Source organism: Neovison vison, chromosome 8, assembly GCF_020171115.1.
Source record: "Neovison vison isolate M4711 chromosome 8, ASM_NN_V1, whole genome shotgun sequence".
NCBI classification, from domain to species: domain Eukaryota; kingdom Metazoa; phylum Chordata; class Mammalia; order Carnivora; family Mustelidae; genus Neogale; species Neogale vison.
Window position 1 is genome coordinate 120,338,739 of NC_058098.1, and position 72,089 is coordinate 120,410,827.

At 45.4% G+C, this 72,089-nt stretch overlaps 1 pseudogene; it reads left to right on the top strand.

Moving 5' to 3' along the window:
- The first annotated feature begins 37,644 nt into the window (after positions 1-37,644).
- Positions 37,645-57,927, top strand: LOC122915479 (annotated as a pseudogene).
- Positions 57,928-72,089: the final 14,162 nt, after the last annotated feature.

Here is a 72,089-nt window from a genome sequence, read left to right on the forward strand (position 1 = left end):
CGCCTCTTTCAAAGGTCTCCTAAGTCTTCTTTTCCGTGTGCAACAGGTAACACCCAGACACACAGTACAATGATAAGGGGGTAGAGGAGGCGTTCTCATAGTCTCCTGGGAGGAGATGTGACAGCATAATTACCTTTGAAGGGGTGCACGGTAATCTTTTCTGAGCTTCAGGAGGTAGCATGGGTAGTCGTTAAGAGGCCAGACTGCTAAGTTTGAATCCTAGCTCTATCATTTACTGACTCTGATCTTGGGCAAATTACTTAGTATCTCTGTGCCTCAGTTGTCCCTTCTGTCATGTAGGAGTAAAAGTATTAATTATGTCATAATATCATTATGGGAAATAAATAAGTTAATGTATTTAAAGAACTTGGGACAATACTTGTATACTGTGTGTCATCTATTACTGTCATTACTAAGATAGGATTTCCCAAACACACTGGAAAAATATGACTAGATGGAATGTTCAAACTAGATGATGTAGTAATTCATTAATCTTAACACGGAAGGAAGAAGTTGCTGGTTAGCATTGTATCTTCTCAGTAAGCTGAGAAACCTTAACTGAAGGTTTAATCATTAGTGATCCTCAGTAGTGCTAGTTCAGTGTTAACTACGTTATAAATTTCATGGAATAAATGAGTTGAGGGTTGGCTGGTATCCAAGATAATCCAATCCAATTTCCCACCTCATACCTGAAGCTGCTTCAAATAAAGCTATACAAAAGGAAGACTTTTATGAAAGATCAGAAAAGCGGGAATATTGAAAGGACATCAAACCTACTTAAAAAGTAAAAAAGAGGAGATGGCAGAAAATCTCATGAATCGATAGAGGTCCAAAGGTTGATCAGAGTGGCCATTAAGAGAAGCCAAAAGTGAAATGGTGTTGTCTAAGAGCTGATAGCCTAGGTAGAGGAGAGCCAATCTTATCCAGAAAAATGTCTGTGCCTTGGAAACCAAGGGGGCCTTTTTCTATATTACTGCCTATGTGGGCTATTTGAGGAGTTTGGAAGATGTCCTTCCCCTGCCCTGACACCAGGCTCCAGGGGACCTGACATTTCCCACCACTGGTACACATTTTGGGTTAAGACTTTGGGTACTCTATTGAAAGTATATATTTCTCCTAATGTGTATATAGAGAGAGCACTCATGAGAAGTAAACTCTTATCAGCTAGGAGACCCTTAGACTGAATTCCTTAGCATAGGTCTAGCTGAGAACAGGGTCATAAGGTTCAAATGCAGTGAAGGAAGTTCTGCTGGGCAGAGAGGAAGGGAAAAGCTCAGAGTGTGGGGCCCTCTTACAAGCAGGGGAGACCAGAATGGGAACTCAATGAAACCAAAGAAGGGGAGGGTGAAGGGGGAGGAGTGGGGAAATACAGTACAAAGTTGTGGTTGAGCATGTGGGAGGGGAGAGCAAAGAGTGGGCGGAATCACCAGCCTAGAGCTGCTGCTCCATCTGGATGGAAGCTGGCTCTGGCTCCTGGAAGTCTCTTCCCAATGATCTGGAGAGACACAGACCTGTGGGGAGTCATGGCCATCTCTAAGGAATCAGGATTTAAATTTAGGACTCCACATTACCATGGGGTAATCTCCCTTCAGAACTCAGACCCAAGTGCTAGAGGTTCTTAGGTACACTGTGATGTGTCCCTGATGAGAGTGGCACCCTGTTACACTTGACCCTTCACATGTACAAAGTACTTGAACATCTTTTTTGCTGCTCTATACACCCTTACAAGCTGGACAAGGCAATGTCATATCCCCACGTTATAAAAGAGAAAACCGAGGGTCAAAGAGCAGAACAACTTGCCATATGTCTCATAGCTGGACAGGAAAATGTCAGGCCAGCTTCACCTTGGGATCCCCACCACTGCCAGAACAGAGCTTGAGGCCAGAACCGGTTGTGGATACGGCAGTCACTATCTCAGAGCATGGCTGGGCCAGGCTGGCTGTCCCAGGTGCTTATTCCCACAGGGTTGGATCTGCTAAAGGGGTTGCCCCCGCCCCCATAGAGGTCATGAATCTTGGTGTGGGCACACAGTATTGTCATGAAGCTTGGTTGCTGCCCTGACCCGATAGCACATCATGCTCTGAATGTATGATCTCTCCACTCCTCCATTCTCTTCATTCATTCATTCATTCATTTGCCACACAGTGGGCACTGATGCACTAGGAATACAAAAATCAGACTCTGTCATTGCCTTTCACAGTATGGGGGAGGGAGGCAGAACCTGAATAGACAAGGGCAACAGAATGTTGACTCTTTTCAGAGAGGGAGAGTACTGTAGTGATTAGGATCACAGACTTTGGAGCCAGAATGGGAAAATAAATTATGGAGAGTGGATATACTTGAAGACATAATGACAGAGACTTTCTTAGAAATAAAAAAAATATAAAACTTCAGACTGAAATGATATAGTGTTAAACAAGATAAATGAAAAACAAGCTCATGCCTGGATATGTTGTAGTGAAATTTAAGAACATTAATGACAGAGAGAAAATTCTCAAAACATCTATAAAGAAAAAAAGTAGATCAGCTAAAAAGGAAAAGGAATTGGATTACCTGGATGATTCAGGTGGTTGAGCATCTGACTCTTGACTATGGCTCAGGTTACAATCTCACGGTGGTGGGATCGAGCCCCAAGTGAGGCTCTCTGCTCAGTGCGGAGTCTGCTTGGGACTCTCTCTCCCTCTCCCTCTGCCCCCTGCCACCAAAGTGAACAAATAAATCTGTAAAATAATAATAATAATAATATTAATAATAAATAAAAAGAAAAAAGAATCAGCATGACATGAAACCCCAATAACAGAACTGGACACAAGACAATGAAGTAATATTTTAAAGTGCTGATGGAAAAAGATTTCAAATCTAGAATTTTATAACCAGCTAAAATACCACTTAAATGTAAGTAAAATAAAAATAGTATTAGTTACATAAGCCCTCGTTATTAGTTATATAAACCCCCTTTTCAAAAATTCTTGGAGCTAATTTTTTAGTGCAGGAAGGGAGCTAGAAAAAAGCTCCAGAATAAACCTGAAGAAGGAGAAGGAGAGAAGAAGGAGAGGAGGAGGAGAGAAAGAAGAACAAGAAAAAGAAGAATATGGAGGAGGAAGAGGAGAATAGGAAGGAGGAGAGAAGGAAGAAAGAGAGGGGGGAGGGAGGGCGGGAAGAAATCATATAGGTAAGGTCAAAAATCAGAGAAAAGGATTGCAGCAACAAGAAGACAATAAACCAGCTAGTGTTTTGAAAAGATTATAAAATATACAAATACATGAAAAAATTAATGAGGGAAAGAAAGAGAAAATGTAAACATGAGTGGGGCACCTGGGTGGCTCAGTGGGTTAAAGCCTCAGCCTTCAGCTCAGTTCATGATCCCAGGGTCCTGGGATCCAGCCCCACATCTGGCTCTCTGCTTCCTCCTCACTCTCTCTCTGCCTGCCTCTCTGCCAACTTGTGATCTCTGTCTGTCAAATAAATAAATAAAATCTTAAAAAAAAAAAAAGCATTGCTTTAAAAAAGAATTGCTTTAAAAAAATGTAAACACGGAATAAACACTGAAAAAACCACAAACACAACAGAAAACTTTAGACTAACAATATTACGAGAAATTGTAATTAGGAGACAATAAAATTGATGTAATTTTGGCAAAATGTGATTTCTAAAATTATAATAAGAATAAATAGCACACAGAGTTGAAAGGACTCAGTTAAGAATTACAACACAAAGACCTCCCTCTTCCTGAAAAGCCCTAGGCACAGACGGTTTTACAGAAAAGTTCCACCCACTTCTAAGGAAGAGATAATCACATGAGATATATAAATTGTTCTAGAAACTAGAAATTGGTTTCTCCTTTGTTATAGGACTGGTGTAACCTTTATTACAAAGTCAGATAAGGATTATAAAAACACGCAAAAAACTACCAGACTATTTCATACTTGAATCTAGATATGAAAACTATAAATAAAATATTATATTAGTGAACTGTATCCCACAATGTATTTAAAGAGTTATGACCAAAAAGTTTTATTCGAGAATACAGGAGACTTTAATATGAGGAAAAAAACTATTAAGGTAGTTTTTATCATTAATGAACTAAAGAAGAAAAATTTCATGCATTTTATGCATTTAAAGTATTTGATGAACACAGTTGAATTAAAAAAAAATCTCACAGAGCTAAAGTAAATGTATATTTTCTCAACTTGACGAAGGCTCCTTATTGAGTATCTATAGCAAATACGGTATACGGAGAAAGTTTAGACGCACCCCTGCCAGACCACGTGCCTTCTCTCACTGGTATGGACCACCCCGGTACTAGAGGCTTAGCCACAGCCACATAATCAGAACAAAGAAGAACCAGAGGAAGGAAAGAGAATGATGACCACACTGAAAACAGAATATAATCAACAAATTATTAGTACTAATACAAAAAGCTCAGCCTTTCGCTGAATAGTTTGGTGAATAAAGACAGTATTATAAAGATGAATATCTTCCCTCTACATCAGCAATGGAAAGTAAGTTAAAATAGAAAATATTTTTAAAGTGTACAATTTTGGGGCATGTGGATAAAGAAGATGTCACACACACACACACACACTGGAATATTACTCAGCCATGAGAAGGAAGGACATTCTGCCATTTGTGACAACATGGATGTAACTTAGGTTCATTATGCTAAGAGAAACAAGTCAGAGAGGGAAGGACAAACACTGTATGATCCCTCTTATATGCGAAATCTACCAAAGCTGACTCATGGAAATAGACTAATGGTGTTTACCAGGGGCTGGAGGGTGGGAGGAAATGGGTAAACGCTGGTCAAAGAGTATAAACTTCCAGTTACAAGATGAGTAAACCCTGGAAGATCTGCAGTGTGGTGATTAGAGTTAGTAATACTCTATCGTACATTTGAAAATTGCTGAGAGTAAAACTTAAATGTTTTCCCCACAAAAAAAAAAAGAGATGGCAATTATGCGATATGAGGGAGCTTTTAGCTAGCACTATGGTGATAATCGTTTGGCGATGTACAAGTGTATCAAATCAATATTCCTGTACCCCTTAAACTTATACAATGTTATTATCTGATTTACTCTTAGCCTTATGAGGAATTAACTTGGACTTTTAGGTGATGACTAAGGACTGATCTAAAGTGACTGATTCTGAACATCACCGTTACTGCGTTGGACGCAGGAGTCGAAAGCATATATGGGAACGCCTGGGTGGCTCAGTGGTTAAAGCCTCTGCCTTCGGCTCAGGTCACGATCCCAGGGTCCTGGGATCAAGCCCCGCATCGGGCTCTCTGCTCAGCAGGGAGCCTGCTTCCCTCTCCCTCTCTGCCTGCCTCTCTGCCTACTTGTCATATCTGTCTGTCAAATAAATAAATTACATCTTTTTTTTTTAAATGAGCCTGGAAACACCTTCAAGTTGTTTTAGAATTAAAGTCCAGAGTAATATATAACATATCAGAAGCCAATAAGAATATAAAGCAAATGAAATAGGTACAAGCCTCAAGTTATATATTTCAGGATGGCTAGAGTGGGGAATGAGGAAAGCTTATAAGTCACTAGGAGTATAGCAGAAGAAGCACCAGAGATTAGGGGTCATGAGTTGAAAACAACAATACCAAAAACTCTGCATATGACTTTGCATCTGAGGCTTTTATAGTATGACATCATAATAACACTCGTTGAACACACACACTTGTTGAAAGCATCACAAACACAGTCATGGCCAGAAACGTATCTGGCTCCAGCTTGCAAATGAATGAATGAATGAACTAATCACCTGATCAACCAACTTGGAAGGAGCACCAATTTGGGGGCTGAGAAGGAAGTGTGGAGGAGTGGGAGTACAAACTGGGGTGATGGGAAGACGGAATGGAAGAAATTGAACAGGCCAGAGAAGGTCTTCGCGTAGCTTGATAACGGTGATGCGTCATAGGTTGAGAACGAGGACCCGACGTTTCCACGCCAGAAATTTAAAAAGAGATTAAGGTCAGATGGAGAGGGATGGGAGATCTCTGTCGGTGGAAACATTAGGGCAGGGTGGTGTCTTTAGGGTCCCAAGACCAGATTCTGAGCTTGTTTTTAACCACCATCAGACTTTAAGCAAATCAGTTAAACTGGCAACATTTCTTCATCTTAGAAAATGGGGTTAAGGGCGCCTGGGTGGCTCAGTGGGTTAAGCCGCTGTCTTCGGCTCAGGTCATGATCTCAGGGTCCTGGGATCGAGTCCCGCATCGGGCTCTCTGCTCAGCGGGGAGCCTGCTTCCCTCTCTCTCTCTGCCTGCCTCTCTGTCTACTTGTGATTTCTCTCTGTCAAAATGAATAAATAAAATCTTTAAAAAATAAATAAATAAATAAATAAAAAAGAAAATGGGGTTAAAGGCAAATCTGTCCTCCCTGCCTCTCAGGGTCGTCAGCTGATGAATAAAACCATGAATGTGACCTGAAGTCATGCCCCTGGGCAGAAGCAGGAAGGACTGTTCCTGGGTTTGCAGCGACATGGCCTGGAAGGGACTCTGCCCTTGGTCCCTGGGACAGAGGGAACTGGCTCACATCGACAGCTCTCATACTTCTCAGCTGTTGCCCAGAGAGGTTGAGGGCGTTCCTCTGAGGACAAAAGACCCCAAGGGAACAGAGAGTCCGTTAGAGGCACACCACACTGGGCTGGAGAGTCCTAAGCTCAGGATGACCCCTACCAAAGACTGGGGGCAGTGGCATCCCCTTCTCCCTCTGCATATCCCCTCAAGGCCAGCTAGAGCCCCCTCCCCCAGCACAAGCGTCATAAGGTCACCTTGTCACCAGCTCACATGCTACTGGGGACGATGTCAGGGGAGTAGCCCATGAACGGACCTCCACTAACCTGTGTGCAACTTGTGAGTACACGTTACGGTTCGCAAAGTGCTTTTACCAGATAGTTCCGACAGTCCTATGACGGGGTTGTTACGATCTTTGTTTCCTCGCCGTGGGAGCCGGCAGACAGAGATGACACCGGAAAGATGACAAGGCAGACAGATGGCCCAAGTTCTAGATCATCTGTATTCAAATCCTGTGACACTAAAGGTCTTCTGGGGGCATCCTCCTACTTTCTGGGGGCAGCCACAGAGGGGAGAGTTTTTCCTTCCATGCCTCTGGCTCTGATGCACACTGCCTGAAACCGGCTTTTCTAGCAGTCTACACGGGCGTTCCTGCGTTTTCTCTGGGTTCTCTCTCTGTGAAAAGGTCTTACTCTACTTACTCCTGGAGCCAACCTGGGTTCTCAAGGATGGAAGCACCGAGAATGGCAGGCTTCTGCCGCCTCCTGGTGACCCATGAGCTTTGCCCTGGCAGCAAACCCAGTGCTGAATTCCACCAAATCCACTTCTTTGAGATCATTTTCTTTCTGGAACATAAATACTCTGGGGAGCTTTTCAGTTTTTTGCTGTGTCTGAACAGATTACAAATCATGATATCATACTATAAAGCCTCAGATGCAAAGTCAGGAAACCTGGACTCAAACCACTTGTCTTTTGTGGGATATTGGGTAAATCTTTGAGCCTCAGTTTTCCTTGTTTGTAAAGTGGGAGTGCAGTCTCCACGCTGGAGGTTGTTGTGAGGGTTGAGCCCTGGGACACATCTGAGGGTCCTAAAGTGGGGGGTTGAGGAAAGTCCCAGTCCCCCTGGCTCATTGTCATTGCTCTGTGGGACCATGGCCGCCCTCACATGCACACTGAACTCAATTCAAGTATTTCAGAGACCTATGGAATTGGAAGGCAGTGAAAGGCAGGCCACAGCATGGTTTTCAGAGGATCCTATAAGGCTAATTAGAAGTAGCCAACACCAAGCATTGCCCAAATACTCCTGTTCCAAAACCTCACCTCACATCCACTGGGAAAATGTTTCCAGTGTAAAGCTCGCCTCCCATGAAGCAGACCGTTTCCTCTCTGAGCAGCTCGGCCTGGGAGCAGGTGCGTTCTCACTGCTGGGTAAGGACCCCACTTGACCACTTGCTGAGACCCAGAAGTGAGGTCAAAGCGCAGTCTTGGGGCCTATGCTGTATTCTGCCAAAAATCCATTTGCTTTATTCTTTGGTGGCTTAAATTGGGGGCTACCTGGCTTTGCCTTTATTAAAATGACTCATTCACGAATTTCCCCACTGGGGAATGGCTTTTGGAGTAATAGACTCCTGCCTTACGAAGCCGGAGTTCTTGAATGGGTCTTTCAGTCATTCCTAGCTCAGTGTGGAGTCCAGACCTTGGGGCCCACCGCATAGGAATCAGGACCATTGCTGAGAGGTAAACTACGGACAGGCAAGCCCAGGCGTGAGGGATGGAAAGCAGTGAGGGGACCAGTTGAGGCCATCTGGGAAGCAGAGCACCCAAAGCCAGAGGTTGGAGAAGCATCCAGAAAAGAAGTAAGAGGACAGCAGAGAAGGCGGCAGCAGTTGCTTGACCATTTGGCAGAGGAGATGCTGAAAATCATCTCATACTCAGCCTTGGCCACTTACAGAAACCATAAGAAGTCACCCAGTCTGGAAAGCTATATAGTTCCTCAAGTTAATATTGAGCCTGAGTTCACACCTTCTGGGAGGAAGGGAAAGGGACAGGAATGACCATGGAGGGCCAGGTCCCCCATTCCTGCCTCTCCTTTTATTGGTGCAGCACAGCACCGTTTTCCTGTTTCACGACTTGTGGGGCGCCTGGATGAAATTAACTCTGTGTGTTTTATCTCCTCTGCTGGATAGTGACTGCCTTCAGGGTGGGACCTGGGGCTGATTTCCTCACGTCTTGGGAGCCTCACAGAGTGCTTGGCATACAGCAGGTGCACAAAAATGTCTGTTGCATTTAAATGTCCAGCAAATCGTGGGAGTCATTTAAAGTTGAAAACCCAGCATCATTCAGTCTGGTAGTCCCCCTGCCCACCTCCTCACACGTGCATTAGAATTATCTTGGGAACTTTAAAACAAAATACCATTGCCCTGGTCCCTCCTCGGAACAATTAAATCGGAATCTTGACAGCAAGATTCTCATAGTTTAAATGCCCAACAAGAGCTCATTACCTGAAGGCAGGATGCAGTGAATCCTTTTATAAAGCTGAGACTCACTTTCTAATGCATGGTAAGAATCCACTATATTATGTTTGAGTTATCTCGTAACGCATTTTCTTAAAGTTGAGCCCGTGTACACAAAATCTATAGAACTTGAAATTTTTTCAAAGGAACTAGGAAATAGAAAAGGGAGAAAGGTCATTTTCACGGGGTATTCAGGAACTTGCCCATTCATGGAATGGCAAAAGATTCAGTATAATATAATGCTTGAGCTGAATATTTTTTTAAAGGGGGACAAATAAGGCTAGGGATGGATGGAGTGAGAGAAAGAAGACCCCCACCTTCCAGTAAGAGTCTCTGTGTGACCAGTTGGGGCATATACTGGTCCGCAGACACCTTCCTTGGAAATCTGTGTGTATCTGAATGTCCTTATGTTTGCATGGGCTAGAAGTAATATAGACCTAAGTGAGGGTTTTAGTTATATTGAAGTATCTGCTAAGAGAACCTCATGAGACCCGCATCTTGTCTGCATAGACCTGGCTGCATGAAGCTGGCAGAGAGATCTGCTGATCATGGCATTTCAGGACTAGAGCAAGGAGCGACAGGAAGCCCCTTGACAACTGTTTCTCTAAGTGTGGTCCTGAACCATTAGTGTGGACCTCATCTGCTCGTCCCTAGAACTACTGATCTCAGTCTCCATCAAAACGAGATTCCTGGGTGATTCACAAACACGTGAAAGGTAGGGAAACACTGCCTTGAAGGGTGCCCCCCTCCCCATCTTCTAAAGACAGCCCGGCCTCACATGGAAAGGCTTGATCTTTTCTTACTCGTCCCAGTAGCCAGTATGTAACTCTTCCAATATTTGAACCACCTTTCTGAGCCCTCCTGGTTTTATCTGTCTGTAGGGAACAGAAAAAAGAAAGGAAATAGCTGTCATCACGGATCTGAGGCCCAGAGGGAGAGAGGAAGAGATCAAAAGTCAACATCTGTGATTCTGCAAATAGAAAACGAGATGTTTCCCAGGCAGGCCGGGAGGAGCTCTCAGGTGCACGGCTGGTCCTCTGTGGTCCCATCTGAGGTGGCTGGGCTCTACCCAGAACCTTTAGAGGGAACCCCAGGGCTGCCCGTGCTGGGGCAGTGGGAATGCTCAGCTAAGCTGCTGGGGAAGCTTGGGGCAGACTTGCCAAGGCCCGGGCCCCAGCAGGGCAGGTCCCTGGCAGCTCCCCTGCTCACTGGAGACCTTCGAGAAGGAGTAGGATGACAGAGCTCCTGGATATAGGACACTCTGTACAGGTAACAGGCTGCTTACCTCCTCCTTGCCCACAGCTCTGAGCCAGTGCCTGTCCTTCCTCTGTCTGGGGACCAGATCTATCTAGAAAGTGATGGAGAGTCCCACCCAAGCTTCTTTCTGGTGTTCTTGTCGGGCTATTTCTCTTAGAGAAAAGCCGGAGTGTCCCAGAGTAGCAGAGCAGCCGGCATGCTGAGTTGGAGTCAGACACAGGAGTTTGGAGGAGTGAGGGGATTAGCTTCTCTCCCAGAAACCCCTGAGCCATACCTGGAAAGGGTCCCCATGAGGGCTCCCCCACACTCTCCCAGTGTGCCCCCTGCTTTTCCTTTGACACTCAGGGTAATTGGTTCTATAGGACGAGATGCCCGTGAACCTCTATTCTCCTTCCCCACCATACTTGGCTCCCGGCTGTGCCTGCCCTTCCTTCCCATAGCCGGGGACCCCCCTCCAGACAGGCTCACCTGGGCACAGATGCGGTTTCCCTTTCCTTGTTCTGGATTCTGGCCAAGAGCGAGCCTCGGATGTATGGGCCTTGGGAACATCGATTCCCTCTGGAGGGCTCCTATGGGGAGGCGATTGGGGAGCCAGGGTTAGAAGAGTAGCTGTGCTCCGCCATGAGTGGTCCTCCCCCCACCCCCACCCCCAGCATCTCCCCTCCACAGAGGAAGAGGAGGCTGAGAGCAATTCAGTGCCGAGAGGCCCTGAGTGGGATGCTCATCACTGCCTGGGTTCGTGTCTTAATTACTTAAGAAGCAGAGCTGGGTATTACGGAGCAACTATGCGTTTTTGACCCAGCACCAGCCAAACCAGCAAAATTGGATGCATTCCTGGCTTGCAGGATCAGAGTGGAAAAGAAATACTCCCTTTCTCTGGATCTATTTTTTCTGATGTTCAAGTCATGATTTGTTTGGGGATAAAGCTTGACATGTCGGTGCTCTTTAACCAGGAATTCTGTCCTCCTGAGGACCTGAACACTGGGCCACACAGACGTCCCCGACATTGCCCCTTAAGATTGCGTAATTTTCAACAAAGTAGCATAAATGTTTCATGGAAGTAGCATAAATGCTCAACAGCAAGGACACGGTTAAATAAATTCTGATACAGCTTTATGGGGGATGATGACATCCAATGAAAGTAATGCTGTCCAAGAATTTTAATGACTGGGAATATACAAGAATCATGAATCCATGTATATATGGATTTGGAACCATATAAGGAATTAACCGCAACTGTGAAACTAGATATAGCGTGAATGTGTGTGTGTGTGTGTGTGTGTGTGCGCGTGTGTGTGATATATAAGGGAAAAAAGACCAAACCCTAACCATGAGTAGTACCTATCTGTGAATTAGTTCATTATGGTTTTATTTGTCTACAAATTTGTTTACAAATAGGAGCCAATGTGAGCTCCATTTTCTCTCTGAGGGTCCCCACCTGTCTTTGTGAGTCCTGGTTTGTCCTTCTCCCCCGCTCCGGGTCTATCTTCCCTCCCCACCTGCCAGCCGGAAGGACTTCAGGCCCAACACTTGATGTAGGAATAACCCCTTCTTATAGACGGTTCAACTGGCATCCACAACTGCACGGGATCTAATCCCCCCAGATACCTCTATTGGATGCCACTCATAAAGGTTTGGCCTCACTGATCAGACCCATGGCATAGAGTGAGGGGCCCAAAGACACACAGACGAATCCCAGGTCCCGGTGTTGATACCTAGACATGCTACAAAGGCCGAACTTCTTCTGTAACACATTTATATGACTATAGCAGCGTGTTCCCCCTCTTTCAGTCTCCAATACCCCGGGTAATCTGTTCTATGGGACAATCAGCCCAGCACCTGCAGCAAGTCAATAACATGGAGAAAACACAGGAGTGATGAAAAGGGGAGAGTGGATCACCAGGTTACAAGAGAATGAAGCATCAGAGTATCCCAGGCAAGGTGGGGAGACATCCTGATTAAAATAAACTGCCTTCAAAGACACACCTTTTAGCTAAATGGGGCAATCTGGTGAGACCTAGATATTAGATCATCAGGGAATCACAGCTCATTCAGGCAGATGTGACAGTGACACTGGAGTTCTCTACGAAAATTTCTCATTCTTCAGATACATTCCAAAATAACACAGTGCTGGGGATTTCTGTTAAAATATTTTAGCAAAGAGGGAAAAAAAGAGTAAAAGGGATAAATGAAGCAGGGTAGAACATTATGTTGGTGGAACATATCCATTGGGTGATGGATAATGGAGGGTTTTTTGGTTTTTGTTTAACCTTTTGCTCTCTTTTTCGGGTATGTTTAAATTAGCCCTTTCGGGCATCTGGGTGGCTCAGCCGGTTAAGCGTCTGCCTTTGGCTCAGGTCATGATCCCAGGGTCCTGGGATCCAACCCCACATCGGGCTCCCTGCTCAGCGGGGAGTCTGCTTCTCCCTCTGGCCCTCCCCCTTCTTATGCTTTCTCTCTCTCTCTCAACTAAATTAAAAAGTAGTTTTTAAAAACTATATCAGTCTTGTGTTCTCGGGCACACAGTGGGGTTTGGGCCTCCAGCCGACTTCCTGCCTGAGAACCGAGTGGAGAACCATGCTAGACTCTTGAGGCTCAGGATGGCGCTCCCCCAGTAGCACACTGCTCCATGTGTCCTTTCCCAAAGCTCCCGGGTCAGAGGAGTGCAGTTACAGTGTGTCCCTTGTCCTGCAGCCTCAATGGCTGTTGAATGTGCTGCTTCTCGCCAAGCTGGACGGGACGAGCATCCAGAACTTTTCTGTGGTTCACAGACAGCTGCTGACTCCTTTTCTCCATCTAGGCTTGACATACAAATCCGGCTTTGCTTGGGTTTATGTGCGTAAAGACCCAGGTTTGTGCAAACCAGGAGTCTACCTACGAAGTCTCTTCCTATTGAGGTAAGGGCCAGTGCAAGCAGGCGGGTGTCCTGTACCAAAATGGGGAGGGGGCTCTTGTGCCACATCTCATGGCAATAAATAAAAGGTTCCATTCCATCCCTGGCCAGCCTTCCCCAACCTCACCAACTAGCAAGCATGTACTTGGTGCAAGGGCTGGAAGTGAACTTGGGAAATGGCAACTCTCCACCTTGAAGACGTAACACACGAAGGCCCAGAGAAGTGTGCTGAGCAGCCCCAAGCCGCTGGGGTAGGAATTTGTCCTTCTGGCCAGCAGCCACCTGAACACTTTCCTCTGGGGGCATTTCCCGAGATAGCCAGGAGGCAGGGCCTCCCACCCCGCACCTTGGAGACTGGAGGCTGAGGGAGGTCAGGCTCTCCACAGTTACCACAAACACTGTGACTTTAAACAGCCTAGACTGACAATCTCACAACCCTGGAGGTCAGAAATCTGAAACAAGTCTAAGAGGGACATGCTCGGTGCTGGCTGGACCGGTTCCTTCTGGAGGCTCTGGGGAGAATCCATTTCCTGTCGTTCCCAGCAGCCGAACAGGGCCTTCTCCTGCAGTCCTTGACTCATGGCCCCTTCATCTGTCTTTAAAGCCAGCGGCAGAGTCTTCCAATCTCTTTCTGACCTCTCCTACCAAGGTCACATCTCTTCCTCTGACTCTGACCTGCTTCCCTCCTCGAAGGACCCAGAATAATCTCCCCATCACAATATCCTTGATTTAATCACATCTGCAAAGCCCATTTTTCCCTGCAAGGTGATACATTCACAGGCTGCAGGAAACAGGACCTGGCCATCTTCCAAGTACCATTATGCAGCTGACCATGACCTCCAATAAATCCTCATCCTGTTTCAGAAAACCAAGAACTGTTCCAATTACCCTTGACCCTGGAACAACATGGGTTTGGGGTGCTAACTTCCTGCGCTGCTGAAAATCCACAGAGAAATTTTGATTCCCTAAAAACTGAACTACGGAGAGCCCACTGGTGACCAGAAGCCTTACCAGGAACTGTTGATTCACACTGTTATATTACTTACTGTATGCTATATTCTTGTGTATTATATACTATATTCGTACAGTAAAGTAAGCTAGAGAAGAGAAAATGCTATTAAGAAAATCATAAGGAGGGACACCTGGGTGGCTCAGTGGGTTAAAGACTCTGCTTTCAACTCAGGTCGTGATCCCAGGGTCCTGGAAGTGTGCCCTGCATTGGGCTCTCTGCTCAAAGCGGGGCCTGCTTCTACCTCCCCCTCTGCCTGCTTCTCTGCCTACTTGTGATCGATCTCTCTCTGTGTCAAATAAATAAATAAAATCTTTTTTAAAAAAAGAAAGAAAGAAGATCATAAGGAAATGAAAATACATTTGCAGTACCATACTGTATTTACCGAAAAAATCCGCATGTCAGCAGACCTGCGCTGTTCAAGCCCACGTTGCTCTGGGGTCAGCTGTGTTAACAACTGCACGCCCAACTAGCATTGCTACAACACTTGGAATTGTTAGCGCTCCGGCTGGGCTCTGCTTTCTTCGAAGAAAACAGAGCCCCCCAGAGCTGGACCCTGAAGAGAGGCATCCCCAGTCCTCGCGCACCTGCTTGACTCCCATCCCCTGCAGTCTCGTGAGCCAGGAAGAGCCTTCCCTGGCCCGGTGCCTTGCCCCAGAGCAGGCACTTCACTGGGGTTGTGAGATAGTAGGCGGGCAACGTGCAAGAAAGCCTGGAACAAGGCCACATCCTCAGACTCAGTAATTCCCTTTCCTGAGAGCTACCTGAGGAAATGCCCACAGAGAATGCAGCGATGCAGTGGGCCCGGCTACCTGCGGAGGCACCAGGGCCCGCAGGCTGAGGAGGGCAGGTGCTCTCCAGCACCACTGCCTGCTGTTGGGGAGTGCTTGCCCTGTGTGCTTCAGGCCTCTGCTGGCAAAACAGAGTCACCCCAGGAGCAGAAGGCGCCAGAAACCCATGGAGATGTGGATGAGGCCTCTGGTCTCAGCAGGGGAAGGGAAGTGGCAGAGCCAGAGGTGGGAAGACATACACACACACTTTCTCTCTTTTTCTCTCCTTCCTTCTCCCTCCCTCTTCCTCTCCACCCTTTACCTTCTCATCCCCCTCCTTCCCCCTTCCTTCTCCCCCCCCCCTTTCCCCTTCTCCCACACTCTTTCTCAGCATGGCTGCCTCGCTTCAGCCATCCGTTCCATTCACCCCTCTATTTATCATCCTAACAGGGCCCAGCCCTGCTCCCCCAGCCCTGGAGTCCACATGACCTTCTAGCTTTGGGCCTACTCCAACTAGCAAGTTCCTTTTCTGTCTGGTATTTTGCCTCAGTGGCTTGCTCAAGCTTCCCCACTCAGGGGTCTGCGTGTGGGCGGCCCACCGGTCTGGGCAGTGCACTGCTCAGGGAGCACAGGGACTTGCTCTCCGTGGGTGGGGGAGGGAGCTGCCACAGCTGCTGGTTACAAATTCAGACTCCAGGGCCCCGTCCCCCAGCCACCAAGTTGTCCCTGCTGGAGAGTGAGGTTTGGAGAAGCAGATGACAAAGAATCTTCCTAAAAGCTTCCTCTGCACTCTAAAGTTTGAGAAACCCCCGGAGGCGAGGGGGTCTTCCTTTCCCCACGGTATGTGTTCAAACCTGGGCTGTCCCCGACATCCACACTCCTTGGAGGAGGTGTTCATCTCTTGCTGTTTTCCCAGCGTCATGGCCCCGGGCTGCTCCCCCTCGAATGGGTTGATATCTCAAGGCTGGACCTCCAAGCTGCTGCCCTCACGCTCTCAGCCCCCTCAGTGTCTAGCCAAGTGGCTGCCTGTTGGCCTCCTGGGGGCAAAGGGCATCTGAATCAGGCGGGAGAAAAAAGATCAAGTGAGAGCCCTACTCGAGTAGGAGGCTCTCAGTGCATGTGGGAGCTGTCAGGGGCCCCCATGTCAGGACAGCAGTGGCCTCCATGGGACACACAGCCAGAAGAGGTCACTTCTGGGTTGAGCCAGTGATAGCTCAAAGGGGGGCCTGCTTCTACCTCCCCCTCTGCCTGGTTCTCTGCCTACTTGTGATCGATCCACCGTGATAGCCTCAGTCCCCCGGGAACAGGAGGAAGAACTGGGAGAGGCACGATGGATGTGCCCGAAGCCCGAAGCCCGAAGCTGCACGGGGCTACACAGACGTAGCGATCCCCCGCAGGAGTGTGAACGGGCTAAGAGATCAGGTGTTTTGCAGACTCCCACACCCAATTCCATCCACGGGGATCAGATGTCGGCAACGCGCTGGGCACAGATGAGAGGGACTCCAGGCCCCATCCTCTGAGGGGTGACCCCCACATGTGCAGCCACAGACTCGCCGACTCGTTCTGCCCCCATTATACAGAGGAAACTGAGGCCCAACAGAGGAGTTGGAAGTACAAGCTCCAAAGCCAGAGGCGGTGGGCCAGGAAAGGGCCACCCGTGAGCACTAGCGTGGGCCCAGCCCAGAAGGGGCATCTAAATGGCGCTCTGAAGAGACAGGAGGTGGCAAAGGAGGACAGTGGGAGGGGCATGCAGGAGGCAGGGCAAGAATGACAGGCCACCTGGGGACCCTGGCGTTCACTGAAGGACAGTAAGAGAGAAGCCAGGGGAAGGGCCTGCTACGTCATTTGTGAGCTCCACGCCAAATAAAGTTGCAGGGCCCCTGTTGGGTCAGAGAAGTCATGCTCCCCTTCCCATGGTCTGCTGGCTCTCACCTCCTACCAGGGACCCTGTGACCCGCAGGGATTTCCGTCTGTGCACCAGAATGCACTTGTCCCTCCAACAAAAAGGAGCAGAACGTTCTGGCCAAGGTGTCAATGCCAGCCCTGAAGGGGGACAGTTACTGACCCCACCCCGAGATGTCATGAGAAGGGGTCCCCATCCTGACCCTCCCCATGCCTGTATCTAGGTTCCTGAGTCTGTTTCAAGCGACCTAGGAGCCACCCTGAGCAGAGGACAGCAGTGGCTACAGGACAGGGATGGGGAGGGCCAGGCCACCTAGGGACTAGAGCCCCTGGGCTCAGAGAAGAGAGTGAGATAAAGCTCCACTGTCCTGTCAGACCTCACTTACGAAAGACAAAACAGCTAAGAATTTCAGGCAGAAACTGCATGAGCATCCAATCTCAGAACAGGGCCCTTGGGAGCCATGGAGGCCTGTAGTGCTGGCAGGGCTCACAGGCGCACGAAGCCTGCCCTGCCCAGGGGGCCTCACCTGCAGCCCTCTCCTCCATCCTACGGACCTTCATCCCCAGCTTCTGGAAGGTACAACCGAACAGTATCAACATCCACTGGAGAGGAAACTGAAGAAATGAAACCAGACACCATTGCAGACGTGCACAGAGGAGGCAGAGTGGTGGGGGGCGGGGGGTGCGCAGGACAGAGAACACAGGTCACAGATGACCGCCGCCGGAACGAGAAAAGTGTTCTTTGTATTTTTTATTCAAAACCTTCCGTGCGGGCGAAATGATGTCCTGTTGCTCTTGTTGTTTTTCCAACAAAACTCTATTTTGATTTTCTGCAGACTGTCCTCTGACATTCAAAATGGTACCAGTCACATAAAAAACAAATTTGAGGATGCTTGTAAGTAAACAATTTTGGGGAGCTGCGCTAATATTTTTGTTGGTGATTTTTTTTTATCATCCTAGTCTAAACAAGACTACAGACGAGAATATAAAACTTGAAATGCTTTCTTTCTTCTAAACATCAACTTAAAAAATAAAGGCACTTTTTTTTTAAAGCGGCCTACATTGACAAAGTCCTATTTTCATTTTGTTGTTTAGAAAAGCCTGGTCATTGGTTCTTACAGCAGCCCTATGAGCTTTGGGGCAGGGAACCAAGGGTATGAGAGCCTGTGATACTGTGGTCATTGATCTTAAAAGTGCACCCACAGGCCTCGTTCTGGGACCTAACCTCTCTGATCCTCAGTTTCCTTGTCTGTGAAATGGGAAAACTGAGTATCTCATATGTCGTTGGGCATCTCATTCCATGAGATGATGTGAGCTCTAGTATAATGGCTGGCGCAGAGCAGACGTTCAGATAGTGGGTCTTTGTTTCTTAGTTTCAGGGGCAGAATTTAATGCTTCATCAGTCACATGTAACACCCAGTGCTCATTCCATCAGGTTCCCTCCTGAATGCCCATCCCCCAATGACTTCTTCCCCTGCCCCACCCACAACCCCTCCAGCAGACCTGTTTGTTTCCTAGAGTTGACTGTCTCTTAGGGTTTGCCTCACTCTGTTTTTATCTTATTTTTCCTTCCCTTCCCCTTCATCTGTTTTGTTTCTTAAATTCCACATATGGGTGAAATCATATGGTATTTGTCTTTTATCTGATTGACTTATTTTGCTCAGCATAATACCCCCATTCCATCCACGTCATTGTATTTTGATGGCTGAGTAATATTCCATTGTATATACTGCACCACATCTTCCTTATCCATTAGTCTGCTGATGGGCATCTGGGCTCTTTCCATAGTTTGGCCCTTGTGGACATGCTGCTCTAAACACTGGGGGGCAGGTCACCATGTTTGTATCCTTGAGAAATACCTACTAGTGCAATTGCTGGGCCATAGGGAGTGAGCTCTATTTTTTATTTTTTGAGGAACCTCCACACTGTTTTCCAGAGTGGCTGTACCAGTTCACATTCCCACCAACAGTGTTTAGAGGGTTCCCCTTTCTCCACAACCTCACCAGTATCTGTTGTTTCCTGAGTTGTTCATTTTAGCCATTCTGACTGGTGTGAGGTGGTAACTCACTGGGGCCAAGACATGAACAGATATTTCCCATAGAAGGCATCCAACTGGCCAACAGACACAGGAAAAAAAATGCTCAACATCACTCATCCCTCAGGGAAATACAAAATGGTGGGTCTTTCAGTTCTCATTAAGTTCTTTAAATTCTCCCCCAAAGGCCACACAAGTGGTACGCCCATCCCTGTGCTACCATAGGGCGACGGGAGATGGTGAGTAGACATGTCAGGAGTCCCAGAAGGCTGCCCCACGAGGAACCAGGCTGCCCGCACTTGGCTTGGCCATGCCCTCAGTCACTGGTACCACCGGCCTCAACTTGCCTATTTAGGCCACCAGCTGCCTTAAACATTCACACCACCTCTGAATACCTTAGTCCACAGTGTGGTATTTTTTTCCTGTCACCTCTTTAACACTCTGGTAATTATGTGCCAGCTTCACCTAAACTCTGCCGACTCCACAAAAAGCCCGTGCAGTCTTCTGAGATAGAAGGTGCTGTGCTGAGAAATAACGTCACTCTCACCTTAAAATCTGTGGATTTGAAGGTGTCTCCCACCTATACCCAACATGGGAATCAACCAAATACTTAAAAACTGTCACAAGACACTGAGACTCCAGGGGGGTGATCAACCAGAGGACAGGCTCACAGAGGGAACATCTGTCCCCACAGAATTACACAAAAGTAATTTTTCAGGATGAATTTCTTGATCCCCGTCCTCCTTTGGAATACGTTACTCTTCTGCTTTCTATGGAAAATAAAATTTAAATTAAATTAAATTAAAAAGGAAAGAAGGTGGTCTGGGGCAGGTGCTAATGTCCCCATTTCACACGTGGGGACAGAGAGAGGTTTAGGATCCTACAGCTCATAAGAGTGGGTTCATCTTCAGACTCTAAGTTGACGATTAAGAAACCCATGTGAAGTGTTTAGCCCAACAGCTCCATCACTGATAAGGAGGGGAAGATGGGGGGAAGAACGGGACAACTCCCTCTGGCCACAGCTGCCTCCTTCCTTCCATCTGGTTTCACCGCCTTCAAGACAGGGGCCACTGGGACATTTCCCCTTCCTCATCTCTGGGTCCCTTTTCGCCGTGCAGCCCACAGCCCTGACCCTCTTACCTCGGTAGGGTGTTCTGCCACCATCCGGGGCACTTTGATTTCAGGATGACATTGACAAACAGATCCGAGCTCCTGTTTCTGGGGAAGTATACAGTGGTTAAGTGCTCATGCTACCGAGAGCGCCTCCTGCTGACCTCTCCTCAAACAAGATTCCTGAAACGCGCCTTCCTGTTTCCAAACTAAGGAGCTCCAGATTGCACCCAGCATTTCTTCTTCCTTTGCATATGGACATCTCTTTTCCCTGCACCTGGCACTCAGGGTAATCCCACCGAATGGCCACTGTTCACAGGAGACAGTTTGGTGAAGAAAAGGGAGAGCTAAGAGAGGCATTCTTCGCTTTACCAAGAGATGACCAAGAGCATCTCTCTCTTTTATTTAAAATAGACTCTAAGCTTGCAGTTTTGACTTTGCAGCAAAACTGAGCGGAAAGTACAGAGAGTTCCTGTATATCCCTACCTGCACTCATAAATAACTTCCCCCATATTAACACGCGCTCCAGATGGGACGTTCATTAAAATTAGTGAGGCTACAGGAGACATCATAATCACGCAAGGTCCATAGTTGACTTCAGGGTTCACTCGTAGTGTTGGATATTCTGTGGGTTTGGACAAATGTGTGATTACGTATTTCCAGCCTTCTGGTATCACACAGAGTATTTCCACTACCCTAAAGATCTTCTGTGCTCTGCCTACTCAGCCTCCGCTCCCCTCCAGTCCCTGACACCACGGATCTTTTACTGTCTCTGTAGTTTTGCCTTTTCCAGAAGATCGTGCAGTCGGAGTCACACAATATACTTTTCAGATTGGCTTCTTTCACTCAGTAATATGCATTTAAATTTCCTTCATGATGTCTTTTCATGGTTTGATAGCTCATTTCTTTTTTGTTTTAAGATTTTATTTGAGAGAGAGAGAGAGTGAGCACAAGGCCGGGGGGGCGGGGGGAGGGAGAAGCAGTCTTCCCACAGAGCAGGCAGCCCCATGTGGAGCTCAGTCCCCAGACCCTGGGATCATGACCTGAGCTGAAGGCAGCCGCTCAACCGACTAGGCCACCCAAGTGCCTCCACTAGCTCATTTCTTTTTATCAGTGAAAAATATTCCATTGTCCAGATATACCACAGTTCCCTGATCCAGTCACCCACTGAAGGGCATCATTTTGGCAATTATGGACAAAGCTGCTGCACACATCCTGTAATAGGAAAAACCCAGCTTTTCTCTCATTTCCTCCCCCCCCCACACACACTGTGTCTTTATATTGTGTCTCCGTCACCTTCAAGGAGGACACTTCACTTCTGATGCTTGTCATCATGCAGAGTAGGGAAGGTTTTCCCCACATGAAGCCATCATGCACGACACCAGGCGGGTGTCCTACAATTTAACTCCTTTCTAATACTATCTACCTGGGATAGTGTCTGATCCCACAGGGCTCAGTCCCACAAGACTGTTTCCATCCCACTTTGAATACCGATTAAAAAGAGTAGGTCCCCAGTTACTCACAGCTTCTGTCCAGTTTGGCTACACAGCTGAGATTTGCATGACTCCCTCTTCAGGTCTGAGTAATTTGCTAGCGTGGCTACAGAGCCCAAGGAAACACTTGACACTGATCAGTTTCTCAGAAGATGCGTTAAAGGGTACCCATGAACAGCCAGATGAAGAGACGGGTAGGGCAAAATCTGGGAGCATCCCAAACACAGGAGCTCCTGTCCCTGTGGAGCTGGAGTGTGTTATTCCTCCAGCGGGTGTGTGTTCGTTTATCTTGAAGCTCTTCAACCCTAAAACATATTGGGATTATACGTAGGTGTGATGGATCAGTAACTCCATTCTCTGCCCTCTCCCTTCTCAAGGGCTGTGAATTCCAGGCTTCTAATCATGGCTTGTGACCCACCCTCCCCAGGAGCCATTCAGGACCCTCAAGAGAACAGAAACACTCCTATCATCCAGGGATCTATCAGGTTTTCAGAAGCCCAGTGTCAGGAACCTGGATCAAAGACCAAATGTTATATTGAACAAAAGATGTTACTCGTGCCTTATCATCCAGAGAATTTCAAGGGTTCTAGGAGTTCTAGGTCAGGAATGCAGGGGGTGGGAGGCAGAGACCAATATGCATTTCTGTGCGGGTTTTTCTGTGGCCATAAATTTTCTAGGCACCTCATTTTTAAGAAGGTATAAAACAGAGGGAGATAAAGGGTGTTTCTGATATTGTGGGTGAATTGGAGGTGATTTCATAACTTGTGATACTTCTTTTTCTTATTTTTTTTAAAGATTTTATTTGTCAGAGAGAGAGAGCACACGTAGGGGAAGTGGCAGGCAGAGAGAGAAGGCTTCCTGCTGAGCAAGGAGCCCGATGGAGGGCTCCATGCCACTGGGATCATGACACAAGCTGAAGGCAGACTTACCCGACTGAGCCATCCAGGCGTCCCTGTGATACTTGAGACCAGAATCACCTTTTACAACCAGCAACTGGGAAAGATGACATAGGATTTCCTCCTCTAAAAGGCTTTCCCTGAACTTCCCTCCTGCTACCTTCAGAAGCTCTAGAAACCTCCCGCTCTTTTTCAGCAGGATCACAGCTTCTGAAGCTCTCATGAGCTATGAACTTACAACATTCTGTCTTCCACCGGCACACGGTGAGGGCTTGGGCACAAAGGACTGTGCCTTATTCATCTTTGGGTCCTTGGATCCTAGCGATTACTCAAAAAACATTTCACAGGCGGCATACAGAAAGGAGGGAATTCTGTCTTCCTTCTCCTCTAGAAGCTGAATGAATCCAAATTTTCATCTATATGTACAGCTGAACCAGTTTGTTTTTTTAATTTTTTTTGAAAAGTTTTATTTATTTGACACAGAGAGAGAGATCACAGTAGGCACAGTAGGCAGAGAGACAGGCAGGGAGACAGGGGGAAGCAGGCTCCCTGCTGAGCAGAGAGCCTGATGCAGGGCTCCATTCCAGGACCCTGAGATCATGACCTGAGCCGCAGGCAGAGGCTTTAACCCACTGAGCCACCCAAGCGCCTATTTTTTAAATTTTTAAAAATATTTTATTTAGTTATTTGAGAGAGAGAGAGTACAAGCAGAGGGAGAGGAAGAAGCAACCTCCCCACTGAGCAGAGAGCCCCAGATGGGACTCGATCCCCAGACCCTGAGATCGCAAGTGGAGCAAAGGCAGACACTTAACCAACTGAGCCACACAGGCACCTCTGAATCAGCATGTGTTTAATTAACTCTTTTGCCCCATTATTCAAAGGGCTTGTAAAAACAAAACCAAAACAAACAAAAAAACTCACTCCTTTTTATTAATGACTTGCTTCATAGAGGGTGGTATTGTTTTTCCATTGGGATATGCAATTTCCAAAGTCACAGAGCACATCCCCAAGTCGGGAATAGAACCGGGGTTTTGTATCTCAAACCAATCTCCTCTCTCATCAGCTTGAGCCCAGTCTTTCTAGCGCGTCAGTCTTTAGGGGAAGAAGTGACGCTGTTACTAACGTCAGAGAGGGACAAACCTTAGCCAGCAGCAGCAGCATTCTCCAACAGGCCAGCCACTACTGTCAGTTCCCTGCGGCTGAAAAGATGGAGGATTGGGCAGCCTCACTGCGCATGACACTGGGAGGTGAAGAGGGGAGAGGAGCTTCAAGCCTGCTGCCCAGCCTGGTTCATTCCCTTTCTCAGAGTTCAGCCAAGGGATCAGAAAGCTGGGTGCCCTCCCTGGATTACCTGGTTTAACCCTCACAGCAGGTAAGAGGCTGCTGTTGTCCTAGTTTACAGATTAAAAAATCCAAGGATCCAGGGGCCCCAGGACGGTTCAGTGGGTTGGGCCTCTGCCTCTGGCTCAGATCACGATCCCAGGCTCCTGGGACAGAGCACCTGATCAGGCTCTCTGCTCCACAGGGGGCCTGCTTCCCCCCTCCTCCTCTGCCTTCTTCTCTGCCTACTTGTGCTCTCTCTCTGTCAAATAAATAAATAAAATCTTTAAAAAAAAAAAAACAAGGATCCAGTGTGTTGACTTGCCCAAGATCATCCAACTTGTAAGTAACAAAAAGCAGATTTTACCCCAAATGGAACAAATTCCAACCCATGTGTGTTGGGTCCCGTGCGTCTAATAACAACGTAGCACAAACGTAGAAATACATCCTTCTGCAGCTCTGGAAGGTGTAAGTCTGAAATTAAGCTGGGCCATCCCCCTCTGAGGCTCTGAGGAAGAATCCTTCCCTGCCTCTTCTAGCTTCTGGTGGTTGTCAGTAAAACTTGGTGCTCCCTGGTTTACTGATACATCGATCCAGTACCTGCCTCCGTCTTCCCTTGGCCTTCTCCCCTGTGTCTGTATCTCGGCGCCCGAATGACCCTCTTCTTACGAGGACACAAGTCACGTAGGGTTTGGAGACCACCCATCCTGTATGACCTCATCTTGACTTGGTTACATCTGCCAAGACTCTGTGGCTAAATAAGGTCACATTTGCAGGTTCCAGAGGCCGAGATTTGGAGCTATCTTTGGAGGGACACAAATCAACCCATAGTGCCACGTCTCCTGCATTATATCAACTGCCTCATATGAAAGATGACTAAAATGGCAAATGCTTCGCTTTCAGGTGTCATGTGCTCTCAGTTCTTCTTGAAGACTTCCTAGGACAGTGGAAAGATACAAACTAGTTCCTGAGCTGGGGGCTGGAGTCCCAATTCTGCCCTACCCTGGGCCTCTGCTTCTTCAGATGTAGAAAATGGAAGTTAGACTAGCTAAGGAGTAAGGTCTCATTAGAGTCTGCTGGAATGGGCTGCCAAGACAATAACGACAAAATCTTACGTAGCACCTCTTTCTGTCCCAATTATCACTGGTTTAACCCCATTCAATAAATATCTTCTTAGCATCTCTATGTACCCATCTCTAATTCTATGATATTTTCCATAATTAGAAACGTTCCTTTGAGCAGGGATTGTGCCTAGAACCTAGCACGAGCTCAGGAAATGCTTGTTAAATAAACAGTGCGACAGAATGGTAGGAAAGCAGGAGAGAGAGCATGAGAATGTTGGGTGACGTGGACAGACTCACCCAGAGTGTATAGGTTTATGCCCTGTTTCCCCGAAAGGAGATTAAGCCTCTGGTGCAGAGTCTTTGTCTGTTCTTTGTGGGGCTGGGCTCAGGGCTAGTGACTGCAGAGATGTAATACATAACTGAATTCCTGCCTCCTTATTCATTTTCACATAAACACACACACGTGATCACATCGTCCTTGTTGGCAGTTTGTTGCAATTTCCTTCCTCCTCCACCCTCTTCAGTCCCCGCTACCGCTCCAAATCCTTCCGGGGGGACGATACTAACAACCTGGTGTGTTTCTTTTCATACATGTGGACTCACATACAGGCACATGGACATAAGTACTCATGTACAGAAATGGGGAAGTTGTCTATATGATAGGATCGTATTTTAGATACTTGAAGAGCTAAAGCATCTTGCCCGTAGAAATCCGCCCAGGTGCACTGCTGTAACTCTAACTGATCCTTTTCATGGGATGCACATAGTTTCGTGGTGTAGGTGTACGACAATTTATTTAGCCCTTCCCCAGCAGATGGACAGTATTTAACTTCCTGATCCCTTGTTTTTCAGAAAGAGAGTTGCTGAGAATGCTCTGATCTTACTGCCAAATTATACTGTCCTCATTTACCACTTTCCTCCTCTCACCCCGCCAGGAGTCCACAGGAGCCGGCCGGGTACTCGGAGTTCTGCCTTCTCCCATTGAATCTGAATCCACATAGTTCTGTTTCATCTTAATGGGATCTGAGGCTTTTAAAAATGGAATCCAGACATTCTGGGCTGTTTCCAAAAGAGATGACTTTTTGCTTAATGGCATCAACCCCACTGATCCTGTCTGAAATGTAATCAACACATCAGACCAGGGAAGAAAATGCTGCTTCTTGAAGGGAAATGGAATGATCTGCGTACAATCAAACACACCTCCTGTTGGTCGAGTGCCCTGAAGTAAGGGAGGGGGGCAGCAGAACCAGACCGGGAGCTGGCCTTCTGAGCTGCAGCCACTCTGCCTGGGAGTCCTTCCCAGAACCTCCAATCTTCAGCTGCATCAAGAGAGTAACAACTGGGGCACCTGGGTGGCTCAGTGGGTTAAGCGTCTGCCTTAGGCTCAGGTCATGATCCCAGGGCCTGAGATGGAGCCCTACATCAGACTCCCTGCTGAGCTGGGGGTCTGCTTCTCCCTTTCTCCCTGCCCCTGCCCCTGCTCTTGCTCTCTCTCTTAAATAAATAAAATCTTTAAAAAAAAAAAAAAAGAGAGAGAGAATAACAACCAAGTTGCTTGATTGTTAAAAACTTTAAATTGCAAAACATAGCCATATGAATAAAAGTGTATAAAATGGGGATGCCTGAGTGGCTCAGTCAGTTAAGCCGGTGCCTTCAGCTCAGGTCATGATCCCAGGGTGCTGGGATCGAGTCCTGCATCAAGCTCTTTGCTCGGCAGGGAGCCTACTTCTCTCTCTCTGCCTCTGCCTGCTACTCTGCCTGCTTATATGCACTCTCTTTCTCTCTCTGACAAAAAAATTAATTAATTAATTTTTTTAAAAGTGTGTAAGACATAAATGTTATAATGAGCTTAATAAATTATTATGTGGTCACGTGTGTGACTACTTCCTGGTCAAGAAACAGAATATTACCTGCATTCCAGGAGCCTCCCCCTGCCCTTCCCTGATTACAACCCCTTACCACCTCCCCAGAATCACCTCCTTGCATTAAAATAATAATAACCTTTTGCTCAATAATCTTTTTTTTAAATTTGACCCTTTCTCACCAAGTTATAACATACATATAGTAAAATGCACAAATCTTGCACATGAATAAACCCGTGTAATCACTACGTAACTCAAGAGCATTTCCAGCATCCCAGCAGACTCCTTGATGCCCATTCTCAGCCAATACTCACCAAGGGCTGCCGCCATTCTAGCCTCCACCACTTCACGTAAGTTTTACCTGTTCTTTAACTTGGCATAAATGGAAGCTTGTTTTAGAGTCTGTTTTCTCTCCTACGATCAATAATACCTGAGATTTACCCATGTTGTTGCATGTAACAGTAGTTGGTTTGTCTTATTGTGATGTAATATTTCATTGTATGAGTATGTCCCCTAATATTTCTCCGTTCTACGGATAAACAGTGCGTTGTTTCCAGTTTTTACGGATAAATAAATATGAGTAAATCTTCTATGCACATTCCTTTTCCCTTCCTCCCCCTCCCCCCTCCTCTCTCTCCCTACCTCCTCCTCCTCCAGTTTAAATAACAGAATTAATATTTTCTCACAGATCTGTAGGCTGAGTGCAAGATCAAGGTGTCATCAGGATTGGTTTCTGATAAACGTTCTCTTCCTGGTTTACAGATGGCTCGTTGTCTCTTCACTAAGTCCTTACAGGGCCTTTCCTGTGTGTGTGCCGGGTCTCTGCCCCTTCTTGTAAGAACATTAGTCCTATTCAATTAGGTTCCGCCCTTAAGACTTTATGTGACCTTTATTACCCTCCACCCACTTTTTCTTTTACTTTTTTTTTTTCTCCTATGCTCATTCTTATGCATGTCTTTTTGGGACGAATGTACTTGTTTCTCTTGGGTCTGGGGTACCCAGTAATGTAACTGCTGGGGGACAGAGTCGGAATATAGCTGGCTCTTGTAGAACTTCCAGATGATGTCCAAATAGTTGTACCAACGTGTACTCCCACTGCTGATTTAGGAGAGTTCCAGTTGTTCCAATTCTTTCCAGCACTTAGTATTTTCAGTCTTGCTAAGTTTTGCCATTCTGGTGGGTATGTAGTGATACTTTGTTATAATATAAATTTGCCTTTATAATATATATATGTAATTAATATATATTAATATATGATATATCATAATATAATATGTATATTAAGCCGATGCCTTCGGCTAAGGTCATGATCCCAGGGTGCTGGAATCAAGTCCTGCATCAGGCTCCTTGCTCGGCAGGGAGCCTGCTTCTCTCTCTGCCTCTGCCTGCCACTCTGCCTGCTTATATGCACGCTCTCTCTCTGACAAACAAATAAATAAATTAATTATTTTTTAAGTATGTAAGACATAAATGCTATAATGAGCTTAATAAATTATTATGTATAAATAAATATATATTTATAATATATAATATATATGTATTTATATATTATATATACACAATATACACAATATATTGTTATAATATGTTAATATTATAATAATATACATTATATTATAATATACATATTATGTTTATATATCATATATTAATAAATGATTATGATATCCATATTATATGATTGTAATATACATATTATGTATTATATTGTATATTATATAACCCTAGAGATATTATATTACATAATATATAAATATTATATAATATATAAATATATATTATAAAGGCAAATTTATAAATTTATATAATATATTATATAAATACATATATATCATATATTATATAAATATAATATGTATATTATGATATATCATATATACATATAATATGTATATTATAATATAATGTATATTATTATAATATTAACATATTATAACAATATATTGTATAATATATAATATATAATAATATGTTATAGTAATATAATATGTAGTAATATATGTATAAATTTGCATTTTCTCTTTGTAGCATTGAATATTACCATGTATTGTTTGAAAGAACCTAAAAAACCATCTACTCCAATCCCTCCCTTTAGAAGAGAAATGAACGAAATGGACACAAAGGTGTGACTTGCCTAGTATCCCATAGTTAGTTGGCACTGGAACTCAGTCTAGAAGTTTAGAAGAGCTCATCTGGCCCAGAGACGACCTCCAGGGAGTGCTACTTTACCGCTCATTGGCCGACCCCTATCCAAGACAGCCAGCCATCTGGCTGTGTAGGGTTTTCTCTCGGCATACTGTGTACGGTTTGCTCTTCTAGCCTTTGACCCTAGAGAGATCTAGCATTGTGGCTTATCTATTTATTAGCTGTGAAATTTTGTCCAACTCACTGTAATGGTTAATTTCGTATCAACTTGGAGAGGCTAGGATGTCCAGTTGTTTGGTCAACCCCATTCTAGACGTTGTCGTGAGACGTTTTTAGATGTGATTAACATTTACAATCAGCACTTTGCATAAAGCGGATAGTACTCCATAATGTGCACAGGCATCGCCCCATCAGCTGCCGGCCTTAAGAGCCAAGACTGAGGTTTCCAGAAGAAATTCTTCTCAGTGGGACACCTGGGTGGCTCAGTGGGTTAAGTGTCTGCCTTCAGCTCAGGTCATGATCCCAGGGTCCTGGGATCGAGTTCCACATCAGGCTCCCTGCTTGGTGGGGAATCTGCTTTTCCCTCTCCCTCTGCCTGCCGCTCTGCCTACCTGTGCTCGCTCTCTCTGTCAAATAAATAAATAAAATCTTTTCAAAAAAAATTCTTCTCAGGACTGCAGCGTAGAAATCTTGACTGAGTTTCTAGCCTACTGCCATGCTGAATTAGACTGAAGACTGCAACATGAGCTCTTACCCCAATTTCCAACCTGCTGTCCTGCCATAGGGATTCAGATTTACTAGTTTCCACAATCACATAAGCCAATACCTTTTTTTTTTTTTAATATTTTATTTATTTATTTGACAGAGAGAGATCACAGGTAAGCAGAGAGGCTGGCAGAGAGAGAGAGAGAGAGAGAGAGGGAAGCAGGCTCCCTGCTGAGCAGACAGCCAGATGTGGGACTCGATCCCAGGACCCTGAGATCATGACCTGAGCCGAAGGCAGCGGCTTAACCCACTGAGCCACCCAGGCGCCCCACATAAGCCAATACCTTAAAATACCTTTTCTCTCTTAAAATCTCTCTATATAGAATTTGCTTATCTATAAAATAGGATGTAATGAAACCAATCTTGAAAAGTTGACAGAAAGATCAGATAAAATGCATCTAAAATTCCCAACACAGGCAGACCTGAGTGGTTCAGTCGGTCAAGTATCCGGTTCTTGATCTCGCTTCAAGTCTCTGTCTCACTGTTTTGAATTCAAGCCCCACTTTGGGCTCCACACTGGGCGTGGAGTCTACTTAAAAAAAAAAATTCCTAACATGGATAGTTAATGGTTATTTAATAAATGGCTATTTAAAACATAAACCACCTAATTTATGTTAAATAGGTTGAAAAAGTGGTACATACCCAGGCTGAAGAAAAATTTAGTAGAACCAAAGGAAATAAAATGAAAAATCTCTCTCTGTCTCTCTCTCTCAGCCCAGAGAAAACTACTGGCAATGGTTACTTCTATTTCTTCTAGAAATTTTCTATGCAAAAACCTGCACCAATGTAAGAATGCTATACCAACAGCCTTAGTTTTAGTTAAAAATATGTAACGTATGTAAAATATGTAACACGTATAAGACTGTCTCCAGATGGTCCAGACACTAAGCAGTGGCCTGACCAAATAAATAAATAAAAATCCCCAACTGAAAGTTAAAAATAAACTCAAGCTCATAATTGCATTGTTTAACCAGATGAAAGGTTTGTCTTAGAAAATCTTCCTTTTGGGGTGCCTGGGTGGCTCAGTGGGTTAAAGCCTCTGCCTTTGGCTCAGGTCATGGTCCCAGGGTCCTGGGATTGAGCCCCGCATCGGGCTCTCTGCTCAGCGTGAGCCTGCTTCCCCCCCTCTCTCTCTGCCTGCCTCTGACTACTTGTGATTTCTATCTGTCAAATAAATAAATAAATCTTAAAAAAAAAAAAAAAAAGAAAGAAAGAAAGAAAGAAAAAGAACATCTTCCTTTTCTCTCACCTTTACTGGGCTCTCAGACTTGAGCTATTCTGCATTTAAAAAACTCCCTCTCAGACCTGAGCTATTCTGCATTTAAAAACTCCCTCAGCGTGAGTCCTGGTCTCTTCTCTCACATGAGAAAAGCTGTATCATCTAAGTTAATTCTCATGCAAACCCTACCAGATGGGTGTCCTCATTCACATTTTATAGATGAGAAAAATAAAGCTTAAACAGGCTAAGAAGCTGTGCTGTTAAGGCACTTCCAATTTAAATAGCTAGTATATTCCAGAGGCCAGGATCAGATGCTAATAGGTTTTGTTCAGTCCCCCTTCCCCTCTGTGGACTTAAGGGACCTTCTCAAAGAAACAGCCAATGTCTAACGATGCTTCCTGTGAAGTGTCCCCATTTACAGGCTAAAACTTCCCTTCCTCACATCATGATCTTCTTAGGACCATATTCAATTTCTCTAAGGGAATTCTGTGGGTACGACAAGCTGGAGCCCAAGTGAGTCCCTCTTACCTCCTTCCCACTTACTAGTGTTGCAGGATTTCCTTCCTCCTTCAGTGCCCACAGTTCTGGATCATGCCACTTCAAAGAATGAAGAGGTAGACCAGACAAAGTGTGGTGGGCAGCAAAGCAAAGTTTACGTAGCACTAGTACAGAGCTCCCGAAGAGGAAGGGGACATTGCTGTGGGCATTTCTAAGTTTAGGGTTTTTTATGAGATTGTTGGTGGCTATTTTAATCTGATTAGCCCTCTCTGTGCCTGTCACCCAATCAGGTTTTTATTCACGTGCTCTTCTCCCTATCAGGTAGGTGCTCACATGGGAAAGGATGGAGGGCTCCTTCCAGATTGGTGTCAAATCCTTTTTGGGGTGGTTTCCTCTTAGGGTGGGAGCGCCCCTTGTCTCTGCCAGCCTGTCTCCCAACTACCCTTCATTACCAGGCTGGCACCATGAGAGCCAAACTTAATGACATTTTCAACCCCTACCCCCTGTACATGTCAACATCTTAGTTATGGTGAGGAAAAGGGAATGTGGGGAGAAACAGCTTTTAAATGTTTCTATTTGTCATCACCCATGTAACTGTGAGGCCTACGATAGGTTTTGTTTTGTTTTTTAAGATTCATTCATTCGAGAGAGAGAGAGAAAGCATGAAGAGAGGGACAATGGAAAGAGAGAGAGAGAATCCCAAGCAGACTGCACTGAGCACAGAGCCCAATGCGGGGCTCGATCTCACAACCATGAGACCACGACCCCAGCCAAAACCAGGAGCTGGGATGCCTAACCAACTGCACCACCCAGGTGCCCTGCCGAGGCCCATGGTAGTTTTTAAATAGGTCCACAGCAAATGGAGCCTAATCCTTCCTTCAAATATGGGTTAGTGACTTGCTTCTAATCAATGCAATATGGCGAATTCTGAAGATAGCGCATATAAAGGATACAGTGTCTTCTTGGCTCTCTCTGTCAGGACCCTTGTCCTCGGTACTAGCCGCCATATTGTGAGGAAGCCCAGGCCGCATGGAGAGGCCATGTGTCAGTTTTCTGGCCTTGGGCTACAGTCAGCATCAAGAGTTAGTGGCTACCCACACGAGGGGAGGAGCCTCCTGATATGAACCATCCCCACAGTACCCAGTCTGAACTTTGGAGCCACAGAAACAGTGAGAGATAATAAATTATTATTGTCTAAAGCTCCTAGTTATTGGGCTAACCTGTTACTCAGCCATTGATACCTAATACAAAGGCATTGCCAAGACCCTGGGTTTGGGGGGTTACCTCATTCACACGAAAACGTCAGAGGGTGAACGGCTAGAATACAACGCCCTCATTTATTGACTCTCCTGCCACATGGGAAGCAAATTAGAGACTCTTACCTGTTGCTGGAGAGTCCTGGGCCTGGGAACCTGCTTGTCTACACCCAGGGGACCTGGAAAAGCAGAGATCTGTCCTTAGAGGGTGGGTCCTGGCTCAGATGGAGGCCTGCCTGGACTTCTCAGATCGGAGCTCCACTCGTCAGTCCAGTGTCTGGGGCTGGCGGCTAGAGTTGCATTTCTTTCTTCTCCGCCCACTGGCACTCACATCCAAAGGTACCCCAGGGAAACAGTAAGGGCCGATGCACTGTGGTTTACTAATTTTTAGCTGCATGTCACTGCAGCAGGAACTCAGTGAGAGCGTGCATGGATCCCCATGCCTTGTTCTTTGGGTACGAGGCAGAAAGCACACTGCAATGATTTCGGGAATCATCAACATTCCCCCAGGCCCTGCTGTAAGGTTATAAATTCAACATATCCATCCCCAGCTGCTATCCGCCCTGGCACCGAGGGCAAGCTGCCCAGAAATGCCCTCCTGCCAAGTCCCCTTTGGGGGGGGCCTTGAAAATGCTCACACAGGCGCATCTCTGTATTCACCCTTGGGCTGTTTCTGCAGCCCGCTCCAAGCCCTTCCAGAACCTTTTCCCTGCCCCCCAGCACAGAGCTCGCTGCAGATCTTTCCAGGGGAAAATAGTCTGCTCTGGTGTTTCCCAGATGTTCAGGCCCCAAGGCAGCACTTGGGGGGGAGGGGGGGCTGCAGCAGCTTGCTGGTCCTGAACCAGCCTTGCTCTGATTCCGAAAGGGAGTCTCAGAGACTTCCTCAATTTAGTGACTCACACGATCGCTCTCCACTCGGAACACGCAGTTCTGAACCATGCCGTCTCCCAGAAATTGTAACTCCAGCCTCAGCTTCGTCTCTACGGTATCCTTTTGGCTTTGCCGTGGTGTTCCAGGAAACCTGCTCCGGCCGGACGTTTATCCCCCCCCAGGAGAGGTGGGTGGCCGGTATGAAAATGCATTTCGGACTCCCATCCAGGTGCATACTTTTAATTCCAGATGCACATGGCACTGCCTTCCAGTTCCAAAATCTGGCCTGGCAAGCCCCACCCCGACCTACACCACTCGCAACCCCCCTCCCCCCACGCAGGGTGCGGGATGAGAGCCACCGACCCAGTAAAGACATACAGGTTTCCCCGCTTGTTGAAAGTCCGCCCTCCGCCGCTTCACGTTTAAGAAGGACCTACACTGGCACCTGTTTTCGCTAACCCAAAGAAATCAGAAGTGAATTTTCACTTTTAAGGAAAAAAAGGCGAAAAGCGAAAGAACCTCTAGGGTTGGGTGGCGCCCCCAAGCGCCATCTCTGGGAACTGCACTCAGCTTCGCGGCCTCAAACCACTACAGCTTTGACTTATTCTGTGCTTCCATGAGCATGAGCGGGATGTGTCCTAAGGTATCAGAAGAGCCTGAAAGAGGTTATTTTGGGGAGTGTGGGAATGATCAAAAATTTTTCTATATAGATTAATGGGGATTGCTTCTTTGCTGAATGTCATTTCAGGTTTCATAGAAACACTCTACTTTCGGAGAGCGAGAAACAGGTCCAGTGTATTGTTCTGTTTCATTTAATTTAATGGCTGCATCATGTACCAAGGATGTACCATAATTTGTTTAACTAACCCCCTATTAAAGAACATTAAGGTAATTATTATTGTTATTAGACGAGCAGCTGAACCTTGGAAACACACTCTTAAATGCTTTCCCTCTGAGGAAAATGAAGAAGCTGTTTCTTCTCAAGCTGGCTGTGCCCTTGGAGATAATTATGCCCCAGCCTGAGATTCCTGCTGCCCTCAGAGGCTGTTCCTGATGGGAGTGGGCCACTCAAGGGTGCCAGGGAGGGAAAAAGTGGATGACCAGCATAGCCTCTAAGGAATGAATTTTTAAGTCAAGGAGAGTACAGGACAAACTTCTGAAACATCCACGGATGAGAGAGGAACCAAACGTCCTTGTGTTTTCCTCTTGATGAAGTCCCAGAACCTAGGTCGGGTTCGGTGGGGTGAGGTTCGGAGCCGACGGCTAAAGAAAGCTTTTTTTTTTTTTTTTTTAAAGATTTTATTTATTTATTTGTCAGAGAGAGAGGGAGAGAGAGTGAGCACAGGCAGACAGAGAGGCAGGCAGAGGCAGAGGGAGAAGCAGGCTCCCTGCCGAGCAAGGAGCCCGATGCGGGACTCGATCCCAGGATGCCGAGATCATGACCTGAGCCAAAGGCAACTGCCCAACCAACTGAGCCACCCAGGCGTCCCGTAAAGAAAGAATTCTTAAGACGTCTCTGGTGCAAAAAGGAGGTTTATTAGAGCACGGGGACAGGACCCGTGGGCAGGCAGAGATGCGGCTGCCCCGAGCCTGTGAGGAGTGTCTGGTTATATACACAGGAGTTGGGTAGGTGAGGACAAAGGGGTGTTCAGAAGAGCTATTGGGGCAAAGAATACTATCAGGATATTGAAGGCCTGGTTACTATCAAGTCAAGGAATTTCCCCTCTAATGAGGCATTAACATAAAGACAATTCGGAATTTCCTGGTGGAATGTTACATTCCTGCTATCAAGAGTCCTTGTGAGTGAGATTTAGGTTTAGAAGAAATTTAACTTTATTTACTTTTCTTTTTACCTCCGCCTCCTTTGGTTTCTTATGGAGGGAAGGGTGGCATTAGGGCTTGAGGAACTGAGTTATGTGTCCTTGGAAATTGGGCTATTGATAAGGTAACTTTTTTGTTTGTAAATCTCAAGGACATTTGCAAACAAAGGGAGACTCCTGCCTTACAGGACTGTGATTTCTGCAATATAACCATTTGTTCTTCTTTTAGGGCAGTCAGGGGTGCCTGAGGAATGTCATACATATTACTAAGGGGAGTGGGTGGAGAGGGGGTGAAAGGCGCCAGCCCCTGCTCCCTCCTCAGCCAGCCTCCTGCTCCCTCATCACTCTGATTATAATCCTCAGAACCCTTCCTTACCCAGCCGTGGAATATGTCAGAGGCTTGTGGCTGACATCGTCCCCTCTGCAAGGTTCAGGAGGGACTGCTTGCTATCAAGGAGGAAGCCCAGAGACTCAGCGTCTGCACAGCCACACCCCTCCTCACAGAAAGAGGGCTCCTCACCATTATGTCCCCTGCTTTGGGTCTTGTGAGAATGCCTCATAGCCAAAGACGGCCACGTTTAGGCAGACAAGAAGGAAGCCAGAGGCCCACGAAAACTGTCCATCCAGAAGGGAAACACTGTGCCAGACAGTGACAAAGAGAGGTCATCAGAGCCCAGGCTGGATGGAGAGGTCACAGAGAGATGGCACGGGAGCCGGACAGCTGTCAGCAATGGCCGCTAGGTGCCAGACACTCTCCTGAACACTTGACATGCTCTCTTTTCATCCCATAGCAGCCCTCTGAGAAGTGCCAGTGGGCCCATTCTACAGATGACGAGAAGGAAGCGCAGGAATGTAATCTAGTAGCCTGAAGTAAGCGCCTGGTGGCACCGAGGTCTGAACCCTGCAGCTGACGCAGGCTGCTGGCCTGACCCTGGCTGTGTTCAGCATGGCAGCAGCAGAAACAGCACGGAGCCGAGAGTTCTGTGACCCCGCCAGGAAGGCTGAAACAGGAGAGCGAGTTACTGTCTCACGGAGCCAAAGACTGAATCTCCAGACCAAAGGAGAGTGAGTAAAGCAATGGAGTTTTATTAGATGAGGAGACAGAAAAAGCTCTCAGGAGTGAGAGGGGATCCCCATAGGGTTACCACTGGGGGCTTTTGGGGGTTTGGTCTTTTATTGGAAGCTCACAGTGAAACTTAATCCTTTTAACATCTCTATTGAGATCACCACTGAGCAAGGATTAATGATAACACCTTTAATGGCTTCCTTCCTTTCTGGGATCCATTCTACAGGGAGGAAGGGGGTGGGGACAGAACAGCATGGAAAATAGATTGACGAAGTGGGTACTAGAAAACAGAAAGGGTTCCCACAAGGAATTTTGATTTTACTCTCACTAATTGAGACCCAGCTGCATGAATGTGGAATGACAGGGAAAGGATCCTATTCCAGAATACCTGTGTTTCAGTCCATTCAACAACCAAGGTAGATGGACTAGTCCCAGGGTCAGCAAACCACGCTGGCCAATCCTGCCACTGCCTGTTTATGTAAATAAAGTTTTCTTGAGACACAGCCATTTGTGTTTACCTAAGATCTATGGACACTTCATGCTACAGTGATAGGGTTGAGTATTGCATAGAGTTCACAGGGGCCCCAAAGCCTAAAATATTTACTCTCTTGCTCTTTACAGAAGAAGCTGACCCCTGGACCAGCCCTTTGCTACTTAAGCATGGTCCTTGCTTAGCAACATCATTATCTCCTAGGATTTGCTAGTAATGTAGAATCTCGCCCCCCACCAAGACCTACTGAGTCTGAATCTGCATTTTAACAAGATTCCAAGCACTGGATTTGGTGATCCCAATTTTCTCTCACCACTGCAGTATACTGATTCTAACAATTCACTAAGCAGAAACAGGTCCAGCAATGCTAGATGCAGAAGGAAGCACACAAGGAGGGCAGGACACCGACCTTAAGGAGCATACAATGTAGTTCAGTAGTTTTGAAACTTTACCATGCAGAGGATTTCCTTGCGGGAACGTGTTAAAAATATAGGCCTGGGGCTGTCCCCTTCCAAGGCAGATCCAGTAGATCTTACCTGGGCCTGGGACTGCATTTCTTTCTTTTTTTTTTTTTTTTTAAAGATTTTATTTATTTATTTGACAGAGAGAGATCACAGGCAGGCAGAGAGAGAGGACGAAGCAGGCTCCCTGCTGAGCAGAGAGCCCGATGCGGGCCTCCATCCCAGGACCCTGAGATCATGACCCGAGCCGAAGGCAGCGGCTTAACCCACTGAACCACCCAGGCGCCCTGGGACTGCATTTCTAACAAGCACTCAGGGGGATTCTGATGCTCCTGGGCCGCAGGAAACACTAGAGTAACCCCTCCGCTCTCATCATGCCCTTTTTCTCCCCCTGCCATCAGGCTCCCTTTGTGGCAGGCCAGATGGACTCCGGCATGGACAACCCAGCCACCTTCTTGCCAGTCCTGGTTGGTTTCAGCCCCGTGAACATGGCCAGGTGAGCCCACGGTAATGAAAGGCAGTGATGGGCCAGTAATGAAAGGCAGTGACTGGGGGAGGCTGAGAGCAAACCTGTCAAAATCTTCAGTTCAGCCACGAAGAGGGGGGCATGGTGGCTATAGTCATATTCACCGCATCTCAGAACATTCAAGTAAATACTGACTGTCCCTGAGCTTATGAGGTTTTTGTTTTTGGTGAGTTTTTGTTTTGTTTTGTTTCTGTTTTTGTTTCGTTTTTTGATCCACTGGTTGATGTAGTCTCTTGTTTCGGGAAGGATTGAAGGCAGCTTACAAAGGCCATGTAAAATACCAGAAAGCAGACATTCAAAACAGAAAGTGAAGAGACAAGGAAAACAAGGGCCAGAAGATAGAATAGGGTCGGGACGATGCGTACCCCAAAGAGAAGCATCTGTTCAAAGGAGCCGTGGGTGCTGAGTGGCCTCTGATTCCCCTTTGCCCAGCTCCCTTATTGTAGCAACCTTTCTCCTTTGTCATCCTAGGCTCCCCTTGGGTCCCCCTCTGGCTACTCAAACCCCCACCCTGCCCCCTTTCCTGAGGACTCTGTGCCAGCCAGTCACCTCCGCCTTATTCTCTATGTAGATGGCCGCTTTGATCCCAGAGGTCAGCATGTGAAGCCGATAGTGCTCAGGTGTGGTTCCCTGGATGTCCAGCCTCAGGAGTGTTAAAGCAAGAAGAACGTAGATTCGTAGGCCCTTGTGCGAGAGCTTGGATGTTGTCGCTTTGGGGTGAGGCCCTGAAATCCCTTATTTTTTGAGACCATCCCTGGAGATGCTGGTGCCCGGCCAGGTGCGGGGAGCTCTGCTGACTTCACCATTGGCGTGGGCCTCTTGATGAAGCTGAAGGCTTTATCCTGTCTGGAATGTTCCAGGGAAGGCTTGTTGATTCCTCAAGAGCAGCTCTGCACTTGCAGTGGTGGTCCTGGGGGGAGGGGCGGCCGGGTGCTTTCTGAGGTCCTTTTCTCAACTGCCAGATTCCAGGCTTGTAGCGTAATTCATGCGCCTGGGTGGCTCAGTGGGTTAGGCCGCTGCCTTCGGCTCGGGTCGTGGTCTCAGGGTCCTGGGATCGAGTCCCACATCGGGCTCTCTGCTCGGCGGGGAGCCTGCTTCCTCCTCTCTCTTTCTGCCTGCCTCTCTGCCTACTTGTGGTCTCTCTCTGTCAAATAAATAAATAAAAAGAAAAAAAAAAGATATAAATGAGTCTGAGATACTTTTAACCCTGCTCCTTTTAATGGAGGACTCTCCTTCACCAAAAATGTATGTGCTGCAGTGGATGCTAATTTCAGGCCCTGGGACTAAGTGAAATGACGGATTTCAAACAATGTGGGCGTGGAGATCTTCCAGTTGTTCCTTAAATCAGCGGCTCCCAAACTTGGCTGATCTTCAGAGTCGTCTGGGAAGCATGTTAAAAATACAGATTTTGGGGCTCCACTCCAGAACTCCTCAAACTGACTCTCAGGGTGGGCGTGGTGTCCAGAAATGGGTAGTTTAAAAAAACAACAAACAAACAAACAAAAAAACACCAACCCAAACTCCCCAGGTGATGTTGATGACTAGCAAGTTTGGGGATCTCAGTGTTAAACCGCACAATGAACCCTGGCTCCAGGCTCTGCTTAGGTCTTTAGGGACTTTCCAAAGTAGTTGGAGGACAAATGACAGGAAACACTTTTACAAAATGGGCGTGCAATATGTGAAATTTGCTTGCCCTCGAGGAAATACAAGTGAAAAAATACAAAAGTAGTTAAAGTAGGGGTAGATATTTTGCAGGGATGGGATGATGAGGGGAGGTTAGGGAGGCCTTATACAGAGGTAACTGTCTGAGCTCCTGCCACAGTGGGTCATTGGCCGGGTATCCCCTAGCAGGGTTGACCAGTAGAGGTCAACTACAGAAGATCCCGTTCTTTGAGAGTTCATGGTTGCCCCTAAGCAGGTAACAAGCCTGATGTTCTCTCGTCCCCTTAACACATTGTTTTGTTCGTGGTTAATTTATTCGAGAAATGTTTGCCAACTGCTGGATGCTACGCTTCATGCCTTGTAGCTGTGCTCCTTCGGCAGGAGCGGTTGTCTCTCCCTCAGGTAGTGAGGGGTTCACTCTTTGGGGAGATGGCCAGAATTTATTTCCAGGAATGGGAAGGGCTTCTGATGGACCTTAAGACTGAAAATAAAGTGGCAGTTTTGACATTCTGATGATAGGCACTCCTCCAGGGGCCTACAGAGAGTTGTGGGTATTGTGGCCATGGCAGTGGGACACGGGCAAGGACGGGGGCACAAGAAAGTTCTGGTATCAGGCTGGAGCTTTAAACTTGAGTGATGGCTTTGCTCTGGGATTAAATTGCTGAATATTTTACTAACCGTTTTCCTTGGGGTCAGGGACACGGTGTCCTTATGAGCTCCAAAGCACATCTCTAGGAGAATGTTGATGTTAGACCCAATCCCAATGTGGTCTTTGATCCCGACTCTCATCTGAGGCCCGTCCTTTAAATTCTCACCATCTCCCCACGTCTCTCTCTCTGTGGGCCCCAGAAATGACCCCATAGAAGACTGGAGTTCCACATTCCGACAAATAGCAGAGCGCATGCAGAAGCTGCAGGGAAACAGGAAGCTTTCGGGCTCAGTCCTGCTGTTGGGGTAGGATCCTCCCCACCCTCACCTAGGGAATGCTTGCCGCCTCCCAGATGCCTCCAATCTTGTTACGTCTTGTCTGAATTCCTGGCGTAGTGTGTCAACTAAAATGTTGTAAAGCAAATCCTATTTTCCCATTTCCTCCTTTACCTTAAGATGTTGTATTTCCGTCCTGACCCTGTCTGCTAAATCCGTCATCATTAAACAGCTAACCCATCTAGGGCAGGTTTCCCTTTTGAAGAACCTCTTTTGCATCTGTGAGTAGAGAGGATTGAATGCAAGGGTGAATTGCTTTCTGTTTCTCTTACATTTTCATTTCAAAGGCGGGCTTTAAAACAATGGGATGCAGTTGCATTCTTCTGCCTTTCTAATCCTCTCCAAAAACTGGGTGGACCTTCCAAGCCTCTGTGCTCCTCTTTCTCTCCAGTGTGGTCTACCCTCACTTTGACTGGACAAGGCCCTGAGCTGAGTGCCTGCCCCTTGGCCTCTCTGCCAGGGATGGACCCATGTGTGACATTTCCCTTGCTCTTCCTTCTGTGAGATGGGAAGGCAGCCGCCCCGTGTGAGGTCCGTATCTTTCAGCTCTCAGGCGCTCATCTCTCCTCCCATCTGCAGTTGTTTACTTTTAATCTCCTTTCTCAGTCACCAGTTTGATCATTCTCTTTGCAATAATCTCTTTATGCTTGGTGTGTCATGTTACATCCCTGTCCATTACAATGGCTGCTTCACTGGTCTGTCCAAAGGACCTGAAATGTGACGTTTGTATTGACAAACTGCTATTAAAAAAGTGGAGGGTTGGGTTGGAAGAAACTTCTTGAAAAAACAAAAAACAAAACCCTCTCCAAAAACCACTCATTTCCTGCTAACGGGACACTCAGTCACTGTGGCCTCCTCCTTAGAGTCCTGAATGTGCCATGGAAATGACCAGAGGTGGCCCTTACCCTCTTTCTGCTTGTCTCAGTGAAGCCCACAACCCAGCCCTCCTTGTAGCGCCCTGGGCACCCCCAGTCCTGCTGAATGTAGGCCCAGTGGCCTCTAATCAGAGCGCATGCCCAGCAGCCACTAATTCGTGAACAACAGGATCCTCCTTCCTCTCCCAACCTCTCCCGGGTGTCATCACCTCCTTAGCCTGAGGGCCTCAGTGGCTCTTCCCAAATGAAAGGTGGAAGCGCAACCAAGATCCTGCTGGAAACCTACTGGACGCCCATAAGACTGTGGACCGAGGCATCGCAGCCTCTCAGAGGTAGGAGAGCACAGTCAGAGTCAGGCAGGGAGGGGGTCAGTATGGGCTGGGGGATGGCAAGTGCAGATGCAGAGACAGACGGGTTAAAGGCAGCAAGACGGAGGCCCAGTACCACCACCCCCACCGCACCCTAGGGCCGTGGGAAAAGAGCTGGCCAGGGTTTCTTAGCACACAAAGTCTCACTTGTTTCCAGCGGACCCTGGGCTCTTCAGGTCCCACTGATCTCTGTGCCCACCTGGGACACCTAGTTTCAGCGAGTCTGTGGCTTGGGGAGGGTCCAGGTCGTGCAGAAAGAACTCCTTCTGTGGGGGCCTGTGTCTCTGGCCTGGCTCCCAGAATCCCCACTGACCTCCTCGTCCGCTCCGAGCCCATCCTCCTCGCCCCGCTCTCTTCATGTCCTTCGGCCTCTGTTGGATCTTGGCGTTCTGCTCATGGAAGTCCTTTCTGTCCTCTGCCCTGCGTTCGGACAGGACCCCCCGCACCTCCGCTAGGGACCAGCAGAACTTAGTTTTCAGGGAATTGTGCCTTCCCCTGGGCAGGGCTGGGTACCCATGCTGTCTAGAGGGGGCCCTGGGCCCACCCCGGGAGCTGGTGGCCTTTCTCCCAGGTGCCTCCGGCTTTCTCACTGGTGATCACAGTGATATGTTTAACTAGAGGACTGAGCTCCTCCACCAGGTGGGGGGATGACAGGACATGGGGGAGGTTGTGAAGGTGACAGGTGTGCAGGGAGTGGGAGGTGAGGGGAGCTGGGGACAGGTGGGGGAGGAGAGCAGGCAGACAGTCCAGGGAAGGGAATATGGGTTAGAGGTCGGAAGGCTTTGGGGTAGCACAGGGAGGGCGGAAGGCTCTGGATTCTCCCTCTAAAGCTGGCTCTAGTCCAGGGCTCTTCCCTCAACTTGCTGCATCATCTTGGACAAAACACTTGACCTCGTTGAACCTCGGTTCTTCCATCTGTGTACAAACACGCTGTGTGAGAGGTCCTGTGAGATCCCCTGTGGTCTCCAGGTCTGTGTGCGGGAGTTTTTCATGGGAGGGGGCCCCCCATCTTCTCCTGCCCAGGGTCCCCAGTTCTCCTTCTCCCAAGAGGACCTCCTGACTTCCATCTTGCCATCCCTCACAGAAATCGACACCGTGGTCTTCATTTTCACCCTGGATGGTGAGAGGGAAGCCAGGAGGGGTGGGGTGAGCAGAGGGAGGCAGGGGAGTGACTCGGGGGAGCTGCCATTTTTCTGGGTCTTAAAGCACCTGCTCCGAGGGAGGGAGAGGGGCGCGTGTCCTGACAGGACCACAGGGAACAGGAAGAACAGCTTTCATCTCTTCCCCTCTCCTAGACAACCTCACGGAGGTGCAGGCGCTGGTGGAGCAGGTGAAGGAGAAGACGGCCCACATCCAGGCCCTGGCGCATAGCACCGTGGGGCAGACCCTGCCGGTGAGGGTCCAGCCTTGGGGACGGAACCTGGGGTGGCAGTTACAGCACGGCATTCCTGGGGATGCTGCTCTGGCTCATTCTCTCTCTGTTTCTCCAGACCCCTCTGAGGAAGCTCCTCCCTCCATCATCAGCATCACGTGGCCACTGCTTTTCTTCGAATACGAAGGGAACTTCATCCAGGTATGGGGAATGAGAGGGTATTCTCTGTGCTGAGGGACTCAGAGGGGGAAGGGTTCCAGAAATTAGAAAACTCAGTTGGGATGCCTGGGTGGCTCCGTGGGTTAAGCCTCTGCCTTCGGCTCAGGTCATGATCTCAGGGTCCTGGAATCAAGTCCTGCATTGGGCTCTCTGCTCAGCAGGGAGCCTCCCCCACACCACTTGTGATCTCTGTTTGGCAAGTAAATAAATAAAATCTTAAACACACACACACACACACACACACACGGGGCACCTGGGTGGCTTAGTGGGTTAAAGCCTCTGCCTTTGGCTCAGGTCATGATCCCAGGGTCCTGGGATTGAGCCCCGCATGGGGCCCTCTGCTCAGCAGGGAGCCTGCTTCCTCCTCTCTCTCTCTGCCTGCCTCTCTGCCTACTTGTAATCTCTGTCAAATAAAATAAATAAAATCTTTAAACACACACACACACACACAACCCCTCAAGGCTGGAGGGTGGAAAGCTTTGCTGGACTCCCAGAAAGCCAGCTGGGCAAGTTCTTGGTGTTACCAGGTCACTGGTCAGTGTTTCCAAGGTAATGGCTCAGTTCTCTCCAGGAATATGTGAAAAAGACAGGCCAGGCCACCAGTCACCTGACAGATACTCATTTGTCCCTTGTTTCAGGTTCATTGTTGATGTTATAGTCATCCTCACTATACAAAAGTCTTTAAGGTATATCCTTGCAAGTTCACTATGCTGAATTCACTGCAGACAAAATTACCGATATTGTCTGTAATATAATGAAATTATAATTTCACTATTTTTCACTAATTATAATTGATTATAATATTTGTAATTATAATTTTACTAATTATAATTTCACTACTGAAGCACTGATATTGCTTTAGCAAGACATTATCAGTACGAGCACTGAAAATAATCATAGAAATAATTATCAATTTGGGTACACTTTGCAGTTTGGTCTGGAGAGGGCATTGGGACATCTGAGTGTTACTTCAGCTGTGCTTTGTGGCCCAAGAAAGAAGGCAGTTTTGCATCTGTGGTTCCTCGGTTTTCTCACCTCACACCTGCCCGCCTTCCACAGGGCACAACCAGGGCCCTGAAGGGTTACGCTGGATACATGTGGTCTCATCCATTATTCAGATCACCTCTTCCAGGAAGCTTCCTGACTTGACCAAACAGCTGCCATGCTTTCTTACCTGCACTCAGAACTCAAAGGAAGCCCTTCCCCCTGAGCCAGGGGGTCCATGCTCCTTCCAGTGCGTACCTTTGTCTTCCCTTCCAAATGGTGTTCATTGGTCACAGCTCTACTTTTGTGGCGTACTTTCCACATTCATTGTCTCCTTTGACATCTCACATTTTCTGAGAAGTCTTCTCCGATGAAACCCACATTGTCTAGAACCCTCCTTAATGTGAGATACCTCTTCCAGCTTCCACTATGCCATCATCATACCTAATACACATGTAGGACTCTGTATTTCATTTATAATATCATTTCTCATAACGGGTTCCAAAGGAATGTAGGTTTCCCCACCATCTCAGATAAGGAAACCAAAACTAAGAGATTAAGGCATTGTAATCATAGCCATGTGGCTAAAGCAGGAGCCAGGACTTGAACCCTGGCCTTGTGACTCTAAGCCCATGGTTTATTTCACTTTACAGTATAAATTTCAACCATATCCATGAATTGAGCCAGATTCTTTTACTCATTCATTCATTATGCACCTATCACATGCCAAGTCCTATTCCAGGGATAGGGGATATAGTAGGGAATGTTAACCTGTGGTCTTTTGAAAAAGATCTGTGTTTTTATTTTTTTATTATTATTTTTTAAGGATTTTATTTATTTATTTGTCATAGAGAGAGAAGCGAGAGCAAGCACAGGCAGACAGAGTGGCAGGCAGAGGCAGAGGGAGAAGCAGGCTCCCTGCCAAGCAAGGAGCCCGATGTGGGACTCGATCCCAGGATGTTGGGATCATGACCTGAGCCGAAGGCAGCTGCCCAACCAACTGAGCCACCCAGGCATCCCAAGATCTGTGTTTTTAAAGAAAATTATAATTATAGTAGCAATATTTTTATTGTAAACACTTTAGAAAATACAGAAATCAAAAGGAGAAAAGCATCCATAATAACCTTCTTCCAGGGGCGTCTGGGTGGCTCAGTGGGCTCACTGAGCCCCAGTGTTCTTAGGCGACTAGAGGATCTAAGGGATCCCTTATATTCCTTAAATTTGACCTTGACTGTGCCAAAGAAAAGAGTAAGTCTCAGATACAAATGCTTTTTTTTTTAATGTTATGAAAACAAAACACCCAATTTTCCATTTTATTTTATTTTTTTAAATTTTTTTATTTTTTTAAAAGATTTTGTTTATTTATTTGTCAGAGAGAGAGCAAGCACAGGCAGACAGAATGGCAGTTAGAGGCAGAGGGAGAAGCAGGCTCCCTGCTGAGCAGAGAGCCCAATGTGGGACTCGATCCCAGCACGCTGGGATCATGACCTCAGCCGAAGGCAGCTGCTTAACCAACTGAGCCATCCAGGCATCCCCAGTTTTCCATTTTAAAACATATCCTTAGAATGGGGTGCCTGGGTGGCTCAGTGAGTTAAAACCTTTGCTTTTGGCTTGGGTCATGATCTCAGGGTCCTGGGATCAAGTCCCACATCCGGTTCTCTGCTCTGCAGGGAGCCTGCTTCCTCCTCTCTCTCTCTCTCCCTGCCCTCTGCCCGTTTGTGATCTCTCTGTCAAATAAATAAATAAAATCTGTTTTTTTTAAAAAAACAAAAAAACAAAAAAAACCAACCTTCTTCCAAAAAACCACTTAGACAAGTTTTGAAGAATGTCCCTCTAGGCTTTTTTATGCATATGTAAGTATGTGAATATATTTATACAAAAATAGGACCATCTTTGCCATGCTGTTTTTAACTTGTTTCTCTTCACTGAAAATTATGAACACCTTTCTGTACAAATATATCCATATCATCATTTTTTAAAAGATTTTTATTTATGTATTTGAGAGAGAATGAATAGTGGGAGGGAAAAAGGGGCAGAGGGAGAAGCAGACTCCCTGCTGAGGGCAGAGCCCAAGCAGGGGCTGGATCCCAGGACCTGACGTCATGACCTGAGCTGAAGTCAGACGCTAAGGTAACTAAGCCACCCGGGTGCCCCTAATTCAAATTCCTTTGATGACTGTGGAGATTGGCCACTTAAAGTTATATATTGGTTATTTTTTTTCTTTATTGTTTTACTTCTTCATGCCTTCTAGGCATATGCACCCATTCTTTTGGGTATATTTAATTTTTTCTTACTAATTTATAAGACGGAGTGTATATAGCAAGGATAGTAGCCTTTTTAAAATTCCTGTTCTATGTTTTCCTCTAGTTTATGACTATTTTTTATTTTTCCATTGTTGATGGAGAGATGTTTTCTTTACATTTTTACATAGTCACATCAATCAGTCTTTTTTTGCTGTGTATAGCTTCTGTCTTTTGCTTGATTCTGGTTTGCATCTTTCCAAATATTTTGCGATTGTTTGAAATAAAAAGGCTTCCATTAGTAAATCTTTAGTTGCAGAAATATCGTTGATGTAAACTCCTCCCACACTTTCATTTTGAAAAATTTTCCACCCTACAGAAAAATTGCCAGAACAGTGAACACCCATACAATTTTCCCTAGATTCACTAATCTTTTTTTTTTTTTTAAGATTTTATTTATGTATTTAACAGAGAAAAACAGCACATAAGCAGGGGTAGTGGCAGGCAGAGGGAGAGGAAGAAGGAGAAGCAGGCTTCCCACTGAGCAGGGAACCTGACATGGGGCTTGCTCCCAGGATCCCGGGATTGAGACCTGGGCTGAAGGCAGATGCCCAACCAACTGAGCCACCCAGGCACACCTAAATTCACCAATATTTAACATTTTGCCACAACTGCTTCATCCCTCTTTTCCTCTGAATTATTTGAAAGATACTTGGACATAAGATGACATTTGACACAAATTACTGTGTCCCCTAAGAACAAGGACATTTGTCTACATAACCACAATATAATTTTCACACTCAGGAAAAAGGACCGTGAGTACGATTATTGAAAATGCAGACTGTGTTCAAATTTCCCCAATTATCTCTGCATTATTTTTATTTCCAGGTCCAGGATCCAATCAGAGATAATGCGTTGCACTTTGTTATTAGGTCTCCTTAGTTTTCTTTAATCTAGATGAATTCTTTAGCTGTTTTCTGTGTCTTTTATGACATTGATAGTCTGACCAATTATTTTCCAGAATGTGCTTCACCGATTGTTTCTTCATTATATTCAGGTGAAGCGTTTTGGCAGGAGTGCCGCAGAGATGAGGCTCATAGATGAGGGTATCACATTGGGAGATGCCTGATGTCAGTTCCTTCCTTTACTGGTGATGTTATGTTTTATAACTTACTCAAAGTAGTGTCAGATTTCTTTTCTCTTTCTTTTTTAAGCTTTTATTTATTTATTTGAGAGAAGCAGAGAGAGAATATGGGTGGCAGGGGAGGGGCAGCGGGAGAGGGACAAGCACACACCCCACTGAGCAGGGAGTCCATCGCAGGAGCCCAAGATCATGACCCAAGCTGAAGGCAGAAACTTAACCAACTGAGCCACCTAGGCGTCCTGGTTGTGTCAGATTTCTTTGCATCCTGTTCCTTAGTGATCTTTCACTCAATGGTTTTAGCATCCACAGATCATTCTTGGTTGAATCAATTTATAACAATGGTGGTTTTTAAATGGTGATTTTTCTATCTTTCTGTCTACATTTATTAGTTGGGATTCTTCTGTAAAGAAAATCTCTCCCTTCTCTCCCCACCCCATCTACATTTATTTAGACTCAGTGTGGAGTCATGAATTTTTTGTTGTTAAATGTGTTTTAATCTATTCCTGTCATTACTGATTTTAATACTCAAAATGAGAGCCTATTCAAGCTGGCCCCTTTGTCATTGTGACATAGTCACATTAGTGTTGGAACACTCTTTGCTGTGTGTCTTTTTAGAAAAAGAAAAAAAAAAGGTACCTTTTCTCTAATGCAGAAGAGTAGCATATGATAGTCTTTTGTGCCTTGCGTTTTTTCTTAACAAGGTGTCTTAGAAACCACTCCACTTCAGTTTCTAACTCTGTTAATTATTACTTACGTGTGTGTGTGTGTGTGTGTGTATAGATGTGTGTCTGTACACTAGTGTCCCCAGACATCTATGTAGGAGAACAGAAATGTTGTCCCAGGTTCACCTTGTACTTTCCTAGTTCCAGTCCTGGCTGGAATCCGTAGTTTTCAAGGAGCGCTGGTGGCTGTCCTTGGCGATCGGTACAGCAGTCCTGCCTTGTCACGGTTGTGCTTCCACAGCTTCATTTACCCTAATCTACTGGTAGTCCAGAAGCAGATCGCCCCCTTACAGATTGCCAAAGGGTCGGTAGTAGTCTAACCCTATGTCACGATGCCTACATCATTCCCGTCCCTCCATGTCATCATTCCTGTCCCTCCATGTCAAAATGGAGCAGCCATTTTGTCATCTCATATCGTCACCAGAAGGCGAAGGATGAATATAGTATAATAAGATATTTTGTGAGAGAGACCCCAGTCATATAACTTTTATCATAGTGTACTGTTATAATTGTTCTATTTTATTATTGGTGGTGTTCGTCTCTTACTGTGCCTAATGCATGAACTAATCTTTATTGTTGGAATCTACGTATAGGAAAAATGGTTATGTATATGGCTCCATACTGTTCGCAGTAGCAGACATCTATAGCAGGTCTGGAACTTATCTGTGGGGTAAGTGGGGGCTGCTGTATTTAGAAACCTAGGTGCTAGGTACGCTCACTGCTACTGCTGACTTTGCCTCTAAGCAAAATTCTTGGGTAGAAAGAACAAGGAAATACAGGAACACCTGGGTGGCACAGTCGGTAAAATGTTGGACTCTTGATTTTGGTTCAGGTTATGACCTCAGGGTCATGAGATTGAGCCCCACATCTGGTTCCAAGCTCAGCGTGGAGTCTGCTTGAGATCTCTCTCTCCCTCTGTCCCTCTTCCTGCTTGCATGTGCACGTGTGCTCTCTCTTTCTCCTCTGTCTCAAAAAAGAAGGAAAGAAATAAAGAAAGACAATGAACAAACGAACAAGGAAATACAGTTGATCTTGAACAACATGGGGGTTAGACGCATTGGCAACCCACACGGTTGAAAATCCCTGTATAACGTTTGACTCCCCCAGACTTAACTAATAGCGTACTCTAGACCAGAAGCCTTCCCAATAACATAAACACTCAATTAACACATATTTTTTAAGTTATATGTAGTATATGCTGTATCCTTACAATAAAATGAGCTAGAGAAAAGAAAATAATACAGAGGGGTGCCTGGGTGGTTCATTTTTCAAGCATCTGTCTTCTGCTCAGATCATGATCCCGGGGTCCTGGGATCAAGCCCTGCATTGGCTCCCTGCTCTGCGGGAAGCCTGCTTCTCCCTCTCCCACTCCCCCTGCTGTGTTCCCTCTCTTGCTGTGTCTCTGTCTGTCAAATAAATAAATAAAACCTTAAAAAAAAAAAAAAAGAAAAGAAAACCATACAGAAAATTCATTCATAGTACACCACCCTGTATTTTTGAAAAAAATCTGCATATAAGTGGACCTGTGTAGTTGAAACCTTTGTTGTCCAAGGATCAACTGTATATGTTTTTTTTCACATAAGTAGATATTTATATATGTATGTATACATACGTACATATTTATGAATTTATGTATGTTCTCCCTCCTGTTTTCCCTTAATGACAATGTTGATTCCCAACATTATCAATTTATTTGTTCATTTCCTTAGTCCTACAATAAATACCCATTTTGAAATTGCTACCCTGATACCACTACCATCAACAAACTTACCAAGAAACAGTAAAGATTTCTTTGCAGTTCTTTTGTCTTCTGACCATATTCCACAAAAGACACATAAAGTGTCCAAAAGTTGCTAGGATTAGGGTGCCTGGGTGGCTTAGTGGGTTAAAGCCTCTGCCTCTGGCTCAGGTCATGATCCCAGGGTTCTGGGATCGAGCCCCGCATCAGGCTCTCTGCTCAGCAAGGAGCCTGCTTCCCCTTCTCTCTCTGCCTACTTGTGATCTCTGTCTGTCAAATAAATAAATAGAATCTTTTAAAAAAAAGTCACTAGGATTAAATTTTTTCCTCTCTCTGTAGTTATGTTATCAATATGATATTTAGTGAGTTTCATTTCCTTTTTTTTTTTTTTTTCCCATTTTAGAGGGTTTGGGTTTTTTTTTAGGATTTTATTTATTTATTTGTCAGAGAGAGAGACAGGGAGAGCACAACAGGGGGAGCGGCAGGCAGAGGGAGAAGCAGACTCCCCGCTGAGTGGGGAGCCCAACTGCAGGACTCGATCCCAGGACCTTGGGATCATGACCTGAGCCAAAGGCAGACACTTAACCAACTGAGCCACCCAGGGGTCCCTGAGTTTTTTGTTTTCGATACCACTTTATCTTTTGAATATGTAAAACATAACATGGTTTAAAATCAAACTGTATAATAAGGAGATGTCCCATCCCCTTCACTCTTCCTTCCACCTGTTTCCACTCATCCCTTCAGGTAAACAATTTCATTAGTTACTGACTTGCCTTCCTATGTTTCTTTTTGCAAAAAAAAGCACATTTGTTTGTACTTTGCAATTTTTTCTTTTACAAGAGGCCCTGTGCTATGTATATTTTTTTGTGCTTCAATGAGATATCCTGAAAATAACTCCACTTGGGTTTATAAAACCCTTCCTCATTATTTTTTACATTTGTGTGTAGACTGTACATGTGCAGGAATGATTGGGGCAGTCTCTGATGTAGGGCATTTGGTTGTCTCCGGCGTTTTGCTGTTACCAATAATGATGCAATGAATATGCGTGTGTTTCTGTAATGTAGAAGTGTATCTTTGGGTAAATTCCTAGAAGAACGAGAGCTGGATGAAAGGACAAATACATATGTAATTCCATGAGATACGGCAGCATTTCCCCTCAGAAAATTGTCCCATTTTGCTTCTTGTATCTGCAATATAGGAGAATGCCCGTTTCCTATAGTTCCTTTAAAAAAAAAAAAAAAAAAAAAACATTTATTTATTGGAGGGAGGGGAAGGAGGAGGGAGAGAGTCTCTGCACTGAGTGTGGAGCCCAGCATGGGGCTCAATCCCATGACGCTGAGGTCAGGACCTGAGCCAAAACCAAGAGTTGGATGCTTCACCAACTGAGCCACCGAGGCACCCCTTCCCCATAGCCTCTTTAAAAGCATTAAAAAGCTTTTGAATTTTTGCCAATATGGTAGATGAGAAATTCTATTTCTGTGTGGTTTTCATTTCTATTTTACTTATTATGTGTTTGGTTGAGCATTCTTTCACATGCTTAAAGGTCTTTAGTAAATCTTTTTCTTGGTGAACTGTGTATTCATGTAAATACATGAAATGCACTCATTTTCTAATGGTATTGGGGTCTGGATGCTCCCTTGATTTTGAGTACTTTATTTCTATTTAAAAATATATTTATTTGAGAGACAGAGAGTGAGAGAGCACAAGCAGGGGGAACAACATGCAGAGGGAGAGAGAGAGAAGCAGGTTCCCCACTAAGCAATGACCTCGATGTTGGCCTTAATCATGACCTGAGCTGAAGGCAGAAGCTTAACTGACCGAGCCCCTGATTTTTAGTACTTTATAAATCAGGGGCATTAGTTCTTTATTTCTGATATGCATTGTAAATATTTCATTTGGGATTTAACCATGCAAATGTCTTTGTTTTAATTCTACTGGGGTAGAACTTATTAATCCATTTTTTGTTGAATCTGGACCGTGAGGCACAAAAAGCTCTCTGCTACCCCCAGGTTGTAAAGGGACTCCACCTGTGTTTTCTTCTAGTACATGTTTCTTCTAGTAAAAATGGTTTCTTTTTTCCTTTCCTTTTTTTTTTTTTTTTAAACACTTAGACCTGCAATTCATTAGTTTATTCTTGTCTATGGGTTAAGGTATGAACTCAATTTAATTTTTTTCTATGTGACTATCTGATTGTCTCTCTCCATATATATATAATTTATTTGAGAGAGAGAGAAGGAACTGGGGGAGGGGCAGAAGCAGGCTCCCCGTTGAGCAGGGAGCCCCATGGGGAGCTCCATCCCTGGACCCCGAGATCACGACCTGAGCTGAAGGCAGATGTTAACCAACTGAGCCCCCCAAACGCCCCACCTCAATACATTTTTAAAATTCATCTTTTCCTGAGTGATTTGAGGTGCAACCTCTATCAGACACTTAGTTCCCATGTGCACTGGTTTATTTCTGGACTTTCTGTTCTGTTCTACCAGTCTGTCTATTGATGTGATGATGCCATTCAGTTTAAATACAGAGGCTTATTGTGGGCTTAATATTTGAAAGGTTAATGCTTCTCTCACTCTTTTTTTTTTAAGGATCTTTCTAGGTACAGTTGCTGCCTTTTTTCTCTATGGACTTTAAAATGAATGTGTCTGGATTCAGATTATGTACACTTGAAAATATTTTTGTGTTAATGATAGTTCATGGTACAAATGGTTATTTGATAGTCAGTGACATAAATGATAAAACCCAGATTTGACTGATCTCTTTCCCACAGGGCAGTCTGTGTACTGCATACTAGCTAGCTTCATTCTGGTTGGTCAGATTTCTGTGTGCACTCTTTTTTTTTTTTGACAAATGAGCCTCAATATATTTTTCTTGGTTTTTTTTTTTTCCAGTTTTTATCTAAATTCCTGTGTAATTTAATTCCATACAGCAATGTATGGAATTAAATCCAATGTAATGTAATTCCATACAGTGTAATGTTAGTTTCAGGTGTATAGTATCATGATTCAACACTTCCATACAACACCCGGTGCCCATCACAAGCGCACTCCTTAATCCCCATCTCCTGCTTCACCGACCCGCCCCCACCTACTACCCCTCTGGTAACCGTTGCTCTGTAGCTAACAGTCTGTTTCCTGGTTTGCCTCTCTCTCTCTCTCTCTCATTTTCCCCTTTGTTTGGTTTCTTAAATTCCACACACGAGTGAAATCCTACGGTGTGCATCTTCCTCAGACTGACTGACTTCACTTATCCTCATAGTCTCTAGCTGCACCCACATCCTTGCAAATGTTCCTCTTCAGTACTCATGTCCTTGTCGATCGCTTGTTAAGTATTTTCAATATACCCTCAGCAAGGGGTGTGTGTGACCTGCTCCTTCTAGAATGCCAGCATAAGGAGGCAGAAGTAGTGGTAGCTTGTTCCCTAGCCTGGCAAGGACCCAGTAATAAATCCCCTCAATTCGTTTTCTGGACTCTTGTTACAGTAATAGATGCAAAGTGCAGTAATAGAAAGTTATATAAGGGCAAGAGATGAGGGCCAAGGACAGCAGGGCTTTCACTCACAGTACCGTGTGTTTGCACAGTGTTTTAGTATTCAGTGTGCTTTCATATACGTTATCTTACTCCCCCCACCCCCCAAGGAGATGATTGTAGCCAAGTAGGGAATGCCTTCATCACAGATCAGAAGACCTGGATTTAGGTCCTGATTCTACATGTCACTATCATATAAACTTATTCAAGTGGCTTCTTTTTTTTTTTTAAGATTTTATTTATTTGTTTGACAGAGAGAGACACAGCAAGAGAGGGAACGCAAGCAGGGGAGTGGGAGAGAGAGAAGCAGGCTTCCTGCGGAGCAGGGAGCAGGGTGCAGGGCTTGATCCCAGGACCCTGGGATCATGACCTGAGCTGAAATAAAGGCAGACACTTAACAAATGAGCCACCCAGGCGCCCCTCAAGTTGCTTCTTTTTATTTTTTAAGATTTATTTATTTATTTGAGAGAGAAAGAGAGAGTACAAGCGGTGGGAGGGGCAGAGAGAGGAAAGAAAGAATCTCCCGTGGGATCCCAACGCAGGACTCCCATCTTCTTACCCTGAGAACATGACCTGAGCCAAACTCAAGAGTCGGCTTAACCGACTGAGCCACCCAGGTGCCCCTCAAGTGACTTTACTTTTGACCTCTAGTTTCCACAGATGTAGAAATGGGGATAAAAAAGCCTAGTTCATTGGGTTGTTATAGGGGTTAAATTGAGCTAATTTTCAACAAATGTGTATTGATCAATAACCATGTATCAGCCATTATCAAAAAGATTGGGGCTCTGGAGCAGAGTAAGACACCACCTCTGCTCCAGGGGCCTTTGGTTTAGTGGAATGAGTCCCAGGACCTTCACTCCTCCCCTGTCGGGTACCTGGGGGGCAAAAGGAACGTTCCGATAAGTGCAAAACCCTTCTGTGCAAGAACTCAGAGAAGAGATGTGTGTCCTGGGGGGTCAAAACCGCAAATGTGTGGCAGCAGCAGTTTTGCCAGGGACAGTCCTGGTTTACAACCACTATCCTAACATCTAAACTCGGGGCTGGTCAAACAAATTCCATCTGTATTTAGGTCCCTGGTTTTTGATCCCTGGATTCCTGTCTGACAATAGGGCCCTCTGCACCCTGTTGCTCTCCCATCCTCTCATTTCCTAGACCCCCGTGTGTGTGCGCCCTGTTCAGAAGTTCAGCATGAGCTAAGCTCCAAGTGGGTGCTGAATACCGTGAGTACAGGGACCCACGTGCTTCTTGGGAAGATCCTCCAAAACCATATGTTAGACCTGTGCATTCGCAACTCCAAGCTCTTCTGGAGGGCACTGGCCATGCTGCAGGTAGGCGGCGATGGGACGTGGCTGGCTGGGGCCTGGCCTCCTGCCTGGGCTGCCACGGAGCTATCGACGTGGGTGGGGCTAAGGGCTGACTTTCTTCCTGCTGTTGTCTTATTGGGCTCATCCTCTCCTCTAAGGAATGCATGTGCATGCTTGGGGCATGCCTGTGAGATTATAACTATCAGACAATTCTTTCAGTTACAAATATGGGACAGACACCCAATTCATTCTGGTTTAAGCTAAACAAGGCACATGACTGGTTGACGTAACTGGGGTCCCAGGATAGCCAGATCCCAGTACTCTAAACAATGTACTCCAGAGAATGTCAGCCTTGAACTTTCTTCTATGTTGCTCTCCTTCTCAGGCAGCTTTTCTCCAACAGGTGGCAAACGGGGCCCCAGCAGTGCCGGCCCTGCATCCTACCAATGTAGCAACCCGGTTGGAAGGAGAGTTTATCTGTGCCCGTGATTCCCATGCATGCCTGGGAGGAAGGTGGCTTGTCTTGGGTCACATGCCATCCCTGAGCTGGTCACCGTTCTCCAGGGGAAAGCCGCCCTCTGCCCAGGCCTGGCTCATGTGCTCTCCCTGTGGGATGGCCCTGGAGGAAAGAGTGGGAAGTGAGTCTCAGTCAAACAGCCTGGCCTGAGAACGGAGGGACGACAGTTTTCTGGAGGAAGGTCAAGGCGCCGGTACTAGGAGGAGGAGGAATTGCTGCTGAGCACATAGCGCAACAGCTGGTCATGAAAGGAGGGCTGCTAGGTTTAGGAAATAGAAATCCAGGACACATTTGAATTTCAGATAAATAAAGGATTTGGGGGGTATAAGTGTATTTCATACAATATTTGAGGGATACTTATAGTATTTTTTTTCATTATTCACTTGAAATTCCTATTCCTGGGTATCCTGTATTTTTATTTGCTAAATCTGACAACCCTGTGGAAAGGGAATCAATCAAAGAGCTTTAGTGAGGACCCACCAGGTCCCTAAAACCTTCTCAAATCAATAGAACCAACCAACCAGAAAAAGAAAAGTGCATTATGCTCTTTAAGATTCCTAGGGGGAATCAGAGATCTGTCTGATCCAGGCCTCTCCATCGGAGAGTGGCCCATCTGAGGATTACGTGGAAGACTGAAAGCCAGACTAGAATTTGAGCTTGCCAAAGCTAGCTAGACCCAACTCATCCAAAATGGCAGCAACCACCCATATGTGGCTGCTGAGCCCTTGAAATGTGGCTAGTGTGTCCAAGGAGCTGAACTTGAAGTTTTGCTTAAAAACTGAAGCAGGGGGCGCCTGGGTGGCTCAGTGGGTTAAGCCTCTGCCTTCGGCTCAGATCATGATCCCAGGGTCCTGGGATTGAGCCCCACATCGGGCTCTCTGCTCAGCAGGAAACCTGCTTCCCCCTCTCTCTCTGCCTGCCTCTCCGCCTACTTGTGATCTCTCTCTCTCTCTGTTAAATAAACAAATAAAATCTTAAAAAAAAAAAAAAAAACTGAAGCAGGGTAATTTTCTTCGTTAAATGCAACTTTATTGTTTTGGTAGAACTACATTTTACTTTTACATAGAAATTCAGTACCTGAACTGAGATGGGCTGGGATTATAAACTAGACACTGGGTTTCAAAGACATGATACAAAAATATTGTAGAATATCCTACCGATAATTTTTAATATTATTTACATGTTGAAATAATATTTTAGATATATTGGATGAGATAAAACATGTTTAAAATTAATTTTCTGTTTCTTTTGCATTAATTTTTGCATTAATTTTTCTGTTTCTTTTTTAATGGAGTACTAGGAAATCCTAAATTACATTTTTGGCTCGCATTATATTACTCTTGGGGAGTGCTGAGCTAGCGGAGGGGAGGGGAGGGTGACAAAAAGGAACAGCTTTGCCAATGAGCCACCTTGGCAGGGTATAAAAGAAGGATAGGGTTAAGGAGGAAACCGGAAGAGTGAGTTGAGTTTAAGATACCAGCCTATGGGGTTGGAGGCACACGGCTGAAAATGTGACCAGTTTGCCATTAATCCTCCAGTTTAACCCAGCCAATCAAAGCCCACCACTAACCCTTTTTCTTCACACCTGGGGATTGTAAGTTTGGGATTACCTATGGGGACCACTTCTCTGCAGCCTCTGTGGCCAGTCTTCAGGATTCCAGGCACCTGCCTGTAACTAGCCCCCCCCCCCCCCCGCCTTTGCCTTCTAGCGGACACTGACCTTACTGCTTCTTCCACAGCGGTTCTCTGGATAGCTCAAGGCTCGATGCATGGAGACCCTCCTGCAGGTGATCCACTTCCCCCAGCCTGTCGGATGACATTCGGGCTGCGCCCATCTTCCACATCCAGCTCGCACACAAGAAGGAGCAGGTATCCTGCCGGCAGCTAGTCAATCAGCAAACATTTACTGAGTCCTCAGGACTCAGTGTATCAGGAATCTTGCTTGGTACTGGGTTTACAAAGTTAGAGACGTTCTGCCAATGAGCTCCCTGTTCCTCAGGGCGTTGCGATCGTGACAAGGAGGCACAGAGGTGCGGAAAGGCTGCTGCAGGGGTGCAGAAAAGGGGTCTGTTGAGGAGGGAGCCAGAAAAGAGAGGGAAGAGCCTTTGAACTGGGTCTTAAAGGATGCATGAGAGTTTTCTGGGTCTGGGGGAAGGCGTCTTTCTGTTCTTAACTTATCTGACTACAATTTCTGGTCTTGATAACTCCCTTCTGTGCTTGGATCCAACCTAGTGGCTTCTGACTCCTACACCGAATGCTCTGGCTCTTCCGGCACTCCTCGCAGATGGCCTCACTCTCTCTGGCTTTAGTTCTCCCTGCCTCTTCCCCACAGGTGATCCCGGTAGCCCTGCTGAGCCTCCTATGTCCGTGCTTCCTCCCCGAGGCGTAGGCGTGGCTGGCTGCCGCTCTGTCCGTCTGTGAGGTTGTCCCGAGGGCCCTTTCTGGGCCAGGTCTGAAGCGCAGCGCGGACCCCCTGGAAGCCCCAGAGCCTACCCCGCTGTGAACTGGTATTTCTGGGCGCGTGAAGCCCTTAGAGGCATGGTGCGCTCACAGCACGGGAGTAGGAGGAGAGGCCCAGTTCCCGGGGCCACCCGCAGCACAGGGTTGGGGGGAAAAGAGGCTCTGTACTTTGGTGGTGGTGGTGGTGGGGGGGTGGTTCTTGCCCTTGACCCACTGGCATATTCTGATTTCAGAAATAAAATGAAATGCCTTGTTTTGGAAAGTTAACCTTCCTCTCAGTAGATCAGAGTCAATAAATTAAACGTGGGACAAGACGGGTGGCATGGGTTGGTCCCAACAACCGGTTTATTATTTTACATCCTCCCTGTCCCTCAAACCCATTTCGTTGTCCACTGATCCAGACCTTATCCCAGCACCTCTGTAACCCTCATCTCCAACATGTGGATTTGTGTGCGCGCTCCTGCACGGACTCACACACGCAGGGAGAAGCGGGAACCTAGGTGATTCCAGAGGAAGGGGAAAAGTTGTATCCCCAACATAGGACTCCCAGAGAAAGGATCCCAATTAGGCAGGATGGGATGAGCAGGCTCCTCATCCCTAGAATTGAAAGCTGCATCCACAGAGAAGACCCTGAAGTGAGAGCTACTTCCCCTGCCCTAGTTTGTAAGGGGGACATCCGGAACTCGGGGGGTGTTGAACAGCCTCTGGTGGGGGGGTGCGACGAACGCTAGAACCCGGGTCCGTCCATGTTAGACCTCAGCTCGGCTGTTTGGACATGGGGAAGGCAAACCTTGCTTGCCCGTCGCAGACCCATTCCAGCCCTTCAGTGCCTAGGGCGCAGGACTCTGATAAAAGAGCGCCGGCTCCCCCTTGTGCCCGAGAAGTACACGGGGGAAAGCTCTGAAGCTCCCTGGTTCAAATCTATGTGACTAACACTGGCACATTTACTTTTAACTGAGTGCCAAACTTCATTCAGATTTCACCAGGTTTTCCACTAAAGTCCTTTTTCTGTCCAGCATCCAACCTAGGGCCCACACTAGATGTAGTTGTTATGCTTCTTTAGTCACCTCTGGGGCCAAAGTTCTGTAAGATGTTAACATTGGGTGAAACTGGGTGAAGGGCATATGGGAACTCACTGGGCTCCCTTTGCAACTTTTCTTTTTTTTTTTTTTTTTTTGCAACTTTTCTGTAAATCTAAAATTATTCCAAAATAGAGTTTATTAAGAAAATAAGATTCCTGACCACAGTAACCTATATGTGGAAAGGGGTAAATATAATTAAAATATTCAGAGGGCCTTGACAGAGGTTTTAATTTAAGAATTTGAAACGTTAAGTGTGTATATTGCATTTTAAAGGGGTTGCATTAAAAAAATAGGGTTGGCGGGGCACCTGGATGACTCAGTGGGTTAAAGCCTCTGCCTTCGACTCAGATCATGATCCCAGGGTCCTGGGATCGAGTCCCACATTGAGTTCTCTGTTCAGAGGGGAGTCTGCTTTCCCCTCTCTCTCTGCCTGCCTCTCTGCCTACTTGTGATCTCTGTCAAATCAATAAATAAAATCTTTTTTTAAAATGGGGTTGGCTAGACAGTAAATATCTTAGTCATTACACACCCCCTATGGTTGGCGCTGGAACTGCTTGCTGTTGTAGCACGAGAGCAGAGACAGTGAGTAAAATGAGTGTGGCTGCGCTCCAGTAAATCTTTATTTACAAAAACAGGCATCAGGCTAGCCTTGACCCACAGAACAGTTTGTCAACCCTTGTACCGAAAGAACAAAAACAGAATTGAACTTCCACATAGTAAAGGAACAAATGGAGTAATTAATTAAAAATACTTTTTATCCAACTAAAAGGCAAGAAATGAGAGAAAAAGAAATATAAAACAGGATGAAATAGATAGTGCCTCATAAAAGGGTAATTTTGATCCTAATGTTTTAGTAACTGCATTAAATAGAATGGGATGTGTAACGGAACTGGAAATGGAGGGCATGCTGTTTGGGGTAGGACAGTCTGTGCTGTGTGAGTGGCGGTCTTGGCTCTTGGATTCCCCACGAAAGATTTCCGTGCGGATCCGCGCTCTCATGAAGACAGCTGGGGTTGGGGCTGGGGATGGGCATTAAGGAGGACAGTGATATAATGAGCTCTGGGTGTTATAAGTGACTGATGAATCACTGAACTCTACCCTGAAACTAAGAATACAGTGTATGTTAACTAACTTGATTTTAAATAAGGAGAGAAGAAAGCAGCAAGCACAAAGCAGTTTACTGAGGCGGTACACTCTCAAGGTGGGAGAAGGGGGAAGGCTCAGAGAAGGCAACTGCCCTGAGACTGCAGGAGTCTTTTCTCTGTGTGTGTGTGTGTGTCTGTGTGTGTTGGGTGGGGGGTGGAGGGGGTCTTACATCATACATTGGTCAGCCTCTAATGGAGGCTGCGTCCAGTCCTTTGAGCGAGTCCTCCCACAGGTTGAGAGAGGTTAGGTTTTGGTTTGTTTGTTTGTTTTTTAAGATTTTTATTTATTTATTTGACAGAGAGAAAGAGCACAAGTAGGCAGAGGCAGGCAGAGAGTTGGGGGGGGGCAGGCTCCCTGCTGAGCAGAGAGATGTAGGGCTCCATCCCAGGACCCTGGGATCATGACCTGAGCTGAAGGCAGAGGCTTTAACCCACTGAGCCACCCAGGCGCCCCGAGAGGTTAGTTTTTGATCCTACAAAGTTTGTCCCTGAACCACCAGGGCAGGTTTCCCCCATGGGGAGTGGGGGGCTAAAACCCCTTCACAAATATATTGTAATGAGTCTAGGAGTTACCCTGGGGCAGAGGTGGAAGAGGAGAGTGGCTTGTTCTGCACCTGTGGCTCTTGGTCTGTCAGCCCAGGGGACTTGGAAGCCACAAAGTCAGGGTGTCGTGCCCCCTAATGTGTAACCTACTTACCACCATCCCTGCCTCCAGCCCCTGTCCAGCTCATTGCCTGCTCTTATCAGTGCTCCAATTAAAATCTATTTGTTTTAGATGTGTCTCTTGCCAATAGCATATATTTAGATTTTTTTATTTATCCAATATTAAAAAGGTATAGAAAGGTTGAAAGAATGGGAAAAGATACACTATACAAGTACCAATCAAAAGAAAATCGCTATAGCAATACTAGTATCAGACAAAAGAACTAAAGGCCAAAAGTATTGTTAGAGATAAAGAGGGTCTTTAGTGATACCAGACTTAATTCTCCAGGAATAAATAATGATTTTAAATAAAACTTACAAATACATAAAACAAATATTCTCGCTATTCAAAGGAGAAATAAGCAAATCCACAATCATGATGAGAAATTTTACATACTTGTCTTAGTAATTGGTGGACAAAAAGCAGACAGAAGTTTAGGAATAATATAGATTTGAACGTGGAGATGAACAGAATTGACCAAATGGTCATAGAAACATCCCCCCAGCCCCAGGCAGAAGAGGAAACTCTGAAGAGACTTTTTTTTTTAAGGTTTATTTCTTTGAGAGAGGAGAGAGAGAGAGCACGCACACACACGCATGTGCAGGGGGAGGGGCAGAAGCAAAGGGAGAGACTCCCAAGCAGACTCCCCACCCAGGACCCTGAGATCCTGACCTGAGCCAAAATCGGAGTCCAGCGCTTAACTGACTGATCCACCAGGTGCCCCCTGAAGAGACTATTTTCTTTTTTTTTTTTTTTTAAGATTTTATTTATTTATTTGACAGACAGAAATCACAAGTAGATGGAGAGGCAGGCAGAGAGAGAGAGAGGGAAGCAGGCTCCCTGCTGAGCAGAGAGCCCGATGCGGGACTCGATCCCAGAACCCTGAGATCATGACCCGAGCCGAAGGCAGTGGCTTAACCCACTGAGCCACCCAGGCGCCCCGAGACTATTTTCTACACCTGCAGAATTTTTAAGCACACAGAGAATTTTTTTTTAACTGACCATAAATGGGGAATAAAGTCTTAGAACAATTTAAAGGAGTGAAATTAAAGTATATATTCTGGCCACAGTCCAACTTTGTTAGATAATTGAAAAATCCCCATATGTCTAGAAACTTAAAATGAATTACTGAATAATGCATGGATCAAAGAAATCATCATAGAAATTAGAAAATAGTTGGAACAGAATGATAAAAATTCTATGTGTCCTAACTTATAGAACGAAACTAAAGTAGTATTTAGGAGAAAATTTATACTCTCAAATGTCTATATTAGGGAAAAAGGATTAAAAGTGAATGATCTCAGCATTAATCTCAAGAATTTAGGAAAAAAAAACCCCAGCAAAATAAATCCAAAGAAAGAAGAATTGTCAATTATATCTCAATGAAACTGGGGCAAAAAGAAAGTAGAAGTAAGGAAATAATAAAGACAAAGGGAGAAATGATTGAAATTGAAAGCAAACATACAGAAAGTTGGCTCTTTGAAATTATTAATTAAAATCGACAAAACATGGGGTGCCTGGGTGGTTCCGTTGATTAAACAGATGCCTCAGGCTCAGGTCCTGATCCTGGGGTCCAGGGGTAAAACCCCACAGCGGGGCTCTCTGCTCAGCAGGGAGTCTGCTTCTCTCTCTCCCTAAGCCTCTCCCTCCCCCCTCATACTCACTCTTTCTCTCAAATAAATACAATCCTTAAAAAAATAAAATAAAATCAACAAATCTCTAGCAAGATCAAAGATAACAGAAAAAAGAAGACTCAAATAACCAATCTCATAAAAACAAGAAGACAGTACTGCATTTGAATAATTTTATGTTAATATAGTTGAAAATGTAGATTAAACAGAAAAAATTACTAGGAAATATAACTCACCAAAGAAGATTCAAAAAAATTTACGAACTCTTGGGATGCCTGGGTGGCTCAGCTGGTTAAGGGGCTGTCTTCCGCTCAGGTCATGATCTCAGGGTCCTGGGATCGAGTCCCACATGGACCTCCTTGCTCAGTGGGGAGCCTGCTTCTCCTTCTGCCTGCAGCTTGCCCTGCTTGTGATTACTCTCTCTCTGATTTAAAAATAAATAATAAAGTATTTTAAAATATGTATAAATTCTCGATAGCACTATAACCTTCAAATAAATGAAATATTTGGTCAAAAATCTTCATTCAGGGGTGCCTGGGTGGCTCAGTGTTAAGGCCTCTGCCTTCAGCTGGGGTCATGGTCCCGGGGTCCTGAGATCGAGCCCCGCATCGGGCTCTCTGCTCATCAGGGAGCCTGCTTCTCCCTCTCTTTCTCTGTCTGCCTCTCTGCCTACTTGTGATCTCTGTCAAGTAAATAAATAAAATCTTTAAAAAAAAATTTTTCACTCAAAACTCCAAGCTTTGTTGACAAATTGTACCAAATTTTGAAGAATCAAATAGTTTCAATCTTTTATTTTTTAAAGATTTTATTTATTTGACAGACAGAGATCACAAGTGGGCAGAGAGGCAGGCAGAGAGAGAGGGGGAGGGAGGCTCCCTGCCAAGCAGAGAGCCCGATGTGGGGCTCGATCCCAGGACTTGAGATCATGACCTGAGCCGAAGGCAGAGGCTTTAACCCCCTGAGTCACCTAGGCGCCCCTCAAATAGTTTCAATCTTATGCAAACTTTTTCAGGCATTAAAAAAAAAGAGGAAATATTCCCCAACTCAGGAGTCTAGCCTGACCTTGATACCAAAAGCCTGACAAAGACAGAACAAGAGAGAAAAATCACAGGATGGCCTCATTCATGAAATTAGGGAACAAAAATCCTAAACAAAATATTAGCAGCTGGAATGCAGCAATTAACTCATGAAATGAGTTAATGCTCAATGAGAAAAATGCCCAATTAACTCATGAAAATGTGTTCACAAGTTAGTAATTATTACTAACCGGAGAGATTTAAGTTAAGCAATGGAATACTGCTACCACATACACCAGATTGGCTAAACGGAAACAGCCTGCCGAAACCACAGGTTGGCAGGAAAATCGAGCAGGAAGAACTGCCATTCACCGCTGGGGGAGCTATTGACACGGCCACTCCGGAGAAAGCAGTTTGGCACCGTCTCCTAGAGCTTAAGTTACACATACTCTAGAACCCAGCCATTCCACTCCTTGGTTGATACTATAGAGCAGGGGTCCTTAAAGTGTGGTCCTTGGTCCAACAGTACCAGCAACAGCTGGAAACGTCTTAGAAATGCCAAATTCCTGAGCTTTACTCCAAACTCAATCCATCAGCAACTCTAGGGGTCGGGCCCAGCAGTCTGTGTTTTTACAAACTGTCCAGGTGGTTCTGATGTATGTTAAAGCTTAAGAGCCATGGCCATAGAGAAACAAGAATATATATCCATGAAGATACAGGACATGGATGTTTTTAATATCATTGTTTATAACAGCCAAACATGAAAAACTAATGTCCATCAATATCGTAATAGATAAATGAGTTATGCAATGACTGATAAACACTACATCTGAAACTTTTGATGTACTATATGTTTGCTAATTGCGTTTAAATTGAAAAAGAAAAAAGTGAGTTATGCAATGGTTATACCATGCAATGAAGTAATAAAAATGAATCCCTGAGGTACAGAGTAGCGTGGATAACTCAAACATAATGGTAAGTGAATATTCAAGACACGAAGAATACGTTTTTTAAAAGATTTTATTTATTTGATGGAAATCGCAAGTAGGCAGAGAGGGGTAGGGAAGCAGGCTCCCCAGTCAGCAGGGAGACCGACGCGGGGCTCGATCCCAGGACCCTGAGATCATGACCTGAGCTGAAGGCAGAGGCTTAATCCACTGAGCCACCCAGATACCCCCAAAGAATACATTTTTAAACACATAGAGAAAACAGTGGGGCACCTGGGTGGCTCAGTTGCTTAAGCGTCTGACTTTGGTTCAGGTCACCATCCTGGGGTCCTGGGATTAAGCCCTGTGTCTGGCTCTCTGCTCAGTGGGAAGCCTGCTTCTCCCTCTCCCTTTGCCCCTCCCCCTGCTTAGAGACTCCTCTCTCTCTCACTCTCTCTCAAATAAATAAATAAAGTCCTTTTTAAAAAGTGTTTGTCAAACTGTACACACACGTTCTAAGAACCAAAACTGTACCTCCACCCCTAACCTTAGAACTCCAGGCTGGCATATACTAGTAACCTGCCACGGAAGGTGTGCTCAGCCTATCAAGTATCATTCTTTATAATCTTTACAGTGACTGCAAAGTCTTTCATAATATGCACACATCATGTGTTTTTTAACCACTTCCTTGATGATGGGCTTACTGAGAATATTACTTTGGCTGCCCCAGTGGGTTGAAAATTCTGTAAGGTAAGATACCATCATTGTCTTTTTCAAAAACAGTGCCTGCTATTCAATAGTTATTTAATTGAATTGATCTTCCAAATTAATATTCCTACAAGAAAAAAAAATACCCTGGCCAGTTTTATTCATCTTTAGTATAGCATAAGTTGATTCTTTGTAAATTTTGTTTACAGTGAATTAACCATAGAGAATCCAGTTAATTCTGGGTGTAATGACATAATAAATCTTCTAGAAAATGAGACTATGGATTTTGGAGTTGAGTGATCCTCTAAGATAATTTAATTTCCCTAAGTGACATCTCTTTTCTGTTTCAATGCTATAGCAACTAAGAAATGTGTTAAACTTCGTGGAGTTAGGAAACCATATATAATCACATTTCCTGAGAGTATCTGTACTTAAAATAGCCTAGCTTTCCTAAATGTACTTGCCTCAGTATTCTAATTCACGATTGGGAACATATGACAGCAGACCTGGACCTCTAGGGAGTGAATGGTTCCAGAGAAGATGCTTATAGGACAAGACAAGCCCTTTGGAGGGGCTGCTCCTTTGAAATCTTGCCTCCATACTCTCTATGCCAACTTGGCCAACCCAATCCTAGTAGAATGCTAAAAGAGGTCTTTCCTGAACATTGGCTGCCAAGGCAGAGTCCATGGGCAGCTGCAGAAAGGGGCCTCTGATGGACACATCTCCAAGAAGAGACCCAAGCAGCTTGCACAATGGCTGGGCCCTGCCAGGTTTACCTTGCAATGACCATTGTGATGTCATATGGAGTCACAACCCTGAGGGGTAATATTATTTGGCTGAGAGGGGCATGGGGTTGAGAAATGGCACCGATTTGGGGGCTGGCCATATTGCCTCCGTCATGTGTCAGCCTTCTACTACTATGTGGTTCCCTCATTTGGGGGCTTTGACTGTTCGTCTCTGGGAGACAGAGCAGGGAGCAGGTGGCAGCCAAGAGAGCCTCAGAGGTATGTGATGCAACCTTCCCTGGAAATCCACTGCTCCCCGTCCCTGCCTCTGAAGCATTAGAAACTCCTACATCTTGGGCCGGGGAGGAGCTGGGTGGGGGAAGAAGGGAGTTGAGACAGTGCCTATGGATGTCTTCCTATAAGTGTAAATCATGCTCAGTCCTGTTCCTTTCTGTTTATTGCAGCAAACCTTGAGCTCCTATTATATATGGTGGCGTACTAGACATTGAGGAAAAATAAAACCCCAACCCCACCCTCTAGGAACTCTAGGCGAACCTGGGGAGACAGATGGATATATACATAATGAAAGAGAAAATGATAAGAGTTAGTAGAAGTATAAATATTGCTGAAGAGGTTGGAGGCAGTCTTTTGAAGCAGGGGGATCTAGAAAATGCCTCCGGGGGAGCTCAGGATTGAACTGTGCTTCAGAAGAAGGGAAGGGCTTTGAAGATGGATAGGGTGGATGGAAGAAAGTAGGGAAGACTTTCCAGTTGGAAGGAATGGATTGGGGAAAAGCAGGGGAAACTGAAGAGGGTTGGATATGTTTGAAGAGAAGACACCTATGTGGTTGGAATGTAGAAGTATAGGGAGGTCAGTGAGAGAAAAATCTGGAAAATTGACAGAGGTGACATTGTAGAGGGCTTTCAATGCCAGGCTGAAGAGTTCATATCTATACATATATATACACATATGTGTGTATATATATTCATTCTATATGCAATGGAAAGATGTCAAGGGGCGCCTGGGTGGCTCATTTCGTCTGTGACTCTTGATTTAGGCTCAGGTCATAATCTCAGGATTGTGTGATCAAGCCCTGTGTCCTGCCTTTTGCTCAGCAGGGAGTCTGGCTCTCTCCCTTCCTCCTTTCTCCCTCCCCTCCCCCTGCTCCACGCTCTCTCTCTCTCTCAAATAAATAAGTAAATCTTAAAAAAAATATATGTCTAAGGTCTTTTTTTTTTAAGATTTTATTTATTTTTTTGACAGAGATCACAAGCAGGCAAAGAGGCAGGCAGAGATAGAGGGAGAAGCAGGCTCCCTGCTGAGCAGAGAGCCCAATGTGGGGCTCTATCCCACGACCTGGGATCATGACCTGAGCTGAAGGCAGAGGCTTTAACCCACTGAGCCACACAGGTGCCCCGTCACATTTTTTTTTTTTAAATGAAAGGAAATTTTTATATTATTTTAAAATTTTAATTGCAGTATAGTTAACATACAGTGTTATATTAGTTGCAGGTGTACAATATAGTAATTCAACAATTCTTTTTTTTTTTTTAAAGATTTTATTTATTTATTTGACAGACAGAGATCACAAGTAGGCAGAGAAGCAGGCAGATAGAGAGGAAGGGAAGCCGGCCCCCTGCTGAGCAGAGAGCCCGATGTGGGACTCGATCCCAGGACCCTGAGATCATGACCTGAGCTGAAGGCAGCGGCTTAACCCACTGAGCCACCCAGGTGCCCCTAGTAATTCAACAATTCTATATATCACTCAGTGCTTATCAAGATAAGTGTACTCTTAATCCCTTTCACCCATTCCCCACCTCTGGTAACCATGCTTGTTCTCTGTAGTTAAGAGTCTATCTTTTGGTTTCTGTCTTTATTTTTCCTTTGTTCATTTGTTTTGCTTCTTAAATTCCACATGTGAGTGAAATCACGGGGAATTTGTCTTTCTCTGACCAGCTTGTTTCACCTCGCATTATACTCTCTAGATCCATGCACGTTGTTGCAAATGACAAGGTTTCATTCATTTTTTTCAAGACTTCATTAATTTTTATGACTGAATAATATTCCATTGTGTGTGTATGTATGTGTGTATATATATATATGTACATATATACGTGTGTATACATATATATACATACATATATACATATATATATATATACATATATATATATACACCACATATTCTTTATTTATTCATCTATCAATGGAGTGCTTCCATAATTTGGCTTTTGTAAATAATGCTACTCTAGGGACACCTGGGTGGCTTAGTTGGTTAAGTGTCTGCCTTCAGCTCAGGTTATGAATCTGGGGTCCTGGATCAAGCTTGGCAGGCTCCCTGCTCAGGGGGAGCCTGCTTCTCTCTCTCCCTCTGTCCCTCTGCCTCACTTATGCATGCTCTCTCCCTCAAGTGAATAAATAAAATCTTTAACAAAAATAATGCTGCTATAATGTCCACAATAGCCAAACTATGGAAAGAACCTAGATGTCCATCAACAGATGAATGGATCAAGAAGATGTGGTATATATACACAATGGAATACTATGCAGCCATCAAAAGAAACGAAATCTTGCCATTTGCGACAACATGGATGGAACTAGAGCGTATCATGCTTAGCGAAATAAGTCAAGCGGAGAAAGACAAATATCATATGCTCTCCCTGATATGAGGAAGTGGTGATGCAACATGGGGGCTTAAGTGGGTAGGAGAAGAATCCATGAAACAAGATGGGATAGGGAGGGAGACAAACCATAAGTGACTCTTAATCTCACAAAACAAACTGTGGGTTGCTGGGGGGAGGGGGGTTGGGAGAAGGGGGGTAGGGTTATGGACATTGGGGAGGGTATGTGCTTTTGGGTAAATTGGAAGGGGAGATGAACCATGAGAGACTATGGACTCTGAAAAACAATCTGAGGGGTTTGAAGTGGCGGGGGGGTGGGAGGTTGGGGTACCAGGTGGTGGGTATTATAGAGGGCACAGCTTGCATGGAGCACTGGGTGTGGTGAAAAAATAATGAATACTGTTTTTCTGAAAATAAATAAATTGGAAAAAAAAAAGATAGCAAAAGATTCTATCTAACAAACTAGGTTAAAACACAGAAAACTGAAACCAAGAACCAGTCCCTAACAACTAATGCATTTAATGTATATTTGGGAACTTCACATCTTCCTGTATTCACACTCTGCCCTGGTCTCATCATTGATGAAATTCACTCCGCAACCCTTGACTTTGGCCTAGGTCATGTGACTTGCCTTGGCCCACAGAATGGGGCAGAAGTTAAGTGTGTCATTTCCAGGTCTAGGCTGCCGAGAGCCTATGACATATTTTTTCTCTTCCTTTTTTGTAGCTTCTATTTCTTGTATCATGAAAAGAATCTTCCCTAATAGCTTGCTGGTCCAAGGAAGACAGAGACATGGAACAGAGCCAACACAGACTTGCAGTGAAAAGCAGAGATGCCCCAGCCATCCTAGCCTACATCAGCCAAGCCCCAGCCCACCTAGTCCATAGAACTGTGTGAACAAATGAGCTACGGAGTTTTGTATAGTTTCTTTATGCCAAAATATTATAACAATAACTGACTGATACACCCTAAAATTCAGTTTAAAATGTGCAATGGATAGGGGCACCTGGGTGGCTCAGTGGATTAAGTGGACCTTTGCCTTCGGCTCAGGTCATGATCTCAGGGTCTTGGGATGGAGTCCCACATCACATCGGGCTCTCTGCTCAGCAGGAAGCCTGCTCCCCCCGCCCCGCCCGCCTCTCTGTGTATTTGTGATCTCTGTCTGTCAAATAGACAAATAAAATCTTTTTTAAAATAAATAAATAAATAAATAAATAAATAAAATAATGCTGCTATATATATAGTGGTACACATATCCTTTTAAATTGGCGTTTTCAAAGTTTCTGGGTAAATACCTAATAATGCAACTACTGGATAATATAATTCTATTATAAATTTTTAAAAAGATTTTATTTATTTGAGAGAGAGAAAACATGAGTGTGGGGAGGGGCAGATGGAGAGGGAGAGAATCTCAAGCAGACTCAGCCCTGAGTGTGGAGCCCAGCATGGGGTTTGATCTCATGACTCTGAGATCACAGCCTGAGCTGAAATAAAGAGTTGGGACACTTAGCTGACTGAGCCACCCAGGCACCTCTCTTCTGTCCATTTCTAATTGGATTATTTGGTCTTTGGGGTGTTGAATTGTGTAACTTCTCTGTATATTTTGGATACTAACCCTTTATCGGATATGTCATTTGCAAATATCTTCTCCCATTCAGTAAGTTGCTGTTTAGTTTTGATGGTTGCTTCTTGTGCTGTGCAGAAGCTTTGTGTTTTGGTGTAGTCCTAACAGTTTATTTCTGCTTTGCTTTCCCTTGCCTCAGGAGACATATCTAGAAAAATGTTGCTGTGGCCAATGTCAGAGATCTTACTCCCTACGCTCTCTTCCAGGATTTTTATGGGTTCATGTCTCCATACAGGTCCTTTACCCATTTTGAGTTTATTTTTGTGTATGTTGTAAGAAAATGGTCCAATCTCATCCTTTTGCATGTAGCTATTCAGTTTTCTCAACACCATTTGTTGAAGAGACTTTTCCCCATCACATATTCTTTCCTCCTTTGTCAAAGATTGACCATATCATCGTGGGTTTATTTCTGAACTTTCTATTCTGTTCCATTGATCTGTGTCCGTTTTTGTGCCAGTACCATACTATTTTGATTGTTATAGCTTTGTAGTAGTATACCTTGAAATCTGGAATTGTGACACCTCCAGATGTGTGTGTTTTTTTCCTCCCCCAAGATTGTTTCAGCAGTTTGGGGTCTTTTGTGGTTCTGTACAAATTTTATGATTGTTCTACTTCTGTGAAAAATGCCGATGATTTTTTTGGAAGGGATCACATTAAATCTGTAGATTGCTTTGGGTAACATGGGTATTTTAACAATATTTGTTGTTCCAAGCCAGGAGCAAGGAATATCTTTCCATTTGTGTCATCTTCAGTTTTTTTCATCAATCTTTTCTAGTTTTCTGAGTACAGCAGGTCTTCTACCTCCGTGTTTACTCCTAGGTTAAGTTTATTTCTAGGTCTTTTATTATTTTTGGCAAAGTTGTAAATGGAATTGTTTTCTTAATTTCTCTTTCTATGGCATCATTATTAGTGTATAGAAATGCAATGGATTTCTGTATAATGATTTTATATACTGTTACCTTACTGACCCAGGACCACAGTTTGAAAGTGAAACTTTAAAATAACGCCAGTAAGTGTCTGTGGCAGTTGTCTGGGTAGCTAAGCCAGTTGGAGACTGTTAACAAGGTAGTGGGAAGGAAGGAAAGGGAATTAAAGCAGGATGGTAGAAGAGGCACGGATTCGTTCCTCAGATGTTGACCAGCCACCACCACCCTGTACAAGGCAGTCCTTTAGGCTCTATGGATACAGCGGTAAATGGAAGGGACGAAAATCTTTGCCCTCAGGGGGCTATTGTGACAAAAGTTTGGATGTGAAAAGTAAAGCAGAAAGAGAGAAGGGACTGAGTCTGTTTTTTTCCCTGATCGGACCTCAAATACAAGAGTTAATTATAAATATTATCACTGTTTTCCTACAAGGACTATATTCATCTTTGTATTCCCTATGCCTTGTATCCTGCTTGACATTTAGTAAGTGCTCCCTGGGTGTTTGTGAAATGAATAAATGACTTTTCAATTTTAAACCTGGACGACTGACAAGATGATGGCATTTTGAACAACATAGGAAACATTAGGCAGAAGTTGTGTGGTAGGAGGCTGAAAATTAGCTATGCCATTTGAAGTGCTTATAAAATTTATGTAGAGATGTTCACCTTGCCGCTCAAATTAATTGTCTAGACCTGTGCTATCCAGTCTGGTATCCACTGGCCAGGTGGGGCCATTCAAATTTAAATTAATTAAAATTACATAAAATTTAAAATTCAGTTCCTTAATCGCATTTTGGACGTTTCAAGTATCACATGTGGCTAGAGGCTATCACATCGGACAGAGCAGATCTTGAATATTTCCATCATCATAGAAAATTCTATTGGACAGCATTAGCCTATACTCTAGATCTTGGAGGTAGATCAAGTTATCAACATATTTGGCCACAAAGTTCCTTTCAATGTTTTTTCTTCTCAGAAACATCTCTCAAACACAGCAATCCCACTTGCGTATTACTGTCCTCACTAGGACTTCACCTATTTATGGTATGCTGGCTGGTCTCCTACCAACTTTTTCCAGCCTAGAGCATAGAACATAGCCCTGGCTTTATG